We start from the raw sequence: 72,089 nt of genomic DNA on the forward strand, positions 1-72,089 counted from the left end.
TGAATGTCACACTAACAAAGGCACAACACACTGGTCCTGGATCAGTTCTTTCTGAGTTTTTTAATGATTGTTTTTTTCCTAATACTCTCAAAGTTCCCTTTCTATATTACTCCTTAACATGTGAGACAAAATATAAAAACTGCAGATGCCTAAGCTCAATTAAATGCTATCTCTATAGTGATGCATTCCCACAATATTACTCAAGAACTCAAATATAGTAGGTTACAACAAACAACAGGTTTTTTGTGGCTGTGGAAACCATTCCAATACCATGAACATGCACAGGCACTAAGGAAAGTCAACATTTTTCTTTTCTCAAATAGGAAAACCTGTCACTGCAGTAGACCTTGATACCAGGGGAGCAGAGAAATATGAGGAATGCCATTTTGTCTGGCCATTGTGGTTTTATCTCCACAAAACTCTTTCCCAGGGTCCATGTGCACTCCAGCTGCTGGAAATATAATCTCCTCTAAAACCCAGGTATTAAGCAGACACAGGTTAGCCACAAATGCCCGAGTCTAGAATGAAGCCGTTCTAGAATGAAACCATTCTGGAAGTCATTCTAGAACAAAGCCATTCTAGACTGTTCCAGAAAGTCGTCACAGTGGTAGGTAAGAGTAACAGAAAAAAAAGCATAGTACAGGCTCAATGTCAAGAAGAAAGAGAGGGTAAAACGACAATCTCTGGTCCATATTCACATGGCTAATGACCCAGATATGCCTGGGCAAACCTCAGTGCTGTCATTGACCGATGAAGGACAGGACGCGTTTAGCTGGAGTAAGTGGCTCTAATGAAGTGAACAGCTTTTAGAGCCCCCCCCCCCCCCCCCCCCCCCCCCCCCCTCCTCAGCACCAGTGGGTAGATGTGATCGATGCTCGCTGTGTATTTTTCAGCCAATGTCCCACGTGGGCAGTTACTCGCGGTCCCTCGGTCTTTAGCTAGAGTGTCTGTCTCGATCTATTAGTGCACTCTGGCAAATCCGCATTTAAACTCTGCCAGCTGTGAAGGCTGCTGAACTTCCGTCAGCCTGCACTGAACCCGCGCGCGCGCGCAGACACACACACACACACACACAGGCACACACACCGACACACACACACACACACACACAGACACAAACACATACACACACACTTCATTGAATTACACTTGTTAACATCACATCAGAGCTGATGCAAAATTGTTCCCAGTTGTGTAGATGCGGTGTTATCGTATTGTCTGATGAATGAAAAGGATTAGTATTGAGACTGGAACACGACCCACAGAAAATGGGTGATTAAAAAGGGCCTCGGTCCAAAAGACATATTTCAAATATAGCATCTGTACAGCACAGGTATAAAACATAAATACAGTAAAGTATAAAGTCAAATTAAAGGCATGCGGTAAATCACAGTGTGTCTGTGAAAGTCTGTATTGATTTTTAAATTGGTTGATAATAAACTATTCATATCCAGCTTATCCATTTCAAACAGCAAGAACCATTATGACATTCGACTCTTCTTCCCAAATTCTATAAATTTAGCGACAGGACTTCAGGATATTAATCATTTCATAAAAAGCTTACAGTCATGGAGCTTTAGAAAAGTGAATAATCAGAACTACACAGAGAGCTTTTCTCTGACCTACTCCACATACTCCTCACATCTAGTCTCATTAGACCTATTAACAACCTTTCCTCATTTACATGATGTACAAGTTTTTTTTAATGACAAATCTCTGATTACTCTCTAAAAATGACTGCAGGTATTTACTGCCTTAAATTTGTAGATCACTCATGTCGTGTTAATTCGGTAGAACCAGAAATTTAAGTTGATGATTTTCAGTAATATTGTGATATACACTAACTTCAGAGATGAAACGTTTTGCCAGTTTAAAAAAAAAAACATGTTAAATCAAATTTTGTTTTTTTACGCTATGGTCATAGGATGGGTGCTGTTTCTTTGGTGCATTCAACAAAATATCAAATCTTGATAGTATGAAAACAATCACATGAAATACGTCTTTTGGATGCTATAGAAGAGACAAGCCAGTGAGGCAGCGTAGCGTTTGCTTCTTCACATGTGTGTGGGAGGATGTTTCCATTTTTAGGCTTAATATTCCTTCATCTGTGATACAGTACATCCTCCGCAGAATTCGGGTCGCGAATCACAAGAAAATGAAAATGAAAGGAACAGCATACCGGTATACAAGCGAAATTTTTTTTTTTTTTTTTGCTGAAAAAGAAATACAAATGAATATGAAAAGATGACAAGTTGCGATGTCATTGTAGGTTTTTTTTTTTTTTTTCCCCGTGATGAAGAGTTCAGTCAGGACAGAGGGATTTTGGGCGGCAGATTGCACACCAGTGGGCACAATGGAGTGGCTCCATAAAAAGGGAAAAGACTGGCATCAAACAGGAACAGGGCATGCTGTGCCAACCTGCCCGCTAGAACTATTCATATCCACATATGAAACACACACACACACACACACACACACACACACACACACAAAGACACACAGACACACACGCGTACACACACACACACACACTCAGAGACATGCAGGCACACACAAACAAGTCCATAAACATACAAGGACAGATCCAGTGCCAGATGGAGGCTGTCAGCATGCCCTGAGCAAACTGCTCCAAATGAGAGACACATGAGCTGCTCCCCCTGTGTGATGGCTTTCACATGCTCACAAGACCCAACACACCTACCGGGAAACGGAGAGAGAGACGGAGAGGTAGAGAAAGAAAGAGAGAGAGAAACAGAGAGAGAGAGAGAGAGAGAGAGAGAGTGGTAAAAATAAGGACGTAAAAAAGTTCCTTGGGAGGAAGTAAGAATGCTAGAAAGGAAAGTGAGAAAAGAGGGGAGGGGACAGAGCTGAAAAAGAAAATAAGGGACAGACAGAGAGAGAGAGAGAGAGAGAGAGAGAGAGAGAGAGAGAGAGAGAGAGAGGCATGTTGTTGTTGTAGTTTGGAGTGGTTTGCTCGAACACAAGTGATGGAGGATAGGATAGAAAAGCAGACAAAAAGAGAGAGAGAGGGGCGAGAAGATGAAAGTGGACAGCGGCATGGAGGGATCTTGGAGCTAGATGTGTTGGTGGAAGATGTGGCCAAACCCCTGATTAAATGTCAGTGAGGTAGTTGAGATACCAAACAGCGTTAGCTCACAGAAATACAGACACAAGACACCCACACTCACACACACACACACACTAAACACACACTCCCTGGCATGTTTGTCAGTCCATCAGCTATCACAGAGAGAGGATTGCTAAAAACGGTGCCAAGGCCGGAACTAAACCAAATCTTTCCAACATAATAAAGAAACAAGTTCCACTCTGGAGACAAGAGCTGTTATGTTGCTAGGAAAAGGAAAGATATGCTCTTTACAAGAAAAACAACGCATTATCTGATGCCATATCTTACATACAGAAATGATCAACTTTACTGTCTACAAAGATATGTCTAAAATCATTTTTAAAAATCAGTTGGACGTTCACTAGTGTATTTATTTTGATACTTGAGAGATGTCAGAGACTAAATGTTTGCGTGTCTATTGTGTGTTGCTAAAGCTGTCCACAATAGCACATTGGTCATAACAAGCTAGTGCCTGAGAAATAAGTTTATCTCGCTTCAGGGCATAAATATTCACGTCAGCGTTACAAAGAGGGCTTTTTGGTCAAGCATCCATGTGATTTCTTCTCAAACCACTCACCACTCTTTTTTTTCATTTACTGCGTGATCCCCCCCCCAACATGCTTTCACATGCAACTTTCCGTGACGCTAAAAAAAAGGCTAGCGGACAAACCACCAGACAATCCTGAGTCAGGTAATTTACTGTAATGGTTGTCCTGAACAAAAGCCAGTTTCTCCCCCCATTTTTTTTTTTTTACCCGTGGTCCTATCTTGGCGACATCGTGCCGAGTTGTCTTGCATTTGTGAATAGTGTACATTTTTGTTTGGGAACATTTGCTCTGTCAACAGCTGGGTTGAGCTGAAATCTTTACAGGTTCATAGAAGTTGCTTGACGTTCATGTAAACCACGCTGACGTTTGTATAAACATTTGGGGCCACAAAGTATAGCAGCGTGTAAAACATTAGTAGCTAAGCAACCTAATATGGCCTTTTGGGACGTATGAGTCTCTCGGGAGGAGAGATGTTATGCTGATTGGTAGTCTATGACCAGAGCTAAGCAGTGATTCGTCAATTTCTGTTCGGTGTGGTACTAACAGACTGATGTTTATGAGTTGATCACAGAGTGGTAATTGGCTCTTCTGATGTTGTCAAAGTGGATTTAATGTTTAAGCAAATTGTTTTAAAGAGCAACGCAATAAATAAATATGGGTCCCTATTGCAATTTAATGTCTTGAGCTTCGTCGTGCTCATCCTCCCAAGGGAGACAGACTACTGCGTCTCCATCCCGTCCCTACACCTTCAGCGCTGCAATGATGTCATCTCTTTGATCTGAGGATGTAGTCCACCACCAAGGATCCAGCCAACAAATGTGCACACGCAGTTATGTAAGAGACATAGGACTTCTCCTCCATCCCACCCTCTCCCCCTACCCCACAATTCAGAAAGTCAGAAAGAGAGAGAGAGAGAGAGAGAGAGAGAGAGAAAGACACAGACAAAGGGAGAGAGAGAGAAAGAGACTAGGCATTGGTTGATCACAGTCATGTGTCTGATATGTGATCCTTGTCAATGACATGGTTAACAGGATATGAAAATGGCATGCAAATGAAATACAAATAAATGTCTGACGTTAATTGACGCAGATCAAAGATGCGTCTAGTGCCTCATATACCGGCTGATCAAACATCCCTGCATTCGGAACACACTTCACCTCTGGGTATACATACACAGTCTGACTCAAAAATGTATTTTAATAATAAGAAAAAAATGGAATGCTTAACCCAAATCTGTCTCCAATACAGTTGTCGGTTTAAAAATATCTTTCTGGTGTGTAGGAAAGTCATAGGAACCTAACTGCCCAATAGGAAAAGCAGGTTCTGGATAATCAAGGAAACATGAAAAATATCAGTAATCTGGGATTATATATTTTCATGATGTACATTAATCATTCATTTTATTGTAACAACAGCAAAGGATTCCCAGGACATGTCAGTGTAAGTGTATTACTGTCATATCATGAATCAATTTATATGAAAATCACTTGACATCTACAGAAATTTATAACAGCTCACTTCATAGACTTGCTAAAAGCAACATTGATGTAAATAGAATTTGGGCTCTCTGCTGGCTCTCGCCCACTAATGCCAGCTCTTGAATCAGCTCTCCAAATGTCCACTCTGTTTTCAACCATAGCAAGTAAAATATTACGACTGACCCCAGATCTGTAGCTACTCAGTCACTGTGAATTTGGCCTGGTCCGCCAACAAGCAACTTAGAAGAGCATCTAACCAAAACTGTGAATTTTACCAGAGCATGTAGGGGGTCTGACACAGACAATGACCGGGTAAGCTTATCAAATAAATTGCTCTTCCAAGACCTGCTGGTCACTGAGGAGAAACAGAACTATCGTGAGGTGAATGGTAAAGCAATGGCTTTTTCAAACAGACTACATTTTTCTTAATCGACTCTTATTATGTGCTGTCCACTGCACACTCACATCTATTAGCTTCTGTCTTAAAATATTCATTTAATCAAGCCAGTGGCAAAACTCACCATAGATGAGAAGAAATATAATATTCATATGAGAGAGAATGATCTGTTTCTGAAGAGCTGATCAGAGACTGTAGGAGTTAATGAGTCTTGGGAACACTGTCAAGTAGAAGACTGATGATTTTAACAGGATTTCTTTTCTTTTTTTTTATGGTAGAGAGACACCTGATCTCACCACAGGTGAGACTATAGCATCGCTAATCTCTTAAAAGCAGAGTAAGACACCATTGTGGCTTAGACTGCATAACAGGGCAGAGGCAATGGTCTATGCATTGCACCTCTCATGAATATTCATACTTGGAGCAATCTTTCATATGGGCTGAAATCTTTCACCTGGACTCAGCACGCAGTAAAAAAACAAAACAAAAAAAACGCACTTAAGTTGTTGGATCTAATTAGATAAACAGTAAGCTGAACTGGGATCAAGGGTCAAGAAGGGGGCAGGGCTGCTCTATACTCTGACAGCCATGGTCTCTTGAGACTTTAAGAGAGGCTTTATACATCGACGATTGAAGCCTTGTTCAGTTTTGCTTGCCATAATCCTGATCTCAACCAATATCATCACGAAAAATCAGAACACTCTGACGACCTGTGTTTAAGCCTGCGCTGTTTTAAAGATCCGGGGGAAAAGACGTAGGATGAATGTCAATAACGTTATGGTTTTTGATCAAAGGGCCTTTAATGATGATGGAGTTACATATTTATTACAGTGATAGTACATGGTTGTCAAACCTCTTGCTCTTTTATAATAATGACTTTATATCCAAGTGGATTGGATTCTGAATTTGGCGACAACACCATACTATCTAAATCTAGTAAGGAAAGCACACAATAAACTGTTCTTTTTGATTCAACAAGACAACAGTGTCTGGCTAATTTATTCAGACATGTCGATGAGAGACAGCCCTACAAATTATTAAGCGAAATGGAGATAATACCAGTTTGGTGGTCATTCGCCGTTCTGCAGCCTAACAGTGACAGAAAACAGTCCTAGCACCCATCTACCCATTGCCTCCCAAGGTAAGCGAATGAACAATGTAAACAACATGTCCTGTAAGAAAGGCGACACCTAAACCTCGCCTCGTACAACAACAATGCCTCCGACGACACCGACGGAAACATCTGGACGAAAAAAAAATCCTTGACGCACCTCATAGACTAAATAAATTTGAAGTATTACTGCTTATTCACATTTTGAAAGGATCCGTTCTCACCGTGATTTAAAGGCGTCCTAATATATATAAACATAATAAACACTCGTGCGTACTGATGGATAGCCTATAGCCGACACTTGCAGCAGTGGACATTGTTGTGTAAGATGCAATAAAGCACACCGTCATTACCTATGGACCTTAGACTAGACAGCAAAACATTTTCGAGAGGACAAGATGCTGAAGAGGTTTAAACGACATTTTAATTATATCAGCTGTGTGACATAAAGAGCTTCAATATAGGAAAATGCCCGCCCGATTCATTCGACGCGGCGTGAGCGCTGCTTTTGCGAGGTGTGAAGCGCAGCCATCGCAAGTAGGTTAAACCCTTCTCTAAACAGCAAGGGCGAAGCGACTTAACCAGAGTAATTTCTTTTTCTGTAAAATAATGAAAGGTTAATCTGTACCTTTGCTTTCTTGGCTTTCATCTTGATTCTCTTCAGCTGTAGTTTCCATGGCTGGCTTCATCCCATCCATTAGGAATTCTTCTCTTTGGACACTTTTCCTTGCTTAGTGGTTTAGTGGCGTTACAGAGCTCTCTCTCTCTCCCGCTTTCTCTCTCTCTCTCTCTCTCTCTCTCGTGTATTTCACAATCCGCCTCGAAGACGTAAAGGTCTTGTCAGATTAAATTTTGTTTAAATAAGAAGCCCATAAAGGATGCCGGTTATGCTAGTTCACCACTTACAATCTCAGTTCAAGATTAAAACCAGTCGAGCGTGATTATGCGCACGTTCTGAGCAGCAGATCGGAGTAGGTTCCAAGAAGAATGGGATAAAGCAGATTCCGCTACGCGAGTAGCGTCTCATCGACAGACTCCAATAGACACCAACAGAAGAGGTTCTCTCTTCCTCTCCCTCTCTCTCTCTCTCTCGCACATACACACACACCACACACAAAACACTTCATCTGGTGACACGAGAAAGGGACAGGAAATTGTTGTGATATGAAAGGTATGAAACAGGTATACAGTAGATGAGAACAATGAGCGAAAAGTAAAAAAGACACCAAAACCTGAACAGAAAGAGAACTTGAAATTTGTATTTTAATTTTAGGATGTATATAACATTTTTTTTCAGAAGGTGATTAGAATAAGAGAACACCACATGTTCTAGCCTGCCTGACTGTTTGTGTACTGTTTTAGACACTGAGCCATAAAACCATAAGAAAAAGATAATAACCATACATACACTGCAACAAAGGGGGACCATCTGCTTGGAATCCTCTTAAATAACGTATTAATTCTCATAAGCAGGACATTAAATAAGATATTAATTCTCAGGCACATGGCATTATGGTGTTTTGAAATGCGTCAAAGCCCAAGAAAGCCTCACATCACCACAATACAAGAGTAGAGGGAATAAAAGGTGGATTGAGACAAATAATTTTTACCTTCTAAGGCACTTTTTGTAAAGACTAACCAAAAGGGGTTGAGGGGTGGGGGTGGAATACAAGAATACAGCAGAAGCATACAAGACCATAAATGAATCAATCCAGGCAGTCTTGGCTAAAAGAAATGAAAAGAGTAATAGAAGAAGGATAAAATGTCCGGCCGTGACTCTGCAACAATTTGCCTTTTCAAAATTCAAACACCAATTTCTTCAATGTTTCATTTTGCCTGGTGTAACAGAATATCTTATATCCCTGTTTGTCTTATAGACATACATACACTTGTGCCTTACTACTTGCTTAAGGCTCCTACACAATGTCCAATAAAGAACAGTAACTCTCTCCCTTTCCCTCCTTTGCTTTTGTTAGTAGATGTGCAATTTTGTTTGTAATTTTTAGCCATTACACAATGACCGGACAATGAATTAATACAGTTTTCCTGAACTGCTATACATCAGCTCCATAAATAAAATGTACTGTTTTACTGACATGGCTAACTTTGTGCTTAGAAATCTATGTCGCACCACAAGAGGACTGAACTCTTTGCAATGTTTTTTTGTCCATAAAGTCATATAACATTTCTTATAGGACAATATGAAGGCTGCTGGTTTGCACTGTAATATAAAAATGACCTTTAAGCGATTATACTATTGTTTTGCCCTTGTATTATATATTATTGTTTTGCCCTTGTTTCTCATATTTACTAAAAACACCCAATGAAGCCTACAACCATACACATGGCTTATACCAGCATTAATATCCATTTATGGATTGTTCTGACTTAAGGGACTGCATATTATGGATGGTGAAATTCTGAGGCTCCGCCTTCTTCATGCGTGACCGTGTCATCAGTTGATGGCATTTTGACCAATCAAAATCGAGGAGTGGTAGAGAGGGACGTGGCCTCTGACATGTGGAGCAAACTGTGCTTTGACAGACATGTGTGGCAGTTATGAGGCGACCCTTTTTTAAATCTCATAGTCTGTTTTGCTGTGACATCCTCAAATAATCTGGGTCGCATCCACAGATTAAGCGCTTGTTTAGTGGAAGAGGGACAGTGGTCTCTGGCAGTCTCTACTCTAATACTCACAGGTCTCAGCTGTGTGCACACATGAGTGTACACACACACACACACACACACACATTATGATTTGACTAAACAAATGATGCCATTTCCCCAGACTGGTCAGACTAAGATGGTACAGCTTTCGGTTTTAATTTGATTCTCCAAATCCCTTCGCTGAATTAAAGTTAAAAAAAAAAAAAAATGCAATTAACGACAGCTTTTTTCCCTCCTAATGGAACAAAGCATGAATTCAATCTGCCTTCAGCAAAACAACAGAGTAGCATTCGCTGGATCAGTGGTTTTATGGCGGTTTATTGGCTCATACCCATGGTATGCTGAAATAGGTCATACATGACACTTACCCATAATGCTTTAGAGTGTGAACTTCAGCGCGTGTTCTGACTCAGGTTCTCACCTGAATGCTACCAAAGTGGAGCAGCTGATCGAGACAACTGCTTCCCTTGGGTCGACTAGTGCATCTTACAGGGTAAAGATAATGATCTCAATAGCCAACCTCTGCCAAGCTCCCGCTGGAAATCTCTAAAGCTTTTATGGTCATCTTATCTGTGGTCAGGTTGAGGGAACTCAATAGCCAACCCCTGCCAAGCTCTCAATGGAAATCTCTAAAGCTTGTATGGTCATCTTATCTGTGGTCAGGTTGAGGGGTGCTCTCCATGTCTGAGAAGGTCCAGAACAACAGTTTAATCCTTGATGGCTCTCTGACAAAACCCACATCTTCCAGAGCTTGTATTGGTTGATATAAAAAACAACAGGGCAGGTCTGTGGTCTAAATAGCAGTTGCAAGCCGTTGTAGTTTTAGCAGACAATAGAGTAAGTCAATGTAGGGCTGAGTGGTATGGCCCAAAATTTCAGTATAAATGCTTCTGAAGGGGTAAAGCACTAGTATGGCAACTGCATGGCAGCTATTACTGTATTCTAAACTGTATTACTAGGACATATTTCACATAGTACAGAGGTATTTTAAGAACAAGTACACAGTGATGGCATTTGTTGTGTCGGTCCACTGCAGACTTTTTTTCTCATAAGGACAGCCTCTGAAAAGTGCCTTGATTGGTCAATCAATTAATCGTTAGAAAAATAGTCATTAGTGGCGGCCCTAGCAGCAATAACATATTGAAGAAATACAATTGTTATAAAGAGTTGAAGCATTCTAGAAATCATAAAGGTAAATTCATAAAAAAAAAAAATGTGTGAATGTCGCACTACCACTTTTCACTCTGGAGTCGTGGTCACGAAAACCACAAGCAAGTTTGGCTATCCTATTAGTAGCAGTTAAGTTCAGGTGCTTAAATGAAGGTCTACAGTGGTCTATTTGCCCCAAACAGAGCTGTTGAGAGAGTTTTTTCTACCACTCTGGCCCTGAGTTCATTTAAACATGTAAACAACAACCTGTGTTAATGTAGACACAAATGGTTGCCCATACATCTTTTAATCATATACATGTTTTCATGCTACATGTAGCCTTTAGCCTCCACCATCTTGGTCAGACTTTTTTTATTAATCCTGGCTCTCTAGAGAATGTCACATACCAAACACATCACACAATGAACTGACTGGTCCTTGCATGGTTCTCATTTGCATAAAGTTGGGGATTCGGCACGTCAATTTTGCTTGCTTTGCTGGATTTTCTACAATTTTGCCCAATCAGAGCAAATTTTGCCCCCATACTTGAATGAGAGTGAAGCGAAATTCACTGCAATGGAATCATACTGTGAGGGCTCTACTGCTCAGCACGGTATGGTCAAAATCCGTACCGTAGGGCAAATTCATACTGGTGTACTTTCTATACCGATTTAATCGTCCACCCCTACTGTAGTCTCACATATGCCTCATTGTGCTGGCAAACTGCACTACAAAAAGGTTTTCTTAAATAGAGTGAGGGTGATGCGTCTCTGCATTCAAGGGCTTATAGAAACTCAATAGTCATTAAAAGGCATGTGGTCAGCAGCCTGTGAATCATCCAATGATCAGTGTTGCTGAATGTGCATCATTGAGAGTCAGGTTGCTTCTTCATCAGAGAAGGATCTAGGTAAGGCTTTGCCGGAGTGTTGTGAGCCGCAAGGCTCTTTAGTTGTGTTTCCGCTAAGTGGCAGCTGTAGCGGCAGCTGGAGCGGTCTCGTCTTCCTTGTCTCATCTGACAAAGACTCAGTCAGACTAAGACAAGGGAGTCTACCTGTGGGAGTCCACTGAGGAAGGACAACGAGGGGCACTACTGCAGTCTACTCACTAGCCGCCCTGTGACTGGTTTTTCTCTCAGTCCCCCTGCACTAGTTGTTGTGTTGTTCTCTGATTCATTCATCCATTTGTATATCTACCTGAGTTTGTGCCACTAACGCCTATTGTTCTGCATCGTCTTGTCCCCTTCCTTCACATACACTACTCATGTGCCATCTACCCATTCCTGTCCGAGTCTCCCCTTCCAATCTTCGCAGGTGCCACTGTTGTCATTTCCGGTGGCCTCTGGAACGGCCAGTCAGCAGTACAGAAGGTCGACTTCATCTCTGCTCGGGCTTCCATGCTGTCCCTGCACTTCTTAGGACTCACTGAGACATGCATCACACCCGGAACACACAGCCACTCCTGCTGCCCTCTCTTCTGCCTTCACCTTCTCCCACACCCTCGGGGAGGGGTGGAGGACAGGTTTCCAGATCTCCCCTTCGTGGAGTTTCTGTGTCGCCTCTCTCCTTTCCATCTACCCCACCTCTTTTGAATTTCACACTGTTACTGTTTCTTCCCCTTGTAAACTGCACATGACTGTTCTCCATCATCCACCAGGCCCTCTGCAGTCATTTCCAGATGAACTGCAGACCCTCCTCAGCTCCTTCCCTGAGGACAGCACTCCCATCCTGCTACTGGGGACTTCAATCTTCCACTGAACTCTACTCAGTCTACTGGTCTCCTCCCCCTCCTCCAGTCCTTTAACTTCACCCTTGTGGAGTCCCCACCAACACACAAGGCTGGCAACCTGCTGGACCTTTTCTTAACAAGAGGCTGCCCTGCTCCTGATCTCACAGTCACACTGCTCCACACCTCTGATAACTTCTTCCTATCCTTCCCCCTCACACTCCTAGCCTCCTCTAAATCCTCTGCTCCTACCCCATCAGTTTCACCTCGACGCAACCTTCGCACCCTCTCCTCAAGTGCCTTCTCTTCTGCTGTTTGCTCTTCGCTCCCTTCTGCTGAATCCTTCTCACTTCTCTGTTGAGGAGAAATTTTCTACTGTCCTCTCTGCACTGTCCTCCTCCCTGGACATCTTCTGCCCCACTGTTACCAAACCAGCTCGTCTATGCCCTCCCAGTCCCTGGCTGACCGACTGCATTTGTGCAGACAGAGCCAAACTTCGCGCGGCTGAATGGTGGTGGTGGAAATCAAAACCTCCAAATGACCTATCCCATTTCCACTCTCTTCTCATTTCCTTCGCCTCTACCCTATCCTCAGCTAAGTTGGCCATCTTCCACTCCAGGATCCACTCTGCCTCCTCTAACGCTCGCTAACTCTTCTGTACATTCTCCTCTCTCCTCTCCTCTCCCCTCCTCCTCCTCCTCTTCACCCCACATTCCTTTCTGCTGATGACTTTGTCTCCTTCTTTGAGAAGAAAGTAAAAGACATCTGCAACTCCTTCCTCTCATCTCCTCCCACTTTGAATCCCGCACCTGCTGTCTGTCCCACCACCCTCTCCTTCTTCTCCCCCCTAACTGACTCATGTTCTACAACAAATTAAATCCCACCATCCCACTACCTGTCCTCTTGATCCTATCCCTTCCTCACTCTTTTAGTCCATCCCTGAGGACATTCTTCCCTTTATTTCTTCCTTAAGCAGCTTCCTGTTCACTGGTATAGTTCCCTCCATCCAGCATCTCTTCTACCATATCTCTCTAAAACCCTTGAACACGCAGTTTATAAGCAACTCTCTCCCTATCTCCTCCAGAATAACCTCCTGGACCTGAACCAGACGGGATTCAAAGTCGGCCACTCCACTAAGACTGTCCTCCTCACAGTCAGCACTTTACTTTGCCAGAATGAAGTGATTCAGCTCTGTCCTCTTACTTCTTGACCTCTCTGCAGCGTTCGATACTCTGAACCACCAGATTCTTCTTTTGGCTTCTCAGGATCTGTGCTCACATGGTTTGAACCCTATCTGTCTGACCATTCCCATCAGGTATCTTGGAGGGGATCGGTCTCCTCCCCCCGTGCTTTCCAGACCGGGGTCCCACAAGGTTCCATACTTGGCCCACTCCTTTTCTCCCTTTACACTAAATCACGAGGACAGGTTATCTCTAGCCATGGTCTTTCCTAACACTGCTCCGGCGATGACACACAGTAGTTCTGCTCTTTCTCCCCCTTTGACTCTCAGGTCCAGCCACACATTGCAGCCTGCCTAGCCAAAAATGCCTCCTGGGTGTCCACTAACCATCTTAAGCTCAATCTGGAGAAGACTGAGGTTCTCTTTTTTCCAGCAAAGAGCTCTCCAATGATCAATGCTCCGATCACCATTGAGGGTTCCGTGGAAACCCCGTCCAGGTCAGCCAAAAACCTTGGCCCGACCCTGGATGACCAGCTAAACTTCTCAAGCCAGCTCGTAGTGGTCACCTTGTCCCACAGATTCTCCCTCTACAATATCAGGAGGATTCGCCCTTTCCTTACCTAACAAGCAACCCAGCTCCTAGTTCAAGCACTTGTCATCTCCTGCCTTGACTACTGCAACACCTTACTGGCTGGCTTATCTGCCTGCGCTATCAGGTTGCTTCAGCTGGTTGAGAATGCTGCTGCAGGCCTGGTATTCAACCTCAAAAAACACTGTCATGTCACTCTGCTACTCACTGCACTTCACTGGCTTCCAGTAGCAGCCCACATCCAGTTTAAGACACTGGTGCTGGCTTACCAGGCCACTAGAGGCTCTGCCCCATCCTACCTTCAGTCTCTGAGCACTCCATACACTCCAACCAGATCTCTCTGCTCAACCTCCTCTGGACAGCTGGCGGTCCCCTCTCTGCAGGAACCTGGCAGCCGTTCCACTTGGTCACATCTTTTTTCTGCCCTCGTTCCGTGGTGGTGGAATGACCTTTCTCACCCAATCAGAACCGTGGAATCACTCGTCATCTTCCACAGAGACTGAAAGCCTACCTTTTCAGAATCCACCTGTCCCCTAACGTGTAACCTTCCTTTTATGTTATGTTTTTATATTTTACGGTCCAACATGTAAAAAAACCCCTTTGTTTGCAGATTTTATCGTTCCAGGATATACAGGAGCATGGTATTGAAAATAAAAGAGAATAAGAGAGAATAAGAGAGAGAATTTGCATTCCTACTGAGATCTTTTGCTTATCTGGTAGTTAGCTAAACCCGATTGATGCACTAATTGCAAGTCACTTTGGTTTAAAAGCAAAATACCAAACTGTAAATTGTAAATTGAATGGTATTATGGGCTCACTCTGCTGGCTCTGAATTAAGTAATAAAAAGTCGTTCCATCCTACCCTCAGGGCCAAGTCGCTGCATAGGAAAACTATAACTATGAAATTTACCTCACATTGAGTCGAAAAGATCCCAATAGATCTCATGTCGACACAACGGTATGAGTTATGTTTAAACTGGGAAAGGTTTCTTTATGCAGAAGAGGAGCTACTTAGCCTATTTTACTGGGAAGCCTCACCCTGAGTGGATATACAGTGAATGAAAGTGTGTACACTAATGTATCATTTAAAGATGCACTGGTCACAGGATGCATTCACATTAAATATAGTGAGTCTATAAAAATAACCCCGTAAATAATGGATATATGTCATGCATATATATATGATTCTCATATGTCAGGCTCTGTGTGATGCAGAAGGCTTCATGAGCAGTCACATGTTGTGAGATATAGGATAATATAGAGATGAATGGTAAGGAAAACACTAAGCAGTTATACAGAGCTTCAGTCATGTGAGTGATGCAAGATTCCTTTAGATAGCTGCATTTAAAAGACCTGCCTTATGAATCTCAGACTAACACATTTTTTTTTAGAGACTTTAGCAATTCAAATGGTTTCTGTCAAAAATGTCCATGTTTTCTGAGTATCATGCACAGTTTTCTTGTGTATATACAGCATTAGGAAGCTATATTTTTGATCACTTGTGAAATTGTATATACAACAAAAGACGTGTGCATGTGTGTGTGTGTGTGTGTGTGTGTGTGCACGTGTGCATGTGCATGTGTTTGTGTATGCTTATGTGTATACAGATGTTTATGTATAACAACACTGTAAGTCTGTTTTCTTCAAATACTGCCCTTATTGTTAAACCAGCAGGGGAAAAAAGAATACAAAGAACATGTCCTGTTTTGTTAATGTGAGACAGAGGGAAATAAGAGTTGCCATGGACACGACCAACACCATAATGAGGCCATTTTGGCTTCCTTGTGTCCTTAGATGTGCAGTTAATGTGGAAACGGGGATACAGGGCACAGCACGTTCTCTCTTTGAAGTCTCCATAAACAAAGTGCAATTACACACAAAGCCAGTCAGCATTCCCCATTAAACGAGGAAGAGAGCTACGCTAAGCAAAACATGACATGACAAAGATCAGAAATCAAGACAAATTGACCAAACTTGCTGAACAAGAGACTCATAATGTGAATCATAACAAACCAGGTCCGTCATATTAGGAAATCAAGTTTTGGCGATACAAAAGAAAAACAGAATCACAATTTTGAAATACATTTTTTATACAAGATATTTTACTGAAAACATAATGTAAATTGATTTTTTTTTGTCTTTGAAAGGGGGTTCTTTTGCTTTCTACTAGCGAAACAGCTAGATACTTAAGAAGCTGCAAAAAGTCCAGACCATTAAAATAAAGTTCAAACTACACGAGAACGCAGTTAGTTCAAACTTCAAAATTAAACTCTGTCAAAATCCTTCTTTTTGATTTGTACTCTGGATTATCTGTATGGACATGACAATACTGATACACAGAGAACAAGTAGAACACTAAATATAAACCAATGATTCTGGTAAATTCAAATAACTTCTTATAAAGTTTCCTCTGGAAATTCCCAAATTTTGCATCCCTCACTTTGCTCTCTGTCTTTCTCTCTCTCTTTCTCTCTCTCTAACACAAACACACGTACACACACACACAAAGAAAGAAAGAAACACCCTTTGATACAGTGTTTGTTGCTCAACCATGCAAATAACTCCTGGTGTCTGAGAAAACTTTCTGTCTGGTCATGAATATTCATCAGCATAAAATCAGCTTCTTCTGTTTGCATTCATTTCAAAGCACATAGAGCATTAAAGACAGCCCCACACTGATTCACGCCCTCTCATATAACTGTAAATATGAACACACTGCAAACATAAACACACAAGCATGCAAAGCAGCAAACAAAAACAGAAAAAAAAAAAAAAGATTTCCACTAAAAATATAATATCTACATACATATGATGAACTATGCTACACATATACAGTCTAGTCATTATCATTTTATATAACATTAACATTGTATATAACATTAACAATACTGTTAGTTATTAAAAGCGGTAAAATAAAAAAAAAGAAAGGAAAACACAGACACATCTACACATACACGTGACCCTTGAGGTCCCATAACCCTCCTCTGCTTATTTGTTCTCTTTTCCCACAAACTACCAGCTCTGAACTATGACCTTAGATGACAGCTCAAATATCTGTCTAAGGAACCAGCGTGGTCACCTTTACTCTGTAGTGTTATGTCTGTTCCCAGTTCATTTTATCGGGAGTCATTTCTGTATGGGGCATCGTGGCCTGTTTCTATGGCAACCTCAGCTCTGACCAGTCAGCCAGAGGTCGCGGTTGGTAGGGTGAAAAGTTGTCGTCTTGGAAATGGACCTGACAACCGTTGAGCGCCGGCGCTCTGTGACACTGCTCCTGCCCTTTGAACTCAGTATTAACCAGACTCCGTCTTTTTCGTAGTGTGTCGTTACTATAGTTATATGTCTGGGAATGTCTTCTGTTTACCATCTCTGCCGAATGTAAGTCTCGTATGTGTATGGCTTTTATATTTCCTCTTCGGCTAGTGGAACGATCAGCGCCACGCGGGGGGCTTTGATAAGATCAATTTCAAACACTCGCTGCACAAACAGACGCGTGCGGGAAAACATGGGCTGGGAAGTTTTTCGGAGCCTCCTGTTGTTGGTTAAGTCTAATCCTCGTGGGTTTAACAGACTCTAAAAGCCAAACTCTGCTGAGGAGAAATCATTTTTCTGTTCTGTTTACTAACACGTCACTTCACCCACACTACAACACTTCAGCTGTGTAGACTAGACACCACAAGGTAGGAAAGGGTGAAGAGAAAGGTCAGGCAGCAAGTGTTTTTGGAGAAGCAGTTATGGAATATGGATTCAGGGACGAGTAACTCCTGCTTATTCATATCTGTGACTTAAAATGCTAACGAACACAGTAAATGAAAGCTGTTGAAATAATATGAAAGTCGCCAAGGCCTGTGACCGCTACATAGCCTAGTTTCTCAGAGAACAAAGTGAACTTAATGACAAATAAATCAAGGGAGGTATACAGAATCATTTATGAGAAAATCTAAATACTTCACAGATGTAGGTTATCCAATGAGGACATCCAGTACTGTTCTTTGAATGGATTCTTACATAAAGTTCAGTCATTCTTCAACACGGCTTCAAACTGTGATGAGTGAGTAAAGCATAGCTAACATATACATTTGATTCCTTTTTTTTTTAATAAAGAATTACTGTATTTGGTTAGATTTCAAAGAGAGAAACTATGAAGTATATTCTTCTTCTTCATCCTCTCCTCTCCCTCTCTCCCTCTCTCTCTCTTTCGCTCTCTCTCTCTCTCTCTCTCTGCTGTTCCAGGGACCCCCAGACGCTTTTGTTTTTGTTTAGTAATCGGCATGGGGGGGGTGGCCTGAGAATGGACTGAAGGGGGGGGGGGCACACAGACAAAGGCAGGATGGAAAGAGGGATGAATTGGAACATGGACATTATGCCAAGAGGCCCGGTCCCCAAACCTCATCCATCTCTACCCCTCCTATCACCCCCTACACCAGCTTCCACTAGCCAAAGTCTGCCTGTTGCAGCGCACACATTTTACAGAGTTTAAAATCTGTTCAATGTTAATGAACTTCACGATCAAGCCATACCATCACCCCAAAAAAAAGGTGCAAAGTCAAATTAGGTCCCCTCAGAACTAACTGAAACAGCAGACCCCACTTCAAACTCCACGTGTTGGCATGCAATTACGCATAGATTTACACTGAGTGACACTGTTTAGTGAACGAGTAAAAACATTGCCACTACTGAGTTAAGACAATTTACCGAGCTTGCAGTAGGCTACTTGAAGCAAAGTGTTGCCAACCTCTCCTTTGAGAATAAACAGGATAACATTTCTTTTCCTTTATTTATCAGTGATTTACAAGTGAGTCATAACATTCCCATGTAATTCTTTGACTTTGAACTTTCTTTGAACCTCCAACACCGACAGTGCATACAGCCTGAAAAATGAAATGTACTCTCCCCCCGCTCTCCAAACAGAGGAGAATTCTGGAATACCTGAAGGACATGAGTACACATGCTAGAGTGGGAATTCTGAAAGATGAAATAGCTAAACATAAAGATATTTCTGGAGTGACAGTTGATCTAATATCCTACAGACAGACCTAATCTCTCTCAGTCAGACGGGAACAAACTGTTAAGAGTCTGGGACAACGGGCGACTGTACTCCTCTCCATCCTGCCTGTATTACACTCACATAACAGGCTCCTCTGTCTCATGCACAAAGTGCATTCCTAAATGTGACAATCCTTCTAACATAGCCGCAAACAGAAATGAAGTGGACGTGCATTATCACTTCTTTTTTTTTTGGGGGGGGGGGGGGGGGGGGGGTGTTTTTGCTAAATTATCTTTGTTTGCCGGGCTTAAATCCCTCTTCACTTCAACCCATAATCCTTTGGCCCAGATTCTCACAGCCTGTGTCTCATCGTGACATCACAGTGGTAGGCGTGTCTTCCCAAAGCTGCCTGTCATGTGACTCTGTCACCTTAACGTCTGGTGACAAAGCAATGTCCATCATTTGTCTGGAACGCACTGTTGACAGAGCACGCATGACTTCCTGTTAATGCGGGGGAGGGGGGGGGGTGCATATGAATTGGGAGGGAAAATAAATGAATACGTAAAACAAGTTATGTATGGAAATTGTCACCATGGAAACCAATTTCTCTGGGCTAACCTGAGCAAGCTGAATGTTGCATGGGTGTTTACATCAGTGTTGACTACCTTCAATTTCACAGTGTGTTTGTGATTAATGTTGAGTATTCTACACATATGTGAGATGCCGTTTATTTTTACATCAACTGGAAAAGCCTTTTAATCATCTCTGAGAGAATTCTTCCTTGCTTTGTTATACTCACAAAGAATTATAGCTGTGGTCACAACTTTTGTCCTCATAAACTACTTTTTTTTTTTTTTTTTACAAAAAGCCACAGAATAGCTCTTCCATGTAAACACTTAGTGAACTGCAAAAGAATTGGATCCAAGAGTATGCACTCTGAACAAGCTTTTAAAAAAAAATTAAAAAAAATCCATGAGATACAAATATACAAGACTTCCTTGTAAGCAGCTGTGAAACCTTGTATTTCACCTAAATAATTCATGAAAAGTGATTTAGTGCTTTAAAACCGCTGCAACGGAATACGATAATCAAACAAATTCCTTCTCTGGAATCTACCTCACACGAACGGGGATTCACAGTTTGCACCCAATTGTCTGAGAGCTGACTGAGTCCAAAGGAGTTGACATAACTGAGATGACACTATCTGTTCCACAGTTTGTTATGAGATGAATAAACAACAGACAAAAAGCGATTATCAGTGCAAAGTGATTATTGTGATTTATGATGTTAAGGGATGTGATATCTGTCAGCCTCTTTTTTTTTTTTTTTCTAGAGATTTCTGCACACAACTCGTGTGCAATGTTATAAAATGCGAAACGGCTGCAAGGCAGTTTTCATATTCATCCGTGAAATTATCTGCTTTTTTTTTTCTTAGCTGCAAAGACAACAAAAAACTTTCAGTGCCGAAAAAGAGTAATAAAATCACTCACAATACTTCAGTTATCTAATTTATAGTGATGCATCAAATTCCGTGACTAGAAAGGGAAAAAGTTGGGGTCATGGGTTGGCAATGTTAGGAATGGGGGGTGGGGGGCTGTTGTTGTTGCTAAGTAACCGACGCAGTTAAGAAGGTAGATGTAAGGTCACATTACTCTCACTGGCTAGCCCTTCAGGCTCTGTCTCTGCCAATGCACACAAACTCTGCTTGAATTCCAAAAGCGCTATTCCTCTCCTAAATATCATTCACAGGTATACGGTGCCAAAAGAGGTCAGAGAATACTGCTTTTTTTCCCATATAGCTAACAAAACAGTACTAAGCACTTTCACAAAATGTTATTCCACAAAGCCTTTCCACGTGTCATTAAATCCTTTACAACATAAACTAATTCCTCATCCAGTCGAAAGCAGAGAGAGAAAGTCTCACTGTTTTGCTAGAGAAATAAGGAAAAGGAGAGTGTATATGACATTTTGCTTAAACTGATATTCTGAGTTTGAAGCACCCCTCAACATGCACACACACACACACACACACACTAGCCTATCATTACACACTATGAAACCTTAAACAAATGCCAGGACCAATTGGTTTAAGTGTTCCACAGAGTTTGCATTTCAAACCGCTTCCTTCATATTTGCCCATCATGAAATGAGGGTGGATCCTTGATCCATGGTGTATAAAAGGTGTGCAGCAAATCTGGACACTCACATGAGACAGGGAAAAGAGATGAGTGTATATACCCTAATCCCAAGTACAACAAACTTCCATATCCACGTCGTGGTATCCAAGGACTTTTGCCTCAGCAGCTGGCCAAGACGTAAGGTTGACTTAGATTTCTGTGGATATCCTAGCCGATAATCCTATTTAGTCAGGGTCCTAAATCTGGACACTAGGCCCACATGGTCACTCTACACTGCGCCCTGATTGAGCACTCTTCAGGATGGTTAAGACGTCACCTGCATTATCGTTAAGTGCGTTAAGGTCTTCCGACACCTAACCCAGTGTCTTTCTACACAAGTTGAACCAGACAGAGTGATTCAAATTGAAAAAATAATGATAATAAAGTATGAAATAAAAGATGTAATAGCTAATTTAGCCCCGTTAGGCGGTGGTACTGTTGTTGTTTGTAGAAACTGCAGTCATAGACACTGAAGCAACAGCGAGAGGTGTTGATGGGTTATGTTTACATGAAAGGGAGTCATTTATCAGCTAAAGAGTCAGTTGTGTTTCTGGCGAAAAGGGCACCACCACAGTGAGTTGAGGTTAATATAAGCAACTTCTCGTCACCTCACTTTATTCGTAGCCTGTAGTTTATCACACATCGTCAGTTGGCAAGAGGGGAGTTTTGAGGCTACTGCTAGCTTTTACGGAACAGCATCAAAGAAATTAAGTGACCCCGACAGTCTCCAAACAGTTAGACTGGCCTGAACCACACAATTTAGGCTATGATAAAGATATCGAGGTCCCAATTACACACACAGCCATTGTGGAAAATCGGACCAGTACACATACCCAGCAAAGAACTCCAGCAAATGTTTGAATTAGATTCCCCCAGAATTGTAACTACAACACGTGCCTTTCAAGCATAGCTAATGCCTGAGTGGATGCAGGCGACTGGCAGAGAAATGTGTAATGTGAAATTGATCGTTCCAAGGGCACAGCTGGGACAGAAGTTGCAATACTTTCCCATGTACTAGGTCCATTTAACACGGCTTGGAAATCCAGTACAAACACACACACACGCAGAATCGGTGTTCCAAATATCCAAATACAGATAAATCAGCGTGTTCATGTAGTTTTTAGTTCAGCACCACGTAAAAACAATACAAAACATACAGTCTATTCAACGCATTAGCTACTTAAAAGCAATCGTCTAAGAAAAAGAAACGTGAAACAGCTTAAATGGCGAGTGAAAAGTTAATCGTGAAATACATGAAGTTTAATTTATCTATGAGATGATTGCCTATCCAGCAACTGTTGATTCTTAACGTGTAGTAAATGATGAGTGCTACAGATGAAACCTCGGAGGGAGGTGGTTTAAAGGACGGGAGAAAATAGTGTATATAGTGTTAGGGACAGACAAAATCTGCTACAGACAATAATTAAACTCATTTAGATTTACTCTTAATCCTATCAACCGATTATCTGAATTACATCGTAATACCCAAAACACACAGGACGCTGATGAAAAATGCATATGGTAGCGAACCTCATCAGCAGACGAAAGATTCTCAAGTGCTTTCACAGTTACCAACGAAAACAAAAAAAATAAGTTCATTTAAAGCATGCACGAGACTTGCTATTTTGTGGGTTACAGTGTGCACTCACCCATTTCGCTCAATTCCTAAAGTTTGGAAACCGGACGAGTTTCGAAAAAGTTCGGCAACAGTAGGATGAACGAACTCTGCAAGTAACAATACTGCTCCCTCTCTCCCCTTACTGTCCCATCTCAGTTCAGTGAAATGACGTCACGGCTTGGGGTACCCGCTCGGGACCTAGCTCTTTTCCACAAAAAGGGGCCAACACAAGTGAGAGTGCTTTGGGAGCAAGTAACCCCTTTGTTATTTTCAAGGATCACGAGCTCCAACCGTCATCCACCAGCAGGAAGAGGTGATACACTGGTGCTCATACGATGCCCTTGTCCAAATTCTCACTTGACGTATAGTTTTGCTCTCGCATCTGCATGAACAAACTAACTATACCTGCACTGGGATTTTGCAACTTTTTGAAGGCTGCAACAACACAGTGTATTTCCTTTGCAGTTTTAAGGAGATGATCCATTTTTACCCAAATAGTTATTACTACATATAACAAAAGAACAATTAATGATAGATATGTAAAAAGAGAACTGTTGTGGGATGGCTGGATAAAAGAGGGAGAAACTGAGAGCATAGTATACTTACATGGGTGTGACACCACACAGCAATAAAAACTGCCTTAATATCAAGAATTATTACAAAAAAAGAAAAAACTGCAACGGATTGGACTGGACATGTAAACAAAACAAAACCAATTAAACAACCAAACAAGTCAAACAAACCCCAAATGTTATTCGCATACATAAAAAAAAAAAAAAAAACAAAGACAAAAAACAAATTACAAGTGGAAGGTAGACATCACAGATGAACGTTTTGGGACTCATGTGGTCAGCCTTGAAGAGGTTCACCCATGCTTATTGGCACAGTTTACAACGTGAAGTGGACACGCTTTCTGTACACATGGATCTGTGGAACTAGCTTGAACACTTGACAGATACAAGTGAATATAAATTACTGGAAACTCCAGAAGCAGCAGCCATGGCAACAAGAATCCGGCAAGGCTGGGAACCCTATTCAGTTTGGACAGTCTGACACAATGCCAAAGGGCCACCCCAAGCGGGCAAATACACAGAGGCAAACCTTCCAAATCCCGAGGTTCGGCAGACAAAAGCATCTGTATTCACACATTGTGTAACTATGGAAGGAGTCTGAGAAAATAAATGATCTCGCTGTGTTCTTCCACAAACCGACTGATTCTTCAAAAAAAAAAAAAAAAAGTTTATAAAAGTTTTTCTGCAGAGTCAAAATCCCAGCACTCAGTTATTGGCTAGTTAAATGGATTTTCTGAGGACATGTTGAATGCATTTGGTATAGGCATTTCAGACCAGGCTGATGAAAAGCATGTTTGGATGGTAAGTAGTATGTGTCAGTTCCTCCTTCTGTGTAAGACAATAGAGCATTTTTGGGACAGTTCCTGATTTTTAACACTGAGGTTGTAGATAAGCCGTTGACATTCCTGCCCTGTAGCTTTGGCCATACATGGCATACTGCCCTTCATTTCCCCCTCAACACCATGCAGGAGAGGACCAATTAGACCGCTGCATGAGTTCAGGGTGCAAGTGTCTGCTGAAACAAGCTTATGACAGTTATGAACAGCCTGAGGATATAACTGATATTATTTCTTTTCAACACAGTTACAAGGACTCCCAACATTACTTTACAGCCTGCACATTACCAGGAAAACTAAGATAAACTACACAACACAGTAAACATACACAGCTTTATTTCACGTAAGTACATTACAAAATGATGGATGTCAAGACGTATAAAAGTGTGTGTTTCACATAAAAGTGTATCGGCTACAGCAGCCTGCATGGGAAATTGAGAAAAGGCATAGACAAACGCATTAACAGAGACTGTGGGGGAGGCAGTGACCTAGTTAGGTGGAAACGATGACATCAAAAGGGCCGTGTTTGAGATGGAGGCTGCACTGCTATCCTTTATGGATTTCAGTTAACTTAGGGGAAGTAAGGATGGTTGGGCTTAAGATTAATCGTTTAACAACAAATTAATGGACCCATTTTTCATTTTACAGCAAGAACAAACACGTAAGGATAATGTATTGTCACAGAGTAGCCTAATATGAGACAAAAAAATCGTTTGAAAATGCTGTTATGTAATGTCGTTTTTAAGACAACCAAAAGAGTGAAAACCAGTCCTACTCTTTTTTTTTTTTTTTAAAAGCTCTTTGCATGTTTCCATCAGATAACCAAATCACTGTACTGTAAGCAAAGTATCTCTAAGTAAAAAAAAAAAGAGAAGGAAAAAACTGCATATGACACCACACAGCTTACAAATCTACAGTTCAGCTACATTTGTGTAACTGGAAAAACCACTGGTAACAATTTAAACCGCAATTCATTAAAGTGTGACAATACTTGTCAACAGTCAGGCAACAGATCACTTTAATGTGTTAGGCTGAAGAACACATTCTGGTAGAAGACTAGCCCGACCATTCTTACAGGGACAGTGTAGCGTTTAATTACTCTGGTTAAGAATGTGTCACCTCCTCAGAGCCTAAGAACCGCAGACCAAGAAATTACAAGGCTTTTTTAAAGAAGGAGCCAGTTGTTCCACTGCAACAGTTGTAGCTAACGCTTTAAGAGTCTTCAACAGAACAGAACATTCTTTTCGCTTCCGTACAAGGTCAAACAATATTACAAAGTAAAAGCATTGTTTTCTCTATCTCTCTCTGCTTCATTCCAATCTTCCATGTAAACTGAACTAATTCCTCTTACAGAACTGACTGGTATCACAGTCTATAGTACATATAGTATATTAGTTTTCAGATTGGTTTTACAGGTTGAGAGGGATGACAGGCCAGTACTTTGGCTGCTTTCTGTCGCAGTTGCGGTCGAAAGAGAGCTGCAGAGCGGTCTCCATGCCTTGGATCTTGGCGGCATCTTTTCCGTACAGCTTCTTCATCTCCGCACTCCTGCGCTCGCCCGGACGTTCCGACGGAGGCAGGGCGCTGCGCCAGGAAACTCTGCGAAGGTCCTGGTCGGCCAACACGTATGTTCCCTGCTGCTCTGCTTCCATCTGCTGTTGCTTCTCTACAGGGCAGTAACAATAAAACACGTTCATTGTTATTACATTACGGTTCCCCCCATTTAATCGCCCCTAATGTAAAAGTCTAAGGGCAAACATCTAGGGAGCATTACGACAGAATTATCTGCAGTCTGCTCGGTTTTCATACTTCACTGACTGCCGCTGTTCGTTTACTCTAAAAAAAAAAAATAAAATAAAAAGGCTTGCGTAAATGTAATTTCGAATTCTGACCTTTCAAAGCTTACTTTTTTTTTATTTGAGAGCTCCAGTAGGTATTCTTTTGTCTAATTAATTCACCGTTTGGCGGGGAGGGAAAAAAAAAAAAAGAAAAAATAGGTTTTGAAATGGTGTATTGTGGACCATGGTTCAACAAGCTGTTAACCAACAGGCTAAACAGAAGCCTTGGCTCAACAGAAGAGTGACCAGCGCTGGAGGGGACAGTAGGTACATTTACTGATTAGTGTAATGAGGTCAAATTGGCACAGCATCTCTGCCCATCTCCTGAGTCTGGGCTTTGAATAGAGAAACTATCTGTGCTGTGCGAACTCAGGACTTTCACTCAGAGTTCTGTGCCAGTCTCACAAATCCACTTTGAGCAATTAGGCCTAATTACATAACGCTTCAGTGAAGCATGCATCTTCCACGCTGGTGCTATGAAGTACTTGACAGGCTTGCATAGAGTCAGATAGGGTTATTGTTGTTATTATTATTATTATTATGATTATTGTTATTCCTTTATCAAAATCTTTTCCATGAATGTAAATGGTGTTAATGTCCTTGCATCTGTGGGTTTTTTTTTTTTTCAGTTTGGCCAAAAACAAAAATCAGATGAGATGATTTCCTCTCCATACGGTTCCTATCCAAGGCAAGGAACTGTAACTTGTGAAATATATGATCAAAATGATCCATTACATATCAAACTCACTCAGTTCTTCTCTGTGTCGCTCTGTCTGGGCGAAGTATTGCCGTAACTCCTCAGAGATGTCCATGTTACTGACGTCACACTCAAACTCGCTCTCCTCCTCTTCCTCACTCTCTGAATCTGTTCCTTCATCACTGACCTGGTCACGAGTCCGCACCTGTTCCCCCTGCCCTCTCCCTACTCTCTCTCCTTCGTGCCAGTCTGCATAGCGAGGCATGGCAGCAGGCGGAGGCAGGTCCATGGCCAGCCCATAGGCAGCCTCTAATGCTTTCCTGTATGCCCGCCGATGTCTCTGGTACCAGCTCATGGCCTGGTGGTAGTGCTGCCAGTAGCGAGCATAAACTGGATGAGAGTACCAAGAGGCCATGTCCCCATGGTCAGCCTAAACATGCAAAAAACAAACAGTGAACAGTTAACACTGGGGCCGTCATTAGCTCAAAGTGAATTTAGAGCATTCGTAATTAAGATCCAGCATTGACACTAGTCTCGCATTGCCTGACGACGTCTGGCTCTGAAAAGAGCATTTTGCATATGTTGCCTATTCTTGTTTTGATTGTTTTACATAGCAGACGAAGTGAGCCTTGAGCGGTTGGCTGCATCACCCTTTTCCCACCAAAACCTAAAGCTAAATCAAACTAGACAAATTAGATACAACGTTAAGCATTCTGAAAGCACTTTCAAAGTGCGGGCTGAAAGTCATCCGCTCAGTAAGACAATTTTCCAGGACATAAAAGTTTCATTTAACACACTGAGGGACTCACCATGCCGAGGACAAGTTTTCTGAATTTGTAAGATACCTAAAGAAGTGATACATGTAAAGTTAGCGCATTTATATGATAAAACTAAGTACAGCACACTAAACTCTCCCTCTCAAACTGGAAGTTACTGCAATTACAGTTACACTGCATTTTTTCTCTTCTGGCTACAATTGTGCAGCAAAAATGGATAGTTCACTTATGTTAAAGTATTGTTTTCCGTATTCCATCGACTGTAAAACGACAAACTTTGTAGCCTAAGTGACAGCGGCAAGGGACGCTTTGCTGTTCATCTCCTTAAGCCCCGCTAGCTTGCCATATTGCTATCACACTATCATGCTAACCTAAACTCTAGCTAGCATACACAAAACAATGACATAGCGTAGCGGTTTACCTAAAGATCTCATTCTTCAGTTATTCACTTGATTAAGCAATTGTATGGTTTTCTAGCATGTACTGAATATGATCATTGCACGATATACAGTTGTTATCTGATTACCTTCTACTATTACACCATCCTTTAGATTTTAATGAACGCTAGTTACTGGCGGTGCACACGAACACGCGCTTAGTTCATTGGGAAATACCAGTCCTTTACCGCCCCCTGGAGGTCAAAGCAGGAGAATTACGTGAAGACAATCTGTTCGCTGGCACGGAGTTTTCTATACGAAATTTAAGCAGTCTTTAAACTCCGATTAAATCTGTCATACAGCCCAAACACAGCTGGATCCAGATTCAGCCCACCGAATGCCCTGATGAAGCATTCCCTGAAAAGTTTCACTGCAAAATCCCACTGCTCCCAGCTCTTGTTTTTCCCCACATGCGTAAAGGTTATGTGTAAACCTGAAACGTTTTATGAGAAAGAATAATGTCACAACATTCTGTCTGTTAAATGCTGTTTATTCTTCACCACCTTGCTATGCACAGAAATTCAATAAAACCGACTCTTGATGAAATTATCAAGGGTACTTTTATTTTCATCGTCAGTGAAAGATACTGAATGCACAAAAATAGTGTAACTCTATGTTGTGGTATGTGGCACTTGGCCAGTATCACTCTGGAACTGCTAGCAAAGGCAGAACTTTAGAGACATAAACCTCACAGAACACAGAAACCTTTATTCAGTCAAACTAAATCAGGTGTTTATATGTTCATTCCATTTCTGTATGGCAGTAATTTTAGAAAACCTCCAATAAAACGTCGATAACACTTCAAAAATAACATTTTACAGTTTTCATTCTTTATTTTATGGGCTAAGAATAGCAGAACAAGCAAAGTCCAAATTGAATTGAAAACTGAAGTGAAAAGGCCTATTTGAATGATGGCACCTTTTTTAGACTGCTACATCTCAGAGGGGAACTACAACTTGTGTTAAGAGGCTGTATTATGAGTAAATTAGTGTTTTCTTAATGTGATGAATGAGAATGATTAATTGTGTTATAATGTGAAATATGCATTTTATGGAGAGCAAATATGATTATAAAGCTCTCATTATATCTTACATAACTCATGAAGCACACAAACATGGAAAACACTGTTCAGTTTATGAAAGGGTCATCTGATTGGTCAGTTATGGCTCAGAATCATCCAGGAATGTCTTCAAACCCATTTGCTGAAGTGTCTGAAAATACTGGTTTCAGACAATGGACCCACATGCAGCTTTTTGTGAATGTATGTTTCTCCACCAAGACTGGTTGAAAAACAAACCAACAAAAGTTTTACTCAGGAATTCCACTGAATACTGAGGCAATGATGAAGAATAATGGAACAGACTTCAAGACACAAAAAACACCCCCCATTAGCAAAATATAGTGTTAACTAATGGAGAACCTGTTAGGTCAATAATGACAACGGGTATGGAATGCTTCCTTTATGGCAATAAGTGTGGTACAATACAGAAATGAACAGGCAGAAAGAGCTTTGGTTGAAGTACAAGCCAGATCTCTAGGCCAGGAATTAGACAAAAAAAAAATTTACAAAGGAAAAAAAAAAATAGACATAGACATAAATATAAGCTTGCTGATCATCCAGACGAGGTTGTTTCGGTGTGGGAAAAGACAGAGTGGAATGTGGGCGGGATTTCAAAGAACCAGATGCTTGTCATTGGCTCCCAAGAAATGACTGGATTTCAGACACCCATAGAGGAATGTGACTGACTGGTTAGACGGGGGGGAGGTGGGCAAGTAAAGGTGCCACCTCCTGGTTCTGGTTTTCTCTCCACATCCTCACAAGGGTACGTGGCTGAAGAGGTAGGAAACAGATTCTCCGTTGTGGGTTCTTCGAATGGCCTCGGCCAGAATCATCGAAATGTCAATGACCTACAAAAGGAGACATGCTTGTCACAACGCTGTCCAAGCACAGTTATGCAAGCTCGACTAACAGATGACAGCCTGTTGCAAATTAACGGCGCTAATGAATGAGGATCAGTCATTTAAGGGCTGCATTCCACTCTTTATTAGGCTGAGGATGTTGGATAAGAGACAATTTCAGTATTTCTATTCACAAATGCATTAACAGAAATATTTAAAAACCAGCATGGCAACTTATCGGCTTACGGAAAAAGAGAAAGAGGTTCGTGCTGTTGTTTCGGCTCGAATCCGCATTTATGGGATATCGAGGACAAATCCTGAAGCGTGCTCTATCATGAGTTCTACGGTCCACTAAAAGACAGACCTAAAGAATGACCGCACGTGAGCAGATAAGAGATTCACTGACGTCGTCCGTTTATTCTAACTTACCTGGATCTTTGGGCACTGCTTCATCTTCTCCTCTTGGGGAATGGTGTTGGTGACAACCACGGCCTCGAAGGGGGCGTTATTGATGCGAGAAATGGCAGGACCAGAGAAAATACCGTGAGTGAGGATGGCGTAGACCTTTATCGCTCCAGCGGAGATCAGTCTGGAGAAAAACGAGATGAAGAGTTAGAATTACATAAGCGTAGGAGGCCGCGGAGCTGACAGATTGCGTGAAAGCAGAAGGGAAGTAAACAGGATAAAGAGGAGAGAGGGAGAGCAAGAGAGACAGAGAAAGAAAAGATAAGGCATTTGAATAGCCTAAGATTTCAATCTCTTTGTGTTGAGGTGTTAGCACACTTTCACAGTGCAGTAACTGAAATAATATACCATAAATGATACATACAAACAATGTTATCGAGTGTAGAATGCGGGTGCGCGGCTATTTTGTGCTAACAGTCACTGAAAAGCTACAACAAACACCTGACCTTGGGAACAGGTTTCATACGAGCGAAGTGATACAGATCTGGGGTCGTATGTAGGAAGGGTGGTGTTGTGCGCATTCACGGACTTACTTGTCGGCAGCGTGACATATGGTTCCACACGTGTCTGCCATGTCGTCAACCAGGATGGCCACACGGTCCTTCACATCTCCGACCAAAACCATGCGGTCCACCTCGTTTGCCTTCTTACGCTCTTTATGAATGAGAGCGAATTCCACGTTCAGGCGGTCGGCGATGGACGTCACCCTGAGCAGACAGAGAGGATGAGACTGAGCGGTGGTGGTGGTGGTGGTGGGGTGAGGGGCAAAGCTATAATATTGCAGGACAGCTGAGACACATGCTAGCTCCCCACCCCCCCCCTAAATTCAATACGCGGATTGGGCAAAGGTGAAGCAGAAATGTCTAATCAGCTCCTATTGTGCTAGTTAAATTACTGTGTGAATGCAATAAAAACGGGTTTTCCAAAACATTGGCTGTTTTTTTTTTTAAACTGCTCTGTTAAACCAGGATCAATGAAGGATGAAAGACAGGTCACAGATTAAAAAAAAAAAAAGGTATAACAGAGGAAGCATACACTCCTTGTACATGCTGTGCCACTCGTGTTTTTCAGCACACTCATGATTACATGTGTGAACTGCTACAATAAAGCCATTCAGTGAATAACCATCACACATACAACGTGACTGATGAACCAGGTCATATGATTGTTCAAATGATATACATTTTTTTTTTTTTTTCCCTTTACATATGTTAAAATGATACAAATCTCATTTAAATCTAATAAACGGAAGTCGCACTTCAGCTACAGCATTAGAATAAGCCCAAACTGAACCATCACTTGATCAAAAAACAAAACATAAAAAAACCCTCCTCCATTCGTTATCATGATTACTTATGGCATTTATCTTCATATATAGTTTATATACATGCCAGCGGGCAGCAACCATGTAGAAGTCACCTTTTGGCTCCTCCTGCATCTGGGGACACGATGATGCAGTTTTTCCATTCCGGAATGTTCTCTTTGATCCACTGCAGGACAGCAGGCTCTGCGTATAGGTTATCCACTGCAATGTCAAAAAATCCCTACGGACAAACAACGCAGACGCAAAGAAGCCCATGAATCAAATTACTGCTTTGTTAATATTTAGCACAAGCCTGGCAGCAGAACGCAAGTAAGAGAGACCTTAACAGATGCTTTTGCTTATGATTAACCGAAGGTACTACCGTTTTGGCTTATGACTAACCACATGCACTTTACCTTGGCTCTGCACTTTACCTTGGCTCCAAACTCACCTGGATCTGGGAAGCGTGCAGATCCATCGTGATGATGTGGTCAGCCCCGGCCACGGACAGCATGTTGGCCACCAGTTTGGCTGAGATGGGAGCACGGCTCTGCGGTTGGGACACGAAAAAGATTACGTTGGGAGAACTGAACGTAACGAGCCCTGCTTTTCAATTTCCTATACACTAGTCAAAAAAATGTTTTTCTCGAGAAAATACTCTCACCCAAACCGGAAAATACAATAAACGGAATTTTGCTAACACGTGACACAGTTGTCCACGGATCCACGTCCGCACAGCAGAATTAATTCGTTTTAGTGAACTTGTAAAAGTGTCACCTTGTAAAAACGATGTTGCAAGTTGTGTGTTGTACGTTAGGATTTGAGAACTGGGCTGCTTACACTATACACACATGTTCATTTGTTGTCATGTCAACCAGCCTCCACTTAAGGAGGACCTTGGGCTTGACAAACTTAAAAACATGAAGATGACCCCAATCTCTGTCTGCACGGCCTTGACCTCAGGTCTGGTTGTCAAATGGTTTTGAAGGTCAACCTGCGGAGTTGTGTATGTCCGTGAAGCCCTCTCGAATAAAATGACACGTTGAACATCTGGACCGTTGCCTCCGGTTGTTTCTTTGTTTAAACCCCTGCTGATTATGAGAATAAATAGAATGTGGTGCGCTATCAAAGAGCTAGGAAAAGTGTCTTTAGGCCTGAAACACAGCACGTTGAGGGGGAAAGGAAACAGGCTGTATTCTTTCACGCTGTGCTTTGACCTTGGTCTGTTGAGTGACCACCGTTCTCATCGAACGCGAACGGCGGAAAACTGTCGTTCTTAGCATCAGACAGCAGTCGCGTGCTTTGCATCTTTGATTTGTTCAAGCAAAGCAATTACGACACAACGTGAAAAACATTTAAACAAACGATGAATATTAATCAGTACAACAACATCTCAACAACAGCAACAGCCCAAGAGACAAGACTACAGTAAACTTTTCTCAACACGCCACGACTGGACTCGGCACAGACAGAGGTTTCTAACGTCTCTGCTTTTCCCTCTGAACATTCCCAGCACGGCACTTAACCCCCCAGCTCACTCCACAGAGCCTGTAACACAACATCACTGTCTTCACTACTCCTTACTTTAACACATGGGCTCTGAAAAGGCCTCTTCATTGACCCTACCGTGGTTCAGAAAAGACTTGAAAATGTAGCTTCTCCAATGGAGAATGACCATTCGTCTTTGTTTCGCCTGATAACGCTTAGCAACAGTAACCTGTCTTTAGGAAGCATTACTCACAAACGTTAAGTCAGATAAAAGTATGTATCACTACAAGCACGACACAACACATGACAGTTCTTCATTGCGCACTGGAAATGAACACATGCATAGGTAAGGACATCCACTTTTGTTAATGAACACCACAGGACAGCAGCTGCTACCTTGTCTTTCTTGTCTTGTCTGGCGTAAGGAAAGCAGGGGATGACGGCTGTGACGCGTGACGAGGAAGCGATTTTGCAGGCGTTTATCATGATCAGTAACTCCATCAGGTTGTCGTTTATCTCTCCGCAGCCACTCTGTACGATGTAGACATCTTCTCCACGAACGCTCTCTCCAATCTCCACGCTGTTAGACAAGAACCAACAATAAAAATCATTACAGAGAAGACAACAATACCGTAGAGACCTCACGGGCAAACTCTCAGACGCATGCGTTTTAGCGCTTACGAAAAAAGATGCAGTCATTTCTGGTGATTTTTTGTTATTAAGTAGGTTCATTTGCATAGTTTTTAATATTCATTCAGTGTCCTTGATTTTCCTTACTTTGGAGTGGTGACAACCATTAACTCTATGAATATATCCATTGCTTGAACTTAATATAACCATAAAATAACCTTCCAAATACCTGACGATTGTACTGGAAGTTTCCACTCAGTTTATGGGGAAACAACAGATAATACAGTCTGTCACAAAGACACTGGTTCAGATCAGATATACAGCGCATCATGTGAAAAGCACATTGTTTCTTTTTTGTACTATTTTCTCCATTATCAGCTTGGGAAAACTTTTAGGAGGGCTTTGGGGCTTCATATTAAACAGAACAGTCTACACCCTTAACACTGACACCTGCAACATTTTTCAAAGTCAAAACTCGACAGTGTAGCCTTGCCAACGTCAATTTTCCAACAATAATGAGAAAGTTATCCACAGCTTCACAGACTCTAAACGCTAGGACAAAATGATCCCATACAAGGTATTGCGCTAACACATGAAAACAAAATTACGTTCTCACTTTTCTTTTTTTTTTTTTTCTTAACATGTACTCTGAGAACTGCTCTTCCTGCAAAATTTCAGTCTTGAAGGGCAAAAACTCAACACCAGCATGAAAAATTCCAGTGGGGAGGCACACTCCAGGTTTTCTCTCATGTGACAGACAAGACAATGTTGACGGAGGAAAAAAAAAAACCCTCCGCTGGCCGGCCAACCACAAGGGTGTCCATGGTGAATCAATTAACGGAAAAGAGGAAAACAGACGGCACATGTGAGGCCCAGGCACGAGATCCAGGCGGCTGTATAACACGGAGCTCACTTATGACTGCTGAATGGGCCGTGGTGCTATTTCTCGGTACTCATATCATTTAGCCTTCTACATGACTTTGTGAAATTTTCACAGGGTACTATTGAAAAACAAAGGAAATAAAGCAAAAGACATACAGGAATATCTATAAAATCTTTCTTTTTTTTTAAATCTAAATGCAGGACAAAAACAGTGTGAAAGGTTTAAACATTAGGCCAGAAAAAGTTATTTCAAATAACAAAAGAATTCTAACAGCATTGCTTTAGTGAGCAGTGCTTTCTGAAACTGACTAGTCCAGTGTAGGTTCTCTGCCCTTCCTGCTGGTCAAGCCTCGATTGTATGAAATGATTGATAAGATTCGTTTGTTTTTGAATTACCAGTGTCTCTGGTGGCGTGTGTGAGAGTATACTATCATTACGAATATCTTTAGAATCCCGCAAAAGAAAATAACGAATGCATGTCACAGAGCTCATTCGACCTCACCTCACCTTTAAGATAACTGCATTACTGTTTTCAAGTCAACAGTTATTGCATCATGCCCAGTGGAAGGAGGGGGGTTCAGCCAACAGCTCAAAAATAGGTCAACTTTCATAAGCAGGTACAAATATACCACGTGATAACATGTCGACGTACTCTGCAAATTGAGAGAAAAGAGACGGAGCTGTGTCCAAATCACGATTCTTGAAAAAATTCAGTTTGCTACTAACATACGTCAGAGAGCAATTTTACCCTTTTCCCCTGAGTAGAAAAAAAAACAATGAACATAACTTTCTTCAGCTACTCTGTACAATTTCCTCCATAAAATTCAACGCCTAAACCCAATATTGCAAGTGCAAAGGCGACACAGAAATTTAACTTTGTCTATCTCTGCTACTGGTAGTTTGCTACTACTGCTTAGGCTCCACCCACGTGCTAACTCACGTTGTAGCCGACTAGCTAGTTTTAGCAACAACAAAATTTCGTGCGCTGAAGTTTGAGCCGCTTATCCCCCAATTATTGAAACTGAAGTGAGCTGACATCAGAGTTGCCCTTTAAAACTGATCATTTAAAGTGTATTAATGTTTATCATTTGTGAGGCATCGTCACATAAATATACTCAAGACAGCCTGCTGCCAGGCGGCTAGTAGTAGTTGCACGGTCTTCACATGTCACACAAACTATTATTCTGTACAACCAACTCCGCTACTGAGACAACAGGTAAACATATGATAGGTACCGTAATATTCAACACGAAAATGGTTCTGCATAACTAGTACATTCAACCGACAGTCTAACTTTCAGTTTCGTGTAAACACATGTTGGAAGCATCACTTAAGTTCTCCTATTTCTTAGGTATCTATTGCTGCAGCGGTAGATTTGCTATGCGATACCATCTCGTTGTGAAAACAGTTCAACTCACTTACCACGTCTCTTGATTGCTGAATTTTTTTGTGATCACTTTCCCCAATTCTAATCCAAGGCGGTCTGCCACTTTTTGTGACAGATCGTGGTGAGAGCTCCCGCTGAAAAGGACGATGTTTGGCATAGTGAAAATATTGTGCACCTCTAAACGTGCAAAATATGAGCTGGCAAGCTTTGCAAGATGAAGTAAATGCTTCTCCGATGCAAGGAAGAAGGTTACTTAGAATAAAACAATGTTGCTGGTTTGCATCCTAGAACCAACAGAATTAAGGTAACAAGATGAAAGGAAATGGCAGCAAAATCTGTCCCCACGAAAAGAGAGAGAGAGAGAAAAAAAAACACCCAGAACGGAAGTGCTTGCATCTCATTGGCACATGTGTCTTCACACCCGGTCCCGGATTGGTCACAGCGCAAGAACAGCTACTTGTAGTTTATGTGGAACTGATTCAGGTTCATCATTGAGGTACTGTTAGGGGTAGGTATACTTAAAACGCGTCCATTTTGGGGGCTGGTCCCAAATCAGTTTTCAGTAGTACTAAAGTTCGACATGTTTTCTCTGTGATCATTAAGTGATCAACATTTTCGCATTATGCTGATCTGGTTCATTATACGAACGTGATGTGAAATGCTGTTATTCAGTGCAATCTAAATATAATGGGTAAACAGCAAAATTAAAAAGCAAAATTTAGGCTGTTGAGGTGTTTTCTTCGTAAAGTATACTTGGATTAATACACTTCGTCCTCATTAATATAACAATCTCATCATAACAGTCATAACAATCACAGTTCATTGTAGTGGAGTAAAATGTAGTAGACGTCCTTGTGTATTGTGCATCCTGCAAATGCATCATTCTGCTAAAACTTAAGACCTCAGTGAATGCAACAGTTTGTTATTAAAAACTCACCAGATAATTTGCAAATTTGCTTTTTCTGCATGGCTGTTGCAGCAGAGGACTTCATGAAATATTTAGTCTTGCTTCTTTTTTCTTTTTGATAATGGAGTGGTTCGCACTATCATTGAGAATATGCAACTGTGGATTAATTTGGTGGATCCTATCCCAGATAGTACTTCCAAGGCACAGAGGGAAGGACATTCTTGTTCTTTCATATTTTGTTATCTTCAGATAGTGGCTCAGGTCAGATCCAGAACTATTATTCTTAACTAGATTTTTCTTGGTGAGTGGAGTCAGCTGAGACCTCAAGTATCTCCTCCACATGCTTACTGAGGGACCTTTGTTGATCAAACCAAATCTTTTCCTCTCCAGTTAATTATGGTCACGTGAGATCTATCGTGGAAATAGAAACTCTAGCCTCTCTGTGCAGAGTTTACTGTTTTGTATAACCATGCATTTCATTGACCATAGTTCTGACCTACTTATAACAACTCTGTTTCAGGTGAGACATGCCAAAAAAGTGCCAGGCAATATTTTTAATGTGGATCTTTTAAGTGAAATACAGCAGAGTTTTTGCTGATTGTGTGTGTGTGTGTTTTCTTTTAATCTGTGAACATACCCTTAAATATCTGTCTGATGACATGAACTGTGGACTTCATTTGCAAAAACCAGAGGCTCATTTTCCTCCAAAGAGCTTATGATGATACTATATACAATAAAATACAATAAACTGACCTTTGCTAGTGTTTGAGAATAGTATGGAGTTTGGGTAAAATTTTCAACCATTTTTATAACTTGACAGAAAATACACTTATGGATAAAAAGACAAAATTTAGACTGAGAAGGAACTTGCAGATGTTGCAATTCCCAAAATACTTTATTAGTTCATACAGTTCTGAAAAGACTTTTTTTCATGTTAAGACATTCAAATTGTATTATGGAGTAGCATAATGGTCTGTGAAATGCTTACAGTAACACATGTTTCATAAACAAGAGGAAGAATCATGACCAACAAGTCAAAAGTATGGATAAAACACAATAATTAAAAATGCATCTTAAATAATTCAGTTATGAATAGACAATTCTCTTTTAGAAATCAAACATTTAAGAGTTAATCTTTCCAATAATACGAATGTCATAATTTCTTATAATTTAAAAATGGTATGATTCTAAAATTGCGATAAGAAGCACTAATACATACTCAACTACTGTGCTTCAGCTTCTCAATAAAGCAATCTCTTCAGTACTGCACTTTACATTTTAATATGTGAAAGCATGTTAAGATAATACATAAAGGAGATGTTCATTTTATACCTCCCTTTAAAGCTCTAAAGTTTCTTTTAATATATTTATATATGTATATACATTTTTACATGTGTAATAAATATGCACAGCACTAGGTTTACCAGTTGTTCATTTTTTTTGGGAAAGGATATTGGATAAATCCACACATCCAAGTACAGCTTTGCAAACATTTCATGGATTAAGGGACACCACTGTAAGCCCTATTTGCTCAGTAATGTTTTTAAGGAACGGGTGAGGGTGTTAGCAATGGCTGACATGGTGCTTGAGTGACGGGCTAGTGCTTTGATGCTGTGATCCCCAGGAGCACTACCTGAGGCTGCCTCAGCAGCACGCAGCAGACAGATATAGTTCATAACTACCTCATCAACTTTGGCGACAACTTCTCGTTGTTGCTGGGCAGCTGATGCGCCTAGGCCCCGTACCAGGCACATGCAGGCTTCGGATAAGCAGCAGAGCACCTGGAAACTGCAAGTGACAGCCAGCAGCATTTCCTCAGGGCTCCCGTGTGCTTGAGCCATCCGCCGACATGCCCTTCCAAGCTCCTTAGACTCAATAGAAAGCAGCTGCTTGTACTGGGCAAGCTCTTGAGCTTGAAGTGGTGGAACACTTCTGTCACCTCTTCCTACACTAGAGCGTACTAGGGCAATCAGCTCACTCGCATCCCTCTGTACTTCGGAAAAGCCGGTTGGAAAGACATACATGTGGTCCTTCAGTGCATTTATTCGAGCCAGCCTGTCACTAAAACTCATATTGTTAAGGACCTCCCCATACAACTGCTCTCCTGTGGTGTCAAGGACAGGGTTGGGGCTGTGCTGGGAGGTTCCTGCCTCATTAAAATCACCATGATACCTTCTGGGTCCCTCCCCATCTGTGTCATCCTCCTCGGCTAAACTTTTCCTTTTAAAGAAACAGTAGCTGAATGGGCCATTGCACCTCCATGGACTAGTGTCTAGCTTCTGTGATGCCTTTATCTGCTTGCCATCCTTTTGCAGTGGTAACATAACAGAGGCCCTCCAGCTGTCCTTGCTACCAGCTGACCAGCAAGTGGTATGAGAGCCCATAGAACCCTGGGAGTAACTTTTTGATAGCTTCTTCCCTGTAGGTCTTCTCTGCAGTTTGCCGTCACACAAATGTGCAGACACCTGCTGACATCGGCCTGTAGAGGGTGTCCTAGTTCTCTCAAACAGTGTTTCCACACTTCCAGAGCCTGTAGTCACAGTGCTAGAGCTTCGTCTTAGTTCCCTGCCCCTCCGAAGACTATTGGTGGTGGAGTTACATTGATGCAGTGCAGGGGCTGTCATGTGGACATGGTTCTGTCTGAGAGTGTTGGCTGACTCTGACAGTGGAACACTGCAGTTGGTGCTCACTGACGTGCTGTGTTGCAGAAGTGGAGGTGGAGGTGGCGGTGGAGGGGGAGGAGGAGGAGGAGGAGGAGGAGTGGCACAGGTTTTGGCTTGCCGTAGTAAAATTGGGGGCTGGTCTCTCCCTCCCGGCAGCATTCCATGCTGTTCTGTGCGAGCTACACTAGGGGTGGCAGAGAAACAAAGAGAATCGTTAGGCGTCTGTCGAACAGCATGCTTCATCCTGCAGTTAGACTTGAGCCAGTCCTCTGTGCCGGCATGGGGTAAGCCGCTGCGAGTCCCGGAGGATGACCTGCAAGGGCCACCCTCACGGATACTGTCTGTCCTACCCAGGGACAGAAACCGCTCGGGGCTAACACCTTGCTCTAACTTGCCCTCAAGGTCGGAAAATGAGCTTCTTCTCTCGAAGCCACAGGGTCTCACATCAAGGCTGTTGGTGGGTCTCTGAGCATGCATGTCAGGACTCCTCTTCAGTTTAGCAGGCAAGGTGGCTGAGTGGTATATTCTGGGACTTTTGCTTGTTGCTCTTAAGGAGGCTGCACTGGGGTGAGTCAAATTTGGGCTAAGAAGGGGAGAGGGCGAGGGTGGCATGCAGGGACATCTGGCAATAGTGTTTCCTTTACCCCTAACAAGGTCTAGAAGGAGAGGGTTACTTGTGACATGCCTTCTACTGTCCTTTTTTCCTCCCCCTATTCCTGCACTCTGTAACTTGCCCCCCTGATGCATTTGGCTGACTGTTAAATAGTTTATTAACTGTCTATACGCCTCACTTCCCTCCTTTGTGTTAAGACTCTTTACACTGCCAGGTTTTGCATGCAGATCACTGAGAAGATTACTCCTGCGAGCTGTACCTGTGGTCTCTTTCATCTTGGATGGACGAAGGGAGCCTTCTCGGACATTAAGTGAAGGATCTGACCCAGGGGGATGCATATTTGGCAACATCTTCCTCAGGAGGGCAGGATCTGCGTGGGGATGGAGGTCTCTGCCTAGAGTGCCATGTGAAGCCTTGTCCTCAAAGGCAAGACCTCTGAGTAAGGAAGATGAAGAGTTTGAGAGCGGGTGCTTGCCATCGGGAGCGCAAAGTGGTGAGTCAGTGGGAGTTGCACAAGCACTACTTCCTGTGCTGCAGCCAGCATCCAGAGAAGAGCATTGTGAGCTCTGCAAAGAGTGTTGAGCCTCACTTTGAAGGGAGGAGATCCGCTTAGCCAAGTGGTATTCACATAATCGTGCCACCCCATGCCGCAGTGGTGGCTGGGCCTGCTGCTCGTCCTCATGTGTCTCTACCTGTGCAGTGTCCCGCAGTTGTTTAGATGGTGAGGGAAAGCAAGTGTCAGATGAGAGCCCACCTTGCCCATTTCCAGGACTACTGTTGCAAGCTACATCTTCTTTAGAGCCTAAGTGGCTTGCAGTGGCTTGTTTCTCTGTGGATTTATTCTCAAATAATGGCTGCTGCCCTTGAATCCTCTCACAAAACGAAGTACGTTCAATGTCAAAATGACTCCTCCTGTGACTTTCTCTCCCACCTAAAGAGTTAAACTTCCCAGGGGGATCTGCTGTTTTCTTATGTCGTTTTCCACCACTCACCATTGTATTGGACTGGTAGCCGGTGTTTGAATTTACAAGTGTGCTTGAGTGTGCTTTGGGGATATAATCATGTAGTGATTTATCCTCCATGGCATCTGGCTCCATCTCAATGCCATCAGAAGATAAAATTTGCTTAGAAGGCACAGCAACAGACAGTACTTCAGTCTGTCTGTGTCGTGAGGGACTACGTGGTGGCTTTTGTATGGATGGTCTTGCAGAGGGGGAGACAGGAAATTCAGTCTTCTCTTCCAAAAGTGGCTGATAACCCTCAGTGGTGGCAACCAAGAGACGCATGGGATTCTCTGAGAGCCTGTGCGCTGCAGCCTGTTCTGAGTTTTCAGTCATCTCCGAAGAGTTTGTTTCATTTCCTGAATCTGACGAGGACTCAGGACTGAAAGCCCGAGACAGGACATTACCTGCAGGCAGCAGAGGGGACAACCAACAAAATGCTAAATGTCACTGAAGTAATACTTTTTCATTGATTCATAGATTCAGACTACAGATACTTACATGCAACCATTACAGACCCAGACAAACCAAAACTCAGCACAAGCTATGAAACATTTAGAAAAAAAACATTTAGGCTACTAAATAAATGCTGTAAAGACCTGTACTGGTGTTGGACTGTGGATTTGGCCGCTCTTCAGACACAGCCAGTGCCTCCAGTGCTTGTAGGGTGGACACAACAGCCTGATCCAGGTTACGGTCACTGCTGCCCTCCCCATGCGTTGGGATAGCATCAATAAGAGACACGGGGATGTTGTCGTTGTCACATGAGCCGAGAGGCCGACCTTTGCTCTCTGTGCCCTCTTCGTCTGAACTGTCCCTGAACCCAGGAGGAGGGGCAGCAATAGCCAGGTTTAGGGAGTGTAGGAGTGCATCATTTTCCTCATCATCATCCCCCTCTGGTGGTGGAAGGGAGGTCAGGTCGATAATATCGTCACTGGACCCTGACAAGGCAAGAAATGTGGTATTGCTCGTTGGCAGTCTCACAGCACTCTCTCCAACCGCTGCGGCTATGTCTTCCTCGCAGCTGACATCGTCCTCATCCTCTGCGTCATCCGTCGTTTCAGCGTAACATAAATCTCGCAGCAAGGGCTCCTCAATGCCCTCCTCTACACTACCAAAAATCTTAGCCTCTCCAATGTTGCTATAGACAACATTTTGTCGGGTATTGTACTGAAATGGCACATCATCTGAAGTCCTGAAGCTTACATCATTGGTATGTAGGAGAACAGATCTATCAGGAATCTCAGGACTTTCATCCATGAGGCGCTGGTAGCCAAGGTTCTGAGGGTTGACGCTGTGCAGAGGGGGATCTCCAAATATAAAAGATACTTTAGCACTCCTGGGAGAGTCTTGGGGCCGATGTCTTGCAGGTGGGAGAGGTGGAGGCTGTGGACTTCTGCTCCTTCTTGGTGACCTCTCACCCCCCTGCTGCATGGGATATTGGGGCTGCTGTACATCTTGTATAGAAGGAGAGGCAATTTCAGTCTCTCCTTGTGTGCCCTCTGGGTAATCAGGCTCCCCCTGATAAGATTCATTCACTCTTGCTTGAGAATTACCGTCATCACAGCTACCAAATGAGGTGCTGTATGGCCATTCGAGCTCCCTGGGATCCTGGCCTGAGACAGATTGAAGCAGAATGATTAAATTAGCTGATTTTCATATGTCTTAATGAAGAACACCATTTGATGTACGAACAGAATTTTTATGAAGTGAAAATGACAGTCCGGGAACACGTTATGTTTTCTCACCGCTGTCCAGTTCACTTAGGCTGTTACTCTGGGACATGTTAAAGATGGAACGTCGGGAATCTACCAGAAGCCGATAGTATCCTGCGGTCAGGCAAGCCAGATTCATGGCATCACTGGACTCCATTAGTAACGTGATAGGCTGCCCAAAGAATGAAGCAAAACGTTATGGTAAGGCATTGCAATTTATGTCAGTTTTCTGTTTTGCCACATAAGAGAAGTGTCCTGTACATAACTGGGAGTTTCCTCATTTAAACTCAGTAACTTGACTTCAGACTATATAGCTGGAGACATGTTTATTTTACTATGGCTTAAACATCAAGTGTACTCATGATTGAAATACATGCAAGCCTGAATCTCACCTTTACATCCAAGACATGCAACTCTACCCGGACGTTTGTCTCATCCTCAGTGAGAATCTCAATGCGGTTAACATGGCTGAAGTCAGCAAGGAGGGCCACGAGATTGGTCTTGGCATTGATTACATGACTAATGCCATACCTGGGACCCACCAATAGGGTCACCTCTGTTTGCTTCTCTCCTTGCTGTGAATGAAGACCAGGATTGAAAGAGACTTATGAGGGAGAGCAAAAGTTTACATGGAAAAATGAATGAATGATTTTTTTGTTGTTAAATTAATTAAATTGACCGCCATTAGAAACTTGTGTATGCTGTGTAATGTTGTTTAAGAAATATGACCTTTAACAATAACTTAAGCCACACATCACACAGTCAGTAGAAGTCAAATGGTAATCTATTCTCTAATTTATGGATAATATCATTTTAATTTGACTTTGTTATAGACATGTAAAGCCCTTTGAGACTATAAATACTGATAGTGAGCTCTAAATAAACTTGCATTATTATTATTATTATTATTATTGTACTTGCCAGTAAGACTGATTTAAATATTCCTCCTCCATACAATCTCAAGTCACTAAGATACTTCAAATAGTGCACCTTTGCCTGCAGAGCTGTTAACTGGAAAGAGAGAGAGTTTGTTTCAGTGATTTCATATTTATTTATTTTACTTCACAGAGTCTTCAGTTCTTACAAGAACAAACAATGTACATATAGCAGAGAGAATGTATCTCTAAGAATAGAGTGGGTGTTATTTTCCAGTTAAATCCATGGGATTTGCTTTCAAGGTTAGATTATGAACTGTTGATATATCCACTTAGCTATTTAATTGGGCTCACTCAAAACATGTTATGGTGGGTTTTTTTAATGAACATTGAACCTTCTGTTTTCATTGGTAAGGGATTGTTAACCCTCCTTGAACTGGGTCGTACTAAGAACAAAGATTTATTCCCTCTCCAGCACATCTAAGGCTTCTCTTTGAAACATTTGTCTGAATGGAGAAAAAGTCTGCATATGTTGTAGGCTCAGCTAGAAGACTGTTACCTGCCTCTTGCACAGGCTGTTTGCTTTAAACCTGTGCCAAACCTTTTTCTTGTAGTACTTTGCCAGACCAGTAGATGTCTCTCTCTAGACATTTTCAGTTCTATTCCACGAAATGTACTATTTGAATATATACAAGACCTTAAACCAGTAGGCACCCACCTTCTTCCCTGGAGGCACAAGGTTCTGATTTGTCTTTAGGATGTGTGTCAGTGCTTTCTTTATGTTTTTCTCCTTCATGCTGGAGAGGACTGATGGAGGTAAGAAAAGTGCTAAACCCCACTCCTTCCTGAGAAACATAAGAAATCTGGTAAGAGTGACTTGACAACAGCCATTTTGGGCGCAGTAAAAGATCACTAATTTGTTTTCTGAGTTTGCAAATAGACAACATTCTGGTCTGTCAAAACAGATACAGATATATTAATAGTTAATAGCTAATGCATTTAGATATTTACAGCTGTGACCCAACAACTTATAAAAAATTGTCTGAGTTTCATATTATTGCAACAAATAATTAAGACTTTGTCAAAGACAGTCTCAAAGCTAGTTCACGACTCTTAGGTAAATTGCATAGGTTGAAATTCAAAGGTGTTGTAACAGCACTTGAAGAGATAATAATGCACAACAACTTGTTATCTTTTCTTTTTTTGTGAGCAAAGCGCTGGGAAGGTTGAACTCAATTTCTGGTGCATGAGATACCATCATCTTCCACAGCCAAGTGAGAGGGACCCTTTGAATACAAACTCACTGGATGTACTTGAGTGAGACTTTCTGTGTCTGCCTGGTCGTCATGGTGAGGATGTACATCTGCAGGGCGGCGAGGCGAAGAGCAGCGTCATACTTCAGCTCTGGGCCAAAGCGCTCCAGAACTACATCATTACAGCTCTGCGGAGAGGGGAAGGAGACAGGTCGGCATTTCCGCGTAACACCATTCACGACACTCCACATTACTCAGCCTTCGTAACTGAGCCATAAACATTTCACGATGTTAGTGATGATGGTTCGTATGAGGTCTTGAATAAGGTGAAAAACGATGCAGCCTTGACCAACAGCGTGACTGCTTTTATGAAATGATATGGTCTGGCTTACAAACTGTAAATGTTCTGAACCCTTCTACAGGGACAGTGACATCTGTATAATATACTATGCATTTGAATTATGTTAGACAGTCCTCATGTATGGTAAGGAAGGTTCAGAAAGCATTGACACCCCGCTTCAGTTCAAATTAAGAAATGCTAAGGAAAAACGCTTCAACTTCCAATTTCAAATGGTGACTGATGAAACCGTATTTTTTTTAACCATATAGTCATGAGTGGATCCTTGCTTATCTACTGAATACCTGGGGATCTGATCAATGTGTCTAATTCTTTGTGTGCATTAATGACTTACACACCTGGACATAGAGGTATTCGAAAGCCACCACATCTCTTCTGAGAAGGTCAACCGGATCCTTTGGGACGAAGCTGATTCTGAAAAAGCATTTCATCTTGTGCGACCCTGGCCTTTGAGTAACCTGGCCAGAAGAAACAAAGCAAGTGAGTGAGTGAGTGAGAGAGGGACAGAGAGAGAGTGAGTGAGTGAGTGAGTGAGTGAGAGAGCGAGAGAGAGAGAGAGAGAGAGAGAGAGAGAGAGAGAGAGAGAGACAGAACTAGGTTATAGGACCCATATTCTATATATGTATGTATGAATGTATGTATGTAGTTATTTATAAAAAGGTCTCATTTCGGGGCAGGAAATATTGGCTATGCGATGGACATCCTCACACACCTAACAGTGGGCCCTCACCTTTTTACATATCATTTATATGGAGCTATCGATCGCTGGGGTACCAGACAAGAATATGAATCAGTGGAACATCAAATGTTCTAATATTGATTTAAAGGTTTCTCTCATGCCTCTCAGGTTGTTCCATTTTATTTATTTTCTTCCTGTTTCACATTATTTCTCATTGTACTGTGGTCCTAAAACTGCCATTGTTTATAAGCGTATCATTTCTTCAATAAAGCTTTAATTCAAACTGTGAAATAAATCGAATGTAATTTACACAGCTATGTGTGAATACTGTCTGATGTTTTACCTGCCACTTCTTGAAATGTGTATAAAAAGAACCCTATCCAAAAATGACTTTTATGAGGAAAATCAGTTTACATTATGTGTCCGCTATTACACATTCTATGTTGTAACCACAAGGGTCTTCTGTTGAGTAAACTGAGTAGATATTCTCATAGAGATGGGTTATTTCACCTCTACTGAATCGTCCCGTAAAAGCCACCTCTTGGTTTATAATGACTTGATTCATCTGCATCACTTCATTGCGCTCTGACCCTCACTATGGACATTTGTGCTCATATGAAACGTTGTGCGCAATGATCTTTGTCACCCTCATTAAAATACTGAGGGCCATCACCATGGTTTCACCGTGCTGGATAAATAGAACAATGAGACTATGCCACCCTGTGAATATTGAGTAGGTACCCGTCAATCTTCTCTAATCTCTGCCAGTGTGTGTGTGTGTGTGTGTGTGTGTGTGTGTGCATGCGCGCGCACGCCGTGTGAGTGTTTAAGTCCGGCACTGCTGGCACTGCTAATCAGTCCCACAGTAGAGTTCACGCAGGTGCTAAGTTGGAGACTAAAAGTACCTTCCCTCTGGACCACTGTCCTACAGATTTTGTTAAACAGAGTTTTTCTAAGGACAGTTCTTATGAAGCAGCTGCACTGCCAGGGTTCTTTTAGGCAGCGAGGGTGTCGTTGAGGGTGTCGTTGTAGACAAAAGGGATCCAGGTTTACTTTATAGTTTAATTGTAAACATTGCACTTGAAGTTATTCCAAATAATCTACAGTGGATTCCAAATGATCTGCAAAGGATCCCCCATACATGCTGCTGTACATAACAGGGTTATTCCTTACAGTTTCACATCATTCAATATAAGGATAATCAACGTTTATAAAGAGCATCCTGCCTGTAGACAATGTACCACTTCCATCCTGTCTTAATCTATACTGTTAACAATGGATATACTAGCTCCTGTACGTAAAACCACATCTCTGTTTCATCACCATCTGTATAATGTGCCAATCATATTGCATATCTATTCACGTACTCACGGTATTTTAGGCTTTTTTTTTTTTTTTTTTGCTGCCTATCCACTGCACACTGACAAGAATCTCGACCACTGCAAAGCCCCTATTGGCAAATTTAATTCTCTGAGTTCATCCACTGTTCACCTACCTGAGTTAGCATCTCCTGCTCATGCAGGAGTAGCAGCTTGCTACTGGAACCTTCTGTCCTCTGTTCCAGCATTAATGAAAAATGCTCGATGCACTTGATGGACAGCTTCTCTTGGAGAGTCATGATGACGTCCTTTCATGCAGAACAACATGTGAACAACATGTTATAACATTAGTCCGCAGTCCTTCAAATAAAGTCACACCTTAAGCCCAATGAGTATGAATACACAGTCAAGGTTTTTACAGGCAAATCAAAATGATCACACAACGATGAGAATAAAGTTTTAAAAAGAAGAAACTGGGTATGGGTCAATGACTTGCACATTAATTCATAAAACTGAAACGACATATTTTTTTTTCCAGGCTTACTGTGGGTTATTCAGTGGATCCACACTCTACTGGTTTGAACTGATGAAATTACCTTGATAGACGTGCTGCTGTCGAAACGAAATGACTTGGTTTGCCCGTTCTCCAGGTACACCTTTAGAACATTAGGCATGAAGAGGAGGGAGTTGTCCTTCACAGTGTCCTAGATAAAACCAGAGATCCATTACTGCACACTACAAGATATTTCAATTACAAGGCAATAGCTTCGATACATTTTAATGTACTTAACAGCGCTAACAGAAATGCATAGATGGACATTATGATTGACACAGGGCACACAACAGATTGTCAGGGCATGATTTATGACATAAAAGAGTAATAAACATGTCATCACCCCACTCACATATCCAGTAATGAAAACCCTGAGGTTGGATCAGTGAGCACACAGAGTAGGGTTTCAGTACACATTATCAAATTGTGTTACAACAGAAATAGACTGACGGTATTTTTGTCTTCAGAAATTCTGGAGTTGCCAGAAACTTACTGGAACCTGTCCATTTATTATGACTTCCTCTGCAAAGCGCACTTTGACAGGGTTAGACTTCAACTTGGCTTTTTTGGCTGCGCTGATGAATGCTGATTTGGGAGACTGGCAGGGAAAAAAAAAAAGGTACAGTTGGATAAAAATATTTATGCAGAATTCAAAAGCCTCTATATCACCTTTGTGATACATAAACGTATTGAAAGATATGTGTTTTTGATGGGTCCAGACTGATCAGCCAGGCCAGTGAGATGAATATGGATGATCTCATTCTCTGAGACAATAAACAGATTGTTACCTCACTGTAGTGATCAGTACGAGATAAATACATTCTCAGATTTTAAGGAAGAAAATTCACTCGTAGCAACAATGTGAACTGGGCTCAAAAACTAGGGAATAGCGGTGATTTTAGCTAAATGCAGCCAAGTCAAATGAGGCAATAGTGGTGATTTTAGCCAAATGCAGCCAAAGTCATCGAACCTGATGTTGTTGTGACAGCGCTGACAACAAGGCTGTCTCATGGCTGGGACTTGATCAATATATGGGACCTTGACTTGTGTTAATTTGGTGTCATTGAGTCCCCATGCAATAAATAAGCCTCGTTTAGTATTGAGTCACGGAGCTGGGCTGTCAAGCAGCCAAAATAATGTGCTATTAGAGGACGCTGACACTTAAAAACAACTTGTTAAGCATGTCAGATAAGAGAAAACAATGTCTGCAGAAGGCCAACTTTTCAGGTTTCACTTGAAAGTTTTTTTAAAAAATCTCAGACTAATTAAACTGCATTGCTTGTCACTGTTTCATTTTGCTATTTTCGTCATGAGAAAACATTACTTTTCAGTGTACCATTAGACCCAGAGAGAAGACACTTTCTGGAACAGTGGTCTTGTTTGTTGTGAAAGATAGAGAACATAAAATTCATGGGGCAAATGTGCACTTAAAATGAGATGATGTTGTTTTGGATCGCACTTTGTCCTGACTGAAGTTAGCCTTCTATTCAGCATTTGAGTATTCCCGTAAACATGAACTCTGGGAGAAAATGTATCTCTTTGGCTAAATGACTGCCTAAAGCCTCTTTTCCTATGAGAATACTCTCTTTTTTCTAGGAACAATGTAATATTTGGCCCCTTGTTCCCTTGGACACCAAAAACACCAGTTATCATACTGAAATAAACAAAAAAACAAATACCCCCCCCCCCCCCCCCCCCCCGCCCTCAAAATCTACTCCCTTGCAAAGACTGTCCAGAATCTGAAGTTTGTAGTTATTTAGAGTAATAAATGGATATTCAGTGATATCCACTCAGCACTTACTGGGTATGGCTGCACAACAGTCAACAAGATGGACTCTTTACAACTCCTGAAAAAAAGGATAAGCACAAGAACATATTACAAGCATCCCACACATGTCGTATTGATAATATGTCTACTCAACTCCCAAGGCCTCCCAGGCTATGACATGTTGCAAGGAAGGAGGTCCTCTGATCATATTTAATACCATCTCTATTTCATCTCAGGGGGGGTCAAGACCAACTAAGTCTTCTGGGATCTCACTGGAAAATACTGCCACAGTCATGACGTTAAAATAACCTTCTGATTAACGTATGTAGGCTTCATAATAAGTCGTCATAATATGCTACAGCTACAAGGGTTATGTAGAGTGTTCCTGAGATGTATTGGATTTACTGCTTAAGTAGAAGGATAAGAGGATAAGGAAGCAGAATGGAGATAAATATATGTGCATGTAGAGACACACATATACACACACACACACACACACACACAATCACACACACGCACACGCACAAGTATATAGAAATATGAGTGTGTGCACTTCCGACACACCCACATTATTATCAAGGCTTTCTTAGGAGGGTGATTTGGTTTCATTACATTACAAAGGCATCTGTCCTCCAGCAAGCAGAGGCTAAGGCAAAAGCACAAAGCCTCATTTCAGACTCAGACATTTTTTCATTTCTTGAAATGTCAGAAGCTTCTGTTCTCAGTGAAAACAATATCAACAGACCTCTCGTCTCTGACATTTTGTTAGCAACGTTGTTTAATGAGTTTTAATTATGTGACGCGATAGCGACCACATCGTAATGACAAAAGTTATTATGATCATGCAATTTACTTTTTCTTCATTATGTGGAAAGAGCATCGGCAATACAAATGAGCATCTTAAAACCACTAATTAAAGGCAGAAGTAATGTGAAGTTTTGTAATTGTTATTGATGCAATTCTGCAGGCAAATATGATTAAGTACAATCTACAATAACAATGTTGTTATAACGACCATACTTTATCTTTAGCCAATTTTTTCTTAAAAAACAAACAAACAAACAAAAAACAAACCAAGAAAATAAAAAAGTTGTATGAACAGATACATGCCCTTGTCCATTTGGCCGGACTTACAGAAATCATTTATTCATTTCATTGTTATTCTGTTGATGATACTATGGCAAGAAGATGCTTGGATAGCTAGATGGCTGGATGTGCCTATATGCATATGTATGGATGGATGGATGTACTGATGTATGGTTGGGTGGACAGGATGACTAGTACCTGACGAGGTCAATGACTCGTTCCCTGGGTGCTGAGGCAACCGCCTCATCATTGATCATAATGATCTCATCCCCGGGAATAAGTTTTCCCTCTGATGGTCCTCCTGTTATGTTAACACACACACACACAGACACACACACAGACACAGACACAGACACACAGACACACAGACACACAGACACACACACACACAGACACACACACACACACACACAAACATACACGCAGATAAACCCATACCAGTACATATTACACGTACACCCATACAAAACCCATACAAAAGCATTCAGTGTTATATTTCAGTATATGCCTCTTTCATAAAACCACATAGTTCATCAAAAGGATGTTCTTTACATTGTGCTCCATCATCCTTTAGTAGATAAAAAAAACATCACAAACAACAACATAAGGGCTCCATTTTGCTTATTTAAACTAGGTATGCAGTACACACTCTAGAGTCTCCATTCATCCAGTTTGCCTCTGGCTAGTGCCTCTCAGTTTGCATTGTAGACACACAAGACAGATGAAGATGTTTTTTCTTCTTGACGCCTGCACAGATTTGGTATGCTCTAATTATTCAGCCCGGGGAGTCTGTTTGCCCGTGATAGCGTGATTCGAGCTGAAAGGATGGATGATACCTATAGAACTCATAGGAATAAGTAATGGACAGAGAGATTCCTGCCTTTTCTACCCACATTACCTCCTACTACAACAGAAACATGAGGAGAAATGTAGGTGTTCAGCATGTGCGTTGCTGAAGTACGTAGACAAAAAAGTGACTGAGAATCTAAGCGTACTTTGTTTTGCACAAAGGAACCCCCCCCCCCCCCGGCTCTACAAATGTTACATTTTATCGTTTAACGCGCCGAATGCGTGTTACGCGTAGCGTGGTGCTTGTCTTGATGCTTACCTGGAGTCACAGAGCGGACCACCACGGGTTTCTCGCTACCGGCCACGAAACCAAAGCCAAGCACCGGATCCCTTCTCATCTCCACCCGCCGCGGAGCCGGTGGTGCCAGCTGCGCCCCATCCAGACGCACCTCCTCTAGGGAGCTACTCTGGGACACTTGACTGCAAGGAGACAGACAGAGAAATATATAAATACACGAGAAGTGCATCAGAGACAACTGTCCAGACAAAACACAGGTAAAGTACAAACATGTTCAGTCAGTTATGTTAAGACACAAACCTGGTTAGGGCTTACAAAGAGCATAACATCTTCTGTAATAACAATCGGGTAGAATATATCTGAGATATATTTGATTATCTGTTCCTGTAAAAAGAGATCAGGACTATAAAGATTCGTAACGATCTTTTATCATTTGTAAACTCACTTTTCAGATGTCAAACTTGAGTCATGTGGAAAAAGTTTTAAACTCACTAAAAGGTACATTTGCAGCAAACTTTAGCACCTTTAGCTCAAATAGGTGAGTTGGGGATAAGAATAGGAGTGACAGATTGGCTGGGTTGGGAACCATATGAGCCCTGACAGTTTGGGGAATGGGTTAGCTTCATAACAGAACACCACCTGCTCTGCCTCTCCCTGAACACTACAGCACAGCCTTCCAGAGTTAAAGTGTGTCTGTAATCAGCTCCATTAGCTCTTATCAGCCCCCCCCCTCCCTTCCTTCTCCCTTTTCATTCGTACCAGCCTAGGGCAGGTGAATGATATAGTCTCTTCAGTCATTAGCTGTTTTTCATACAGAAACGTAACAAACACAAAGACACACACACACTTTCAAATTACACTGAATGACACACAGCTGCATCTATGCGCGCTTAATCTTCTTCTAGACCGCTACATGTGATCGGTAACGTGATCTGTATTTGGAGGCTCTGATTATTGCGTACTGCTTGAGGTCACTCTGCTGGACTGATGGTTGCTCGTTGTCATCTTTTTTTTTTTTTTTTTTCTCCCTTGTCATGGTAATGTCCTTTTGTCACTGGGCTCACTGTGTGCTTACTGATGAAGCGGCTGACACAAGTCTCTTAACAGATCCACATCTGCGCCCAAATCAATCACGATTAATCTCCTGGAACTGGAGAGCAATTCACTGAAAAGACTTCCAGAGGTCACCCGTTGTCATAACGACCCAACTGACAGAGCGATGCGATGGTCAACATTCGTTTCTTATGGGTCTGGCCAACTGATGGTAACACTCTCAGTTAAAAAAAAAAAAAAAAGAAAGAAATTTCTGGAAAAGGAGAAGCTTGGCTAACAATATACTGTGGATGACAGTTTTGGAGGAAACCGCCTTGTTTGTTAGCTAACTGTGTAAAGACCAGCTGTACTGGCAACATCTCTTGGTCTGAAGGTATTATTCACAATACTGTCTTGTTGCTATTTGAATATATCTACTATACTTGTTCCTAATTAAAGAAGAAACAGTGGGATGCCTTGGATTACAGTTCACTATGTTGTGCATATCTAAATAAGACTTGCTGGCTAGGTACTACACGTGAATTGCTGTATGACATGCTAATAGCATGCCATTAAAGACATGTGCAAACACAAAACCATACAAGCATTCATCTGTCAATCAAGAAATATTTGTTTTTGTTTAAATAGTTGTTTAAATTTGTTTAAATGTTTCAATAGTTTAGTTATGATTAGTTTACTCACTTACATATGTTACAGGTAAAACTTAATTTCTCTAATGAATGAGTACAGCGCAAAAATTTGGCTTTGTAGCTTTATTTCATGTAATAAGGACCAAAGTTTAGGAGACATAGCACAAGTTTGGGTTGGTTTTGATCAAATTAATGTTGTGAAATCCAATCTGATCCATGCATCCTGAATCTGATTTCCCTAGTGTCTCTCTCAATCTCATGTCTAAACTCAGAGAAATCAACTTAACTCGTGCATAATTATCAAATGGTACCATTTATGTCATCAAAACCTGCTGACAGGGAAGAATCTCACATGTAATATCATCAAACATGAGTCATGAAACACACGAGATCACTAGCTCTAAGTGACTGTTTTTTTTTACTGGATGATCACAGCTTTGTACAAATGAGAAGACTAATTAATCAGGACTTATCTTTTTAGGAGAATGGAAAATTCAGTGCTGTTGGCTCTGAGGTTAACACTGCAGTATTGGAACTTATGACTCTCTGGTTTGAAGCCCTAATGGGGGAACTACGACAAAATGAACTGGTGACAAAAGGTTTGTATGTTCTGTAGTGAAGAGAAACATTGGGATTATATCCATGAGCACAGTACTTAACATAGGGTTACTAAATTAGTGTTACGATGCAGTGTAATAGATTAATACAATAAATAGATATTACCATACCTGGTACTTTTAAATATACTGAAAAGGTAACAAAAAAAAAAATAAATCCCGCAAAACAAAAAGCCTTGAGGATCTAATGGTACTTTGTCATACTGTTGGTGACAAGTACACTGTGTTTGACTCCAGAGTGGAGCAAGGACAGATTGTGGTAATGGTTATTGGGTAACAAATCAATCCCTGGGTATAGGGCAGAAAACACATCGAGAGAGAGAGAGAGGAGAGAGAGAGAAAGAGAGAGAGAGAAAGAGAGAGAGAGAGAAGAGAGAGAGAGAGAGAGAGAGAGAGAAGAGAGAAGAGAGAGAGAGAGAGAGAGAGAGAGAGAGAGAGGGGAACAGGGAGGTTTTCTCTGTTGGCTGAAATATTTTTAGAGTCAGTGGCACAGTCACGACCCAGTGAGCAGAGGAGCGCACTCAATGGATGTGTAAACACAAAACACATACAAACACACACACACACACACACAGACACACACACACACACACACACACACACACACACACACATACACACACACACACACACAAACATCCACACACACACACAGACTCAGTCATAGTGTAGACTGAAATCACTCTCCCTCTGCCTCCTTCTGCCTCTCGTTCTCTTCTCTCTCTCCTTCTATCTGTCCATCCCTCCCATTCTTTCTGATGCGATACCAAATCACATAATTTGTTGTATATCAGTTAGGAGGTCTGTGGCGTTTATCAGGTTAAGAAAAAAATCTGTTCCGTTAGTACATCTTGTCTAAATTTATTTCGCACTTAAATCATGAAAACAACAACATAACACATTCTATTTAACGTGAGCTCATAGTAGGCACCACGTCAAGTACGATGTTTATTTAAAACGGATGTCATCCGTTAGGTGAATTTGAAATACATTCAAAGCTAGGGGGAAGGGGGGTGTGACAGTAAAGAGGGTTGATCAGCATTCTTTGAGAAAGGATTCCGCATTGATCGGACGTGGCGTCTCGGTATTTGCATTCTGTTGGAATAGACAGAAGCGCTATCGAATAGGAAAAGGTAAGAAAATTAGCATTCAGCGGAGTGAGGCGGAGAGAGGAGGGACGGGCAACGTTGTGATGTGTCTGGAATGTTCACAGACCAAAGACTCATCCTCACACATACGCTTTACAGATAGAAAAACAGCAGTGGTTCAGAAACTCATCGGCTAGATTACACAGGTGATGTGTCATGCAAGGCTTTGTTAGGATGCGAATGTGAGAAGGTGTCCCTAAGATTATAGGGGTGTTGATACAGAGAAACTCTAATAAGATAAGTAGTTGCATGAAGTATGAACAGTGGCAGAATGTAAATCTGGGAATGAATATAAAAGAATTTAACCGATTTAACCTATGTACACACTTACAATGCGTATTTTCAACATTTATTGAGGCGTCCAAGTCAAAATCCAATAAAGTGTAATCACTAGTTGGCCTGTTTATTGGAAATCATTCATTTTGAAACTGTCAGTAGATGAACCATTGGAGCAGAAACACATGGAACTGTCCTTATTGTAAATTAATAAGTGCTATCAATAAGTAAATAATAACACAAGAAAACAGAGATCGGATAATGTGAGGTTCCACGCAGCGAACCTTGGCAGTGACCAACAGTCCAGAAGTGCGCCCCCTACATTGGGATTCATTATGACGGTGTTGCTGACTGCGGCCTGAAGTCCACGGCAGCGCAATGGCCCACGCTCCTTGGGAAGGTGAGTTGACTAAGGCCCCCCCCCCCTCCCATTTAACATTGGTCCATAACAGTCAGACCTGTGTGGTTTTTTAATCAAAGTGAAGCGTATAGTGCGCTCTAAGTGTGTTACATTCCTCAGAGACACTAAGTTACTCAAAGTGTGGAGAAATGAATGATTGGCCTGTGTGTATGAGGGGGAGACAAGAGCGCAGGTAATTGGGCATTCCAAATTGGTACAAAAAAGGGGAAAATTGAAAAAAAAAAAAAAAAGAAGTAATGTTACACAGAAAAGACGCAATCACCGAAATGAGTAAAATGGTGCAGAAAATGAAATCTGTTCTGCATCATTTACTGCAATAGATCAACATATAACAAAGTGCTGATAGCATCATTCAACTCTCACAGGCCACATATTTCACAAATAATCTCTCCAGATTTTTTTTTTTTTTTTCGGGTTTTTTTTTGTGCCAACGTCATGTTCAATATTCAAAAGACTCTTCATCTGATCAGATGCCCTTGATTCTCTCTCCCCTTACAGAGTAAAATTCCTGACATCTTTCGTCATTTTTTTTTCTCTGTGGCGTCATGATGTTGCTCATTTTTCAAATGCTAATTATGACATTTTGCAAATGGTTTGTTTGCTGAATTTTCTCTAAAAAAAAAAAAGTCCCCCTTTTTTTGCAGCAAAACTGCCTTTGTTCAAATCTACCTCAATTTCTTCTGTTCGTAACATCTTGTACCCAGAGAAATTGTTGATTGACATACATATTCTCACACGGCGCAGACGTGACGTAGAGGGTCGAGGCTCTTTCATAAGACGAAACATCTGTCAGATTAATGAGCTTTAAGATTAATCATCCTTATTCTTTAAACCTGTGTGTGTGTGTGTGGGGGGGGGGGGGTTGTACACTCTGTGACCCCTACGTACAGTATCATAGCCCATACATACAGCTGATGATAGATGATCACACACTTTCATCTGGCACGGAGCCATGATCATAATTGAGTTACGTAATCTTTCTACTGAGGGAGGGTGGTAAGAATACTGTAACCAGACATCATAGACAGATGAAAGCCTTTTACAGACTTGTACAGGACTCTCATGTGTATGATCTATGGAGAGATGTATGGGTTTGAAAGCTTACTTGCTGAAGCAGTCTCGTGTCTCTCTCACAGAAGCCATGTCCCATCCACAGGGCGTTCCCTGGAGGCTTGCCCAAGAGCCAGTGGGTGGGGGCCAGCCGGACGCTTTGTTCTTATGGCTGGAAGCAGGAACGGATGGAGGGAGGGAAGAAAAAGATAAAGAGACATTTAGCGCCGAAGGCTGGAACACTGGACCGAGCAGCAAATGAGGGTGAAAAGTACCAAAGATACATTCTTTGTAGCTGTAAGTCTGACAAACTGCCTTGGTTTGGTATTCCTGGTGGTGGGGTTTTTTTTTGCACAAGTGGTGTAGTTGTTGGAAATTTTTGTGACTGAGATTGTCATTGTCTGAGGGGATCAGTGATAGACTGACAATCAGACAGCAATGAAGTCGCAGCTAGAGTCAAGTGAGTTCTACTCTACTGCAGGTGTGTTACTACAAAACCCTTAGCATTGAAAATGATAAAACCATGTTAAAGGAAGTTGATACATGTACTCCGTATTGTATTGTCAATTAGAAACAAAAGTCCTGGCTAGAGTCATAGAGGATGAAGGATTCTGTCTCAAAAATGTTATCTTTTTCCACTTATTTACATTCATCATTGCAAGATGCATTCAGTCTTGCCTTGGAATATGGTAATATTAAGGTGAAAGCCACAGCAATGCTAAAATTAAAAAACTATGAAATAATATACAAATATATATTACATATGCTACACAAATATATTTACAAATATATGCACAATATATGCCCTTTCATTGTATGGCTATGTCTAGACAATGCTAAATGACAAATTGAATTAAATTCAGTTAAATATATCAGTTATATCAGTGTAAATATGTCAGTATAAACACAGTAAATCAGTATAAATGATATGTCAGTATAAATATATTGGTTAAATATATATTTCTAAATTAATTTTTTGATATGCGATGTTGCCTCTGGAGGAAAGAAAATGGAAAGACTCTGAGTGACTGGCAATAAATCACTTTAAGACAAAAGACAAGAAATCCAAGATGGTCGAGAGAAACTGCTATATATGCCCATATCTGAAGAGTCACCAAGAATCAGTGCAAAAATACATTATTTCTTGTAACGGAGATGACAGGAACTTGTCAAAGTGATAGCACAGGAATGGCTCACTGTTAATTAAGCTAGTGGTACACCAGAGGTGGCATGGTACATCTGTCAGGCTTAACTCAAATGCTTAAAGACCCATGAAATTAGTTCACTCAAATGGTAGAGTTTTCATCAGAATTAAGTCTGAAAAGAAAGAAAAAATGTGCCCAGGCTTTCCTTAGCCACAGATTTCACAAATCTTATGCACAGAATATAGAATGCCTTAAGTATTCTATAGAGTACTTTAAATATTCCACAGAATGCTTTAAGTATTCTATAGAATACTTTAAGTATTCCACAGAATACTTTACAATACAAAGGCAACTGGGATGATTATAAGTCGACCTGTAGGGTACTGCCAAATTGGCAAATATTACACAGCTCAAGCCAGTTGGACATTTGCTAAAGCAATTTGAAGGGAATTGAATTCATGCCAATCCAACATTTACTGAAAGGGGATAGTGGAATAGTATGACAGATATACCGAAGTGTGACAGCAAAGGTGAAGAAGCTCCCATAAGGCTCAAAAGCTTGAACTGTGAACTGGGATGTAGATTATACAATGGTATACACAAAAAGAATGTGAAAAAAAATCCACACATTCATTTTCAATCCAGATTCATTTCTATTTTTCCAGAAACCACATAACAACGGACATTCCCGTCTCATAATAAGTGACAGCAACAAGTGATTTTAAATCAAAAGAAACTGATTTAACACGTGTACGTACACTGTGAATGTCCTCATGTCTCTGTTTTACCACAGATAAATGATTACAGCTGTAACTCTAACAAAGTGCCTCCCATGTTCCTGCTGGTGTTTTTCCACATGTGGTATATTTGTTGGAAATTTTTAGTGATTGAGACTGTTATTGTCTGAGGACTGATGGTCAGAGAGCAGTAAAGTTGCAGACGGAGTCAAGTGAGTACTACTCCCTCACCCCACAACTCATTGTGTTAACAAATGAATGATTAGCTTCATATTATGTTCAGAGCATGTGCTAGCCTCAGACACGGCTGTCTTAACAAGAGACAGGGGTTGAGAGACCTTGGGGAAACAGAGCACTAAAAATGGGGAGTATAAGAGTACGAAATGTTTAAAAAAAGAAAAAGAAAAAAAAAACAGATAATGCTCATTAGACAATGTTCATTACAATTAGATCATGTGTCAACAAAACGGATGCAGGAAACAGAGATGAAGAAAATGGTGCATAAAATGAAATATATTCCTAAAACGAAATCTATTCTGCGCAGTTGGTGGTGATCTGTCGTGGCAGATTCAAAGCAAGGCCTTTATCTTCTAATCCTTCTCATCAGAGCGAAAACAAATCCACACAATTTGTGGAATAAGAGGATTTGAGAGAAGGGGATGGGGTTTGTGTGTGTGTGTGTGTGTGTGTGTGTGTGTACAGGGAGGATGGGTGTATGAAAAAGCATGGCTCTGTTGGATATCTAATATAGCCAAAGAGTATGCTCATAGAGGAGTCTGGAAACAAGTTCCTCAAAACCATAAGCAACAGTGTTTTGAGCTAGTCAGCATTTTTTACACACATTTACATTCGTGTGTGTGTGTGTGCGTATATGCTTTCAATATATTATAACATTTATATCAAGACATTTGTCATACAGACTCATAATTCTAGGTCCTTATAACCTGAGGACATCGTAAAGGATTGATACCTGCTCGTAACAATTTTAACGATAAGAGCGTCACACTCCCAGCAAATAAGTAAACTGTCATAATAAAAAAAGATGACACGTGATCTGAGCCTCTCTGTAATTGTGGGTAATACCAACCAACGGATACCTCATGCTGTGGACGAGGCCCAGAGAATGGATATCGATTTTCCTCTGTCATCTTTAAAGGACAGCCATCAATATCTTGAGTGTGAACATTGCACGTCTCCAGTCATTTGGCCTTAGTGAAAAGCTTCGTTTTGAGTCAGAGTATTGCCCTTTCACACAAAAAGTTCTCTTTACAATGTGAGAGCACTTAGCTTTTTAGATCATTTCATTACCAGTCATACCAGTTAGGTTCTTGCTGTCTTACTCATGTAAAAGGAGAAGGCAAAAGGTGGTGTTGATTTCAGAGCAATTTCTTGTGCATTCTTTGGCTATGGCATAAATCTTGTGTTTTAGTTCTTTTCTTGCTACCCAAAGCTTCACTATAGAACAGTATAGGTTCTACAATTCAAGCACTACAATACCTGTAGTATTGGCTTTATCCTTAACCCAGAAAATGGCAACAAACACAGACAAACAGGGAAATGGGGTTGAGGTGAATTGTCTGTCTGTGATGGCTGGCGTGTCTTTTAGCTTTTTCTCCCTGATACAGCACTTTCAAGCACAATTTGCTGAAGATTTCACCGTTTGACTAACTATGTCACTAATTAGGGTAAATATTTTGCCTGCAGTCTGATGGTATTTCAAGCTTTGTGAACATTGCAGTTTTTCCAGAACATTCCAAGGATAACTGCCAGCTTTAGCATGCTGGAGTTTGTCTGTGTTTGTGGCGTCAGCGTGGAAGAGCCTCTACTGCACTGTATGACAGTAACACATTTTGAGTTTATAATCCGTTGTTACAGGAAACAGAGCAAGTCTGTAGTGGTCAAGTTATCGTGACATTCAAAAGTCTATGATGTCATGAAATGAAGATAAAGTCCATCCATAAACCATTGTATCTTGAGGTGCAATGCAATCTAAAAATACAGGCTATGATCTACATATAAAAAACTTTGGTTAATTTTTAAGATATTAATTTACACATTTTCAAAGCTGTTCTTATACAAAAAAAAGAACATTATACAGATCAGCGCTTTCGAGGATTTTTTTTGGCATGGTTTTATCTTCACATAATAGCCTAATAATCACGTCATGGTTAAAGTGGCTAATACCAACAGTCTTAAACTATGCTACAAACAATGATATCATAATGAGCTTTTTTTTTTTTAACACAGCATATTGATTTTTTTTTTGACAGAGAAACATGATTCAATAGATTACAACATCTGTTTGATGAATCATTTTTAATATAAAAAGGAGAGCAATCATTTGTGCTTTGTCATGCTCATTATTGATATTCAAATGAGATTTTATTATTTCTGGCAGATGGCAGTGACTGAAGCAAATAACTGAGAGTAAATGAGGAAAGAATTCATGCGTGGTTACTTGTCATTTGGATATTGTCATGACATTTTGAAAACCCCATTTTTCAGTCATATGGGAAGGATTGGAAGAACGAAAGAAAAACAACACTTCTATAAGCAAAATCACTGTACAGACAGAACAGGGGGGTTTTAAAAACAAATGTCAGGGCGCTAGACTTCTGATATGACGTCAGAACTCAATAAGCAAGAGCGCACAGCGAGAGAATGAGAGCTATATAAAAATCATCATTTCAAAGTTCACATCAAATGTTCTTGAAAACTTAAACAACTTGTTTAAAATTATTCTGACCAATGGCATAAAGAGCAATTGGAACAGCACTCCCCATTTTCAGTTCCTCTCAGTATTGCCTAAGACCGATAGTAATGTCGCATTTTTGAGAAACGGCCTGCAAGAAAAGGGGTAATTACACATTATATCATAAATACACATGTACATACACCATTATGTTATAATGTATATCTTCCAAATATTTAAAGACTCTAGAAAGTAGATGGACACGTGCCATTTTTGTTGAAACGACTTCAATTCGTTTATTCCCGGGGTGCTCCTGAGAATATCTGTCCAATGGCAACCTCATTCACTCTGCTGGCCTCATGGGTATTAAAGACTGTAGATGCTTTGACTGGACAAAGTTGGCTGTGTTTTCAGATGCTCCAGGCCTTGCTCTATGCTAACGGAGCATTTGGCAACTCATTCGCCATGCTCCAGCGCTTGCATGCTAAAACGGCTTTACGGGGAGAAGGCTCTGCAGGGGAGGTGGAAATGTGTGTGTGCGAGTGTGTGTATGTGTGTGTGTGTGTGTGTGCGCCCGCCCTTAAAATCCTCAGTGTCTACTCTCTATCTCTCAGCTCCAACCACCTTAAGAAACTCCAGCTGAAACCCTCTCAGCCCCCTTTTGGAGACGGTGAACTTTTTGTGTGTATGCTGCTCTTTTAACACAGTGCTATGAGAGATACTCATCCTGTCACTACCATTACACTCTAGATAACAATTAGGCTAATTGGCCTTTCGCTTCCAGTCTGTATGGCCTAGGAGAAGCAGCCAGACTGTCAGAGTGCACTTGAATCACAAAATTGAGACTGTTTTCTTCACAAGGGATGAGAGGAAATACTACATACATTTACTGAAGCATCTGAGTATTTCTCTCTCTCTCTCTCTCTCTCTCAAAAAAAGCATTTCTGCATTTTTCAGTGAAATCCAAAAGACGTTTTTCCGTTTTATTGGGTTTTTTTTTTCAAGGATTGTGCCGGACCCTTTGCTAAATGTAGTAAGTTTTCAGCTTGGGTCCCCCCCCCCCCCTCCCCCAGGTCAACATTTACATTAAGCTATGCTTCATAATTCATTTGTAAAGTGGCTCCCTCTTCTCCGTGAGAAAATATATATAGCACAGCAGAAGAGCATGCAAACGGAGTGATGTTTATGGAAAGCGTTCAGGCTGAGTGACTACGGCACGACCACAGAGATAAGATGCTCACTCAGGGATACCGCTTGACTGTTTGCCACGAAAGTACTTCCTCCCCTGACTACCACAAATGATCCAAAGAGATGCAAAGTGAATGCGTATATGTGTGCTGCTGCTGTATACACAGTATGTGTGTGTGTGTATGTGTGTGTGTGTGTGTGTGTGTGTGTTCTGCTTGGTCAAACTCATCATGGCACTTGGAGCGCACGCATAGTTCAGTGAACATGTCAGATGTCCATTTTGCTTTCTTTTAATTACCACGCTGCTGGTTTCCTCCCCTCCTCTCTCTCCCGTGGCTAAACTTTGGACGGGACAGCATCCAGTTTTTACTCAGTGCAGCATGGCACGTGTATTTCTGGCCTTTCTGACCCCAAGCCTGAGGGAATTATAAATTAAACATAGTGTTCAGAGAGCAGAAATCTCTCCCTCTAACATAACTTCCCTTTTTATGGAAGTGGCCTCTGAATAGACAAGATGTTCAGGCTCTTAACACCATGCTCAGACCAGCGGGCTTTATGTAACTGCTAGAAGCTGGAGGTTTAGAACATTTTGTCTTGAGTGGCAGACAGACTGTGTGTGTGTGTGTGTGTGTGTGTGAGCATGGGGAAAACAGAGTTTTAGCCTTTCCATGCATACACACTACAAAATAGCCTTTAGAAAATGTCGCCAGAGCGTTGGACGTGGTGGCTTGTGAGCTGTAGAGACACTCGCAGTTGGAAAAAATGGCATAAATCTTAATGTTTTTCAGTGATGACAAGTATAGAACAAATAAACAGGGACTGTACATATTTTATGCCACACATAAAAAATACTGGAAAAACATTTGGAACTACTCCACAATTGTGCAGACGCTTTCTATTTTGAGAGTAAATCGAGCTAGGATTTTGAAAAGACAGTCCGTCAAAATTTGGTAGAAGGAAAAAAAAAAATGATAAGAAACGAGTACACAAAGCATTTGCGAAAAGTGAAAAACATTTTGACATAAAAATAAAAAGGAATTGTATAAAGAAAAAAAAACGCCTGATCGTTCATTTGCATGTGTTAGGAAGTTTCTATCCTGAACAACACAAAGCAAACAATGTGCATATTTAAAATAAATATTGTGTGTGTGAACTATGATTCAGTTATGAGCGTATTATCAGTAGACTGCGTGAGGGGACGTGTCAAGATTGTGGTCTTTTGGAACCCTAACATTCAAGTCGATGTACGCTTATATCATACCCTTATAGGAATATGTAATCATAAACATCAGTCTCATAGATTGTTTGTGGTATGTGATTTTTTCAAAGATCATATAGATAAAATGGGGGAAAAATCATTTACAGTTATGTGCTGTTGATGGTATAGGAATGCATGAGTCAGAGAGACACTCCAGCTCTGCTGTGCGGATTTGCCTGTGTTTGACAAAAGGACATGATTTTCTCATTATACCAAAGTGAATGTTCACAGCTGGAGTTCATGAATACTTTATGTTTGTTCTGTTAACATTTGACATTTCTTTTTTATCAAGAACATCAGAGCGCAACATATTGAGATTTCAACCAGACAAAATTTTTGGACGCAAAATGATATGTTTTTAGGCATAAACAAAGAAAGAAAATTGCTTTGCAGTTGTTGTCAGTTCAGACGCTACAATACAAGTCATCCATGACATTCAAGTCCTTTTTTTTTTTTTACTGTGCAATAACATTCAGTAATCCAACAAAATGGCATTTACAATATGACATCCACAAACATGCCTGTGTCCAGCTATGTTGTTTAAACTATTGTAATGCTATTGGCAAGCTGAAAGACAGAGGTTTCCTTTGATCTACTTGTTACATAATAACATTGTGTTTAGTTTTTCCTTTCATGTGTCTGCAGCTCTCGCTCACCGGCAGGCCGTCCCGAACCTATTCGCCGTATCGAGAGGCAACGTCACGTGCAACAGAGCGTCTAGGATAACACACCAATGAGCTTCACAAAGGGCAACAGCACTCGGAAAACTGACACTGCAGACCAAAGACAAAGCCAGAAGATAGTGCCTGTGTGTGTATGTGTGTGTGTGTGTGTGTGTGTGTGTGTGTGAGGTCATAACAATTGGCAGCGAGCCCATAATGCACTGCAGCAGAACAGAACGTCTTGAATCTGCCGCTACTCACTAAGACAGACGAGGAGAGTCTGGGCCTGACGAACCCCCTCTCTGCCGGACCCAGCCGTACGAGCAGTTACCAAACCATGAGCACAGTGTGCAATATGCAATACAGTACAGTGCAATTCAACACAATATCATTCAATAGCATAAAATATCATTCAAATGAAGAATGGTTTCAAAACAGCGTTGAACAGTGCGAGAGACTCATGCTAAGGCTCATCACTGGATAGGTTATAGACAAGCATTTAGGGTCTATGTATATCACATCTGCATTTTTAATGGACGGAGATTATAGTCTGTTTGTTTATCTTGTTTATCAAACCCTTTTTCAGTGCGGTGTTTTTGCATTAGGGTTCATATCTGTGCGGTTTGTAAACGGTGTGGGAAAAGCTGGTGCGTCTTTCATGGGAGTAAACTGAATCTGTGTCAACATCACATAGCAATGACTTTTCAGATAACAGCCACTGTGAATAATAGCATTAACCTCAGGATTAGAGTGGATAAAAAGAGTCTCGTAAAAAAGCCAATTGCCAGATGGGTGTATTAGCATTCAGTAGGAAAGGAAAAAAAAATAAAATAAAAAAAGAAACGAAGCAAGCCCACGCTATGAATGAACCTATCTTACGAAAATGACTCATTTCTCTTTTTAGAGTGCTTACAGCTCTGACATGATATACTTCTCGTAAGACAACTGTAGAACACAGAAAATGAACTAATATGAATTGCCACGTCATATCTCTTAAAATGATTTAAGAAAACCCATAAATCCCTATTAAACTATTTTCATAGATGAAGTCATAAGCTCCAACCCGAATAAGGGGTGAAGTATAAGTTGTTCTTTTGCGTTTTTCTGGGAATTTTGTGTGTTTTGGATCTCTGTAATTTGCAGCAGTCAGTCAGGTTTCACCTCTGTGGAGCCTATGTAGCCTATGTATGAGTCAAGAGCCCAAGAGAAACTCCCTTCATGGGTTTCTCACTATGTATTGATAAGTATTGATAAGGTTTTACTCACACTGTCACAGAGCATATAGATTAGCCATACACTCTAGGCAGAGACATCTATAGCACTACATGGGCACTAGAACACATATTAATGAATAACAATCAATACTAACTGCAAATGTAGCATGCCCCTAATTTACAATGGATAGAAGAATAAATACCAAACAATAAAGTATATTACATGTAATACTGAAGTGTTCATAGAGAGATCTTATGCACCACTAGTCACTATCCCTATATCCTACAAAGAAATTTCAACTGACAGTTCAGGAAATGTTAATATTTAAGTGATCATGGAAGTTTCTGGCCATGGACTTGTACTAGCAGTGCTAACATGTGTTAAGTATGTGTGAGTGCCGTGTTCAGGTGGAAAATGTGCAGCAGTGTTAATATATCTGGCTTAGGCAAGGACTAAATCGCCTACTGAAATGGATCTATCTTTCTTCTCCTGACATTGATGAATGGCCAGTAATTAACCAATCCCTCAGCATCACAGACTCTGAAGGATAACACAATGGATACATAGCCGCGATTTAATATTTTATACAGCGGATGACTGAGCATTTTAACTGACAGCAAACATCATGGCTATACTTTTTGCGGAATGTACCACTGTCTTTGTGGCGAATGCTATTTTTTTTTTCCTTTTTTTTTTTTTTTATTACACCATCAGTTTATTCAAAGGGAGTCTGAGTTTGAAATGCAGCTCTTTTACACAAGCGCACACCGGCTCCTGTCATGAGCACATTCTCTCAAAATCCTCTAGGTTGAGAGAAATGCGACGGTGCTGGACTGATCAGTCAGTTTGATGGCCCTCGCCCGCTCTGACGCTAATTTGATGGAAATTCCGCATCACGTAGCCAGGCCATGTGTCTCCTTACGCTGATGACCAATAATTTAAGTCTATGTGCGCGTGTCCTTGCCGTGTCGTAATGCATTTTCTCAGCATTTTCAACATCAAAGTTGTACAAGATACACTTGAAAGCCAATTTATGATTCACTTTACATTTAGTCACTGGAGACTGACCATTTACAGCGAAGGCAGCTGACTAGACTCTTTTCAAAGATTTACCAAGGTCACTGTGTTCCTCTGTCGAACGTCATAATAGCCTTACAACTTTAAGCATATGCAAGTACACTGAATATCAATGGTCTCATAAATTTAGCACTTTTCTGCTCTGCACCTGGCCGTGCACTTGAAAGGGAAGGTCACCATTTGGTACCTTTATGATAAGGGAGCTGTATTATTCCATTCAGTTCTGTTCATTTAGACCACACTTGTAGATCCTTTTAAAATGTATGGTAAAATATAGAGGGAGGTTCTTAAACCTCACCTGTTGTGAGAATGTTTTTGTGTGTGTGTGTGTGCGTGTGTGTGTGTCAAAACTTTAAAAAATATTCATGAGATTCAGCATTTAAAAGAAAGAAAAAAAAAAGCAGCTGTAAAAAAAAAAACCTGCCCGTGATTCAGAAATACAAAAATAACGTCCACTTTGAGTAGCTTACACCAGCGGAGTGACATAAGGGTATCTACGCGAGCCCCGCCGGTGCCTGCGAATAAACAGGTGGCTACGATAAAAAAAGGTGAATAAAGCCGAAGAAGAGGGGGGGGGGTGGGGGTAAAAGAGAAAAAGGATGAGCATTGAAGAGATAACCCAGTTTATACGCCACTAATGTGTCCCCTTTCCTTCTCGGTTGAACTAGGGCAAAGAGGCAAGGCCACATTTGTGTATGCCCCGACATCTGCTGACCTTTATCTCATGGCTCCAAGCATTCTCTCCTCCACAGTCTTATAGACAGGCCAGGATATCTAGAGCAGAAAGAAATCTTTGAATTCGCCATTGTTAGCTGAGCGCATGCAGCGCATAAATGGATCATCAAATGCCCTTCTATCTTGGGGGGTGGGGGGGGGGGGTTGGATGGGGGACATGCCTCAGCTTCATCTGACTGATAGCAGAACGGTAGTGAACTACAAGAAGATGATTACTGGTGATGCAGAATGAAAAAGAAAACCCCGGTGTTCTTATAAGAACAATGAGAAACGGAGTCCAAAAAACTTGCGGGTTCAAGGCAGATGAAGTAAGTCTTTGGCAGGGTCAAATCTGTTCATTTTATATAATGAATATAATAAATCTACAGGCAGAAAAGACACTGAGTGCCCTTATTAATCTGATATATCTTCAGACAAGGTTAAAACACTATGTACCAATATATTCTGACTCACTTGACTTAATCAGGTATCTATAAAATAGGAGTTCATTGAGTTTAGCATTAATATCATATAATAACATCAAATCAGCACTCTTCCCTCTCTTGGAATACATCACTTTTCTTATCATCTAGAAATACAGTGCTGATGCATACACAAGCGATACTAACACTTTTGTTTCCGCTAAAGACTGTAGCATAAACTGAATCCAAGAGCATCTGAAGTTTCATCATCAGTCAAATAAATAAATAAATAAAACAGTTTCAAGCCAGCAAGGACCAGAGGTTCTGATCTGAACTCTTTAAAGAGCAGGGCTCTATCATCATCGCCAGAGTGAGAAGCAATCCACAGCATATCTTCTTATCCATACACTGTCCACTGCACGTTATTCTCCAATGTTCCCCAAGGTCTATAGATCTTAGAGCTAACCTCTGCTTGATTTCTAGGATAGGGTTCACAACCTGCTCCAGATGGTGAGGCCATGATCTCAGCTCTAATCGCCGAGCCACACAGAACACACCCGGAATAACAAATAGATACCAATGATTATCCAGCCATGATGCTCAGACAATGACACGACCTCTGTACATTTGAAATCGCTACATTAAGCAGACACTTTCATCCAAAGGCACCTTAATATACATTTTTAGAGATAGATATCCACAGGGGGCAGTAAGGGCCAAAAGGTTAAGTGCCCTGATCAAGAAACTAAGCCCCAGTAAACCTCACTCGCTCTCCACTGAGAACTCTCTGAGTAGTCTCTATTATCCCAGTTACTGGACCATACTCTTAAACTACGCTGTCTCATAACGTCTTAAGGCCGGCAACTTGACACTGTCACAGGTCCCACTCAACAGTGAAATTTCATTATCGTGGAACGGTGGAGCTGTCATGCTTCATAAATTCAACGCGAAAAGACAGTTACAGAGCGGGGAGTGGATTCCAAAATATCTGTCTTAATCTTAGACTAGTGCGAGAACGTTGTCATTGCGAACACGTTCAGCCATTTTTAATGGTCCAGAAAAATCAATTATAATCCTAATGTTTTCAGAGTTTAAGACGAAATTTCCATGCATAAGTCCGTAACCTCTTGGCTATAAATTACACAAATGTTTTTTTTTTCCTCCCCCCAAAACCAAGCAAAAGCAAAAAGACAGAAACACCTGAAATGAAGCCTGTATCAATATGTAACAATAGGTATATTCTATATCAAATGATCTCAACTGATTCACGTTTTTCAGCTGACGCTAGGGAACCAGAGATCAGCAAGGTTGTCCTGCTGTGTTTTCTCAGTTAATCTGTGATCTACCGCTTGGAGCTTTGGGACGAAATGTGACGTTCCCCCGTCACCTAATCAGCATGTGCGAGCAGACAGGGCTCTATTTGGAAGAAGTAATTTACTCCTCTCCATCAGAGTGAAAGAAGAGAGAATTCAAATGAGAGAGAGAGAGAGAGAGAAAAACCCCAAAACCCTGAATATTTATTCACGTTAAACCACCTAACACAGCTGTGGTCAACGGAGGAGAAGCAGTCGTGAAACTGGACGGCGTGTTTAGCTTTGCATAGTAAAGCAGAGGTGACCGTGGGGAATGTAAATAGCTGCCTGAAAATTGGATTGTGCGAGACACTAAGACTGTCCGCGCAGTCGTAATGAGGAAATTGTGCGGGCATTCCAGCGGCGTCTCGACGAAGGTTAGTTAGCGTAGAGAACGATGCTGTTTGCCCAACTGTTTACCATCGTTTTAGTCAAAGTCCACCTGTGGGTAAGGCTCTCGGTTCTCTTACCATTCTGTCCTTGCCATCGTCCTTGAGGCCATAAGCTACGCGCCCTTATCAGTTTAGCCTGATCAGTGTTAATATTTGACGTCTGAAACACGCGACGAGCATTTCAGATGTTGGGGCAAGCAGATAAAATGCTGCGATTTTTAGTATTTTATGTTCAGTATCGGGTCTGTACAGCCTTTCATGAGAATGTGAGCTCTACCTGTGCCTGTAGTACTGCGACTTGCATCAACATTACGATTTATTATGTCATATTGTGCTAAAGACGCTGAAATAATTGTATTGAAAACTGATAAAATTTATAAGTTGGATCAAAAAATTGGAAAAGATTCAAAAATGTGATCACTATGTCTAGCGGCTTGGCAGTATCACATGAACTTATTTCTCCATCTCTCTCTCTCTCTCTACACTACAGTAGGCATAAAACGTAACATTTCACAAACAACCTTTTTTTAAGCTGTTTTTAACCTAGGTTTTTAGAAAGGCTCAATGTGAGAAAACCTCAACAACCTACTGTAATTCCTCAGAAACACATGAGAATAGCTATACATGCTATCACTACAGCTTGACTGTAGAAGCTTGCTAAATCCTTCAATCTTTTTTCTTTTAATATGAACCCTTATTTCATGTCCACTGTTGTGGATTTTTTTTTCCCCTCTCCGTCTTTTTTCTCATTTCCCCCCCCCCCCCTCTCCACTCTTTTCCTCTTGTTGACAGAGACACAGAGACAGTCCTCTCTTTCTCTCATCCACTGAATGAAATGAGCCATGTGTGCAGCGGTGATCACCCAACAAATCCCTTAGGAAGATTATCTTGCCTCAAATCAAGAAAATCGCGCAACTTCAAGGGTTGTATGGACAGCGGTTCGGCCTGTTGGCAAAATGAATTTTTGTACTCCGGCATGTGTGAGCTGTGGCCTATAGCCTTACTGAAACTGCCTCGGGGGGGGGGGGGGGGGGGGGGGGGGGGGGGGGGGGGGGGGGGGGGGTGATAGCTGATATCCAGTGTCCATATCTGCCAGCATTTATCTGTCTTAAAAAAAAAAGGTAGCTTGATCATCTTGACTGATAATGTGATGTTAGAATGATGAATATTGTTTGGTGGGTGGGAAACATTGGATGATCACAACGTGGAATTCCGTATGCAACTGTTTACACGGAAATGTCTGATAATGTTCTCAAGCTTGAAAAAAAACAACAACAACAAAAAAACAACAACCTCTTGTCAACACCGCAGACGAAGCTTACACACTTCTCACGCACGAGTCTAAGTCATGAGTCATCGGTTTGCCAAAACTCATTTGTTCTGAGTCAATCAGTTTGTAACACAACCAGCTCAGGAAATAATCTTAATTTCAGTGAACAGGGTGGAAAAACAAGAGGAACCGTCTGTTGACTTTCAAACTACGAACTGGATTTGAATTAATGTCCTGTCTAAAAATAAGCAATTATTCTGACTTCACTTGAACAGCATAAAATTATCACCCGACCGCGTTCACGGAGTCTGACACTATAAATATTAAATTAGAAGATTAGTGAAGCTTGCCTTATGAATAATCCTTTGCGTATATTTCCATTATACACTTTCCCCCTAGACTTTCTCACCTTTTGTTAGTTTTTTTCAACTGAATCGCTTTTGTTACCATTATTATATATCTGTTGACTCCACTTGCATATTCTTTCCCTCTCTCACACTCACTCTCTCTCTCGCTCTCTCTTTCTTTCTTTCTTCTCCTCCTCCTTCCTACATATACACAATTTCCCAGTTTTCCTGCACTGTTGTAGAACTTTTTCAGATTACACCCTCAAACACATTTAAATTCAGCCCCCAATATGAGTCAGTGGTGTTTTAAAACCTTAATTTTTACACTGAAAAATATTTTTAACCAATTCTCTTCCTTTCAGTGTATCCCAACCTGTGTCGATGGCTTCCTTTTTTTTGCCAAGGGATTCTCATTATCCTTAAACAACATGTCAACTCCAGGCTGATTAACTAACATCCAGAGGCTCAAACTCACCCTGACAGTTTTGCCATCTTCGAAAAGCCAAACACATCCATTCAGTCGTCCTGGTAAGCCTGTCTGAAATGCACACGAACTCCACAAACCGAGATCCAGACACAAGGTTCCA

The 72,089-nt window shown here is 41.3% G+C and overlaps 4 protein-coding genes across 7 annotated transcripts in view; all 4 read right to left on the reverse strand.

Moving 5' to 3' along the window:
* Nucleotides 1-7,359, reverse strand: part of gpm6ba (glycoprotein M6Ba) — an 18,038-nt gene extending 10,679 nt beyond the window's left edge. The window contains exon 1 of the mRNA XM_030780105.1: nt 7,290-7,359. Within this exon, the coding sequence (XP_030635965.1) occupies nt 7,290-7,359 (70 nt within the window). The remainder of the gene's footprint in view (nt 1-7,289) is intronic.
* A 17,173-nt stretch (nt 7,360-24,532) lies between these two features.
* gemin8 (gem (nuclear organelle) associated protein 8) lies at nt 24,533-28,051 on the reverse strand. Its single transcript, XM_030780533.1, has 4 exons — nt 27,996-28,051; nt 27,503-27,538; nt 26,745-27,123; nt 24,533-25,824 (listed from the first exon to the last, which is right to left on the reverse strand). Exons 2-4 carry the CDS (start codon nt 27,503-27,505, stop codon nt 25,568-25,570), a joined length of 639 nt encoding a protein of 212 aa, XP_030636393.1. The 5' UTR covers nt 27,506-27,538; nt 27,996-28,051; the 3' UTR covers nt 24,533-25,567.
* A 543-nt stretch (nt 28,052-28,594) lies between these two features.
* Nucleotides 28,595-36,297, reverse strand: LOC115816780 (ribose-phosphate pyrophosphokinase 2). 4 transcript variants are annotated; one of them, XM_030779901.1, is made up of 7 exons: nt 35,996-36,297; nt 33,458-33,641; nt 32,025-32,123; nt 31,690-31,814; nt 30,804-30,977; nt 30,235-30,394; nt 28,595-29,814 (listed from the first exon to the last, which is right to left on the reverse strand). In XM_030779901.1, the coding sequence occupies exons 1-7, from the start codon at nt 36,115-36,117 to the stop codon at nt 29,722-29,724; spliced, it is 957 nt and encodes a 318-aa protein (XP_030635761.1). In that variant the 5' UTR covers nt 36,118-36,297; the 3' UTR covers nt 28,595-29,721. The 4 variants fall into 4 exon arrangements, with proteins under 4 accessions (XP_030635761.1, XP_030635763.1, XP_030635762.1 ...); XM_030779903.1 differs by having other exon boundaries at nt 33,452-33,641; XM_030779902.1 differs by having other exon boundaries at nt 33,449-33,641.
* A 2,093-nt stretch (nt 36,298-38,390) lies between these two features.
* LOC115817282 (FERM and PDZ domain-containing protein 4-like) lies at nt 38,391-51,961 on the reverse strand. Its single transcript, XM_030780557.1, has 15 exons — nt 51,859-51,961; nt 50,949-51,051; nt 49,698-49,743; nt 48,396-48,494; nt 47,940-48,047; nt 47,520-47,651; nt 45,684-45,803; nt 45,039-45,175; nt 44,453-44,579; nt 43,781-43,870; nt 43,252-43,434; nt 42,893-43,031; nt 41,744-42,760; nt 40,403-41,551; nt 38,391-39,709 (listed from the first exon to the last, which is right to left on the reverse strand). Exons 1-15 carry the CDS (start codon nt 51,935-51,937, stop codon nt 38,391-38,393), a joined length of 4,848 nt encoding a protein of 1,615 aa, XP_030636417.1. The 5' UTR covers nt 51,938-51,961.
* Nucleotides 51,962-72,089: the final 20,128 nt, after the last annotated feature.

Source organism: Chanos chanos, chromosome 7, assembly GCF_902362185.1.
Source record: "Chanos chanos chromosome 7, fChaCha1.1, whole genome shotgun sequence".
Classification (NCBI taxonomy): Eukaryota; Metazoa; Chordata; class Actinopteri; order Gonorynchiformes; family Chanidae; genus Chanos; species Chanos chanos.

Bases quoted from the DNA above. Each gene is read 5' to 3' on its own strand.
- LOC115816780 (XM_030779899.1), bottom strand. From the start codon at position 36,117: ATGCCAAACATCGTCCTTTTCAGCGGGAGCTCTCACCACGATCTGTCA. The intron at 30,395-30,803 runs GTAAGTCCGTGA...GTTTTTCTCCAG, and splicing joins ATATGTCACGCTGCCGACAA to ACTGATCTCCGCTGGAGCGA. The intron at 29,815-30,234 runs GTAAGTTAGAAT...CTCCTTTTGTAG, and splicing joins AGCAGTGCCCAAAGATCCAG to GTCATTGACATTTCGATGAT.
- gemin8 (XM_030780533.1), bottom strand. The intron at 25,825-26,744 runs GTGAGTTTGATA...ACTGCCCTGTAG, and splicing joins GCGACACAGAGAAGAACTGA to AGAAGCAACAGCAGATGGAA.
- LOC115817282 (XM_030780557.1), bottom strand. From the start codon at position 51,937: ATGAGAAGGGATCCGGTGCTTGGCTTTGGTTTCGTGGCCGGTAGCGAG. The intron at 48,495-49,697 runs GTAAGTGCTGAG...TTTCCCTGCCAG, and splicing joins CTGTTGTGCAGCCATACCCA to TCTCCCAAATCAGCATTCAT. The intron at 42,761-42,892 runs GTGAGAAAACAT...AATCTGTCTCAG, and splicing joins CCTAAGTGAACTGGACAGCG to GCCAGGATCCCAGGGAGCTC.